At 34.5% G+C, this 72,089-nt stretch overlaps 2 protein-coding genes across 4 annotated transcripts; one reads left to right on the top strand and one right to left on the bottom strand.

The window, feature by feature from the left end:
* Positions 1-20,786: 20,786 nt before the first annotated feature.
* On the top strand, positions 20,787-59,320 carry LOC133857442 (uncharacterized). Of its 3 annotated transcripts, none has more exons than XM_062292712.1 (3): positions 20,787-21,008; positions 55,925-56,013; positions 58,888-59,320. In XM_062292712.1, exons 1-3 carry the CDS (start codon positions 20,834-20,836, stop codon positions 59,014-59,016), a joined length of 393 nt encoding a protein of 130 aa, XP_062148696.1. In that variant the 5' UTR covers positions 20,787-20,833; the 3' UTR covers positions 59,017-59,320. The 3 variants fall into 3 exon arrangements, with proteins under 3 accessions (XP_062148696.1, XP_062148694.1, XP_062148695.1); XM_062292710.1 differs by lacking the exon at positions 55,925-56,013 and adding an exon at positions 21,103-21,191 and having other exon boundaries at positions 20,791-21,008; XM_062292711.1 differs by lacking the exon at positions 20,787-21,008 and adding an exon at positions 55,607-55,828.
* Positions 59,321-61,662: 2,342 nt separating this feature from the next.
* Positions 61,663-64,263, bottom strand: LOC133856616 (G-type lectin S-receptor-like serine/threonine-protein kinase LECRK3). Its single transcript, XM_062291673.1, has one exon. It carries the CDS (start codon positions 64,217-64,219, stop codon positions 61,868-61,870), a length of 2,352 nt encoding a protein of 783 aa, XP_062147657.1. The 5' UTR covers positions 64,220-64,263; the 3' UTR covers positions 61,663-61,867.
* Between the last annotated feature and the right edge of the window lie 7,826 nt (positions 64,264-72,089).

A 72,089-nucleotide genomic window follows, 5' to 3' on the forward strand; every position in this document is an offset into this window, starting at 1 on the left:
CCACTTTCTGCTTTACATTACGATTGTGTTTGATAAAGATTGTTGGTAAGAAAATTTTTTTTTAGTAGTAATAAAAAGTGATGGAAATAATGTAAAGTAGAAATAATTTATACAGAAAAATGAAAAAAAATTGTATTGTAATAGTTTCGTTTTTATTTGAATGATAATAAAAAGTGATTGATATGAAATAAAAAGTAAAAAGAGTAAGAAAATTTTGAAATTGGCTTTTTTTAAGAAAAATAAAAATAAATAAAAAGAAGGGGAAAGTGGTTACAAACATCCCTTTCTACTTTCACACTATCCACTTCCAGACTTCCCGCTTTACATCTCTTCCTACTTTTCCACTATCCACTTTTTTTTTTGCACATGCCTTCCTACTTTCACACACCATACAGTTCCGGGATGGATGCTACAAATGCACCCTTCATCCCCCTTCATTCTCCCTTTATAATAAAAAAATTGGTTTTAAGGAAAAAGTTGTCTCTGATGTGACATCAGAGACCACTTTTTCCTTAAAATCAATTTTTTTAAAGAAAAGGGGGAGACAAATGGGGGATAGGGGTGCATTTCTAGTATTTCTCCAGTTCCGGGGCTAGTGTTACAAGACACATTGTCATCTCACTACAGTCAGACTTTTGTGCTCACGTGGCACATATTGTAGTGAGATAAAAGTGATTGAGAATTTTTTGTAATTCATGTCACCACAACATGTGTCAGGTTAGCACAAAAGTCTGACTATAGTGAGATGATAGTGTGCTTTATAGCACTATTCCAGTTCCAAACTTCCTGCTTTACGGTGATGTTTGGCAAATACTTGTACATAATAGAATAGTGGTTCGTTTATTTTTAAATTAGTAAAAAGAGATGATATAATATAAAATAACAGGAATTTGTATTGAAAAGTGAAAAAAGTTTTATATTGTACGTAGTAAATTTTTTTATTTAAATAGTAATAAAAAATTATTTATATGGTATATAAAAAATAAATAAATAAATAAATAAAAAAAAAAAAGTTGGTAATGCTCAATTTAGTATTAGGTGGCTACCTAAGATCCCAATTTAATAAGGCTCGCAATTAAGAAATATTAATAGATATTTAATTATAAAAAAAATATTAAGGACCTAATTACCATCAATATTCTTTAATTAATACCTCAAACTATGGTAAAACTATAATTAAGAAATGCATTAATATCATGTAGCAACCCCAATTTAATAAGGCCCTCAATTATGAAATATTAATGAAAATTTATTTCCAAAAAAAAAAATTAAGGCATTAACTACCATCAAAATTCTTTAATTAAGGCCCTGAATTATGGTAAAAATATATTAAGAAATGCATTAGTATTATTGCATGAGATATAAGGTTTTTTTTTCTTTTTTTTTTTTTTTCTCTCTTACATGTGTTGCTTCAATACACACACAATGTTCAAAAATAGTATATTTATGATTTAGTCTAAGATTCAAAATAGAAAGGAAAAAAAATATATGCTAAGAAGATGAAAAGTCTCTAAATATCTTATTTAATTACCGTCAATATTATTTAATTAAGGCTCTAAATTATGGTAAAAAAAACTAATTAAGAAATACATTAATATCATTGTATGAGATATGAGTTTTTTTTCTTCTCTCTCTTACATATGTTGCTTTAGAACACACACAACGTTTAAAATAGTGCATTTATGATTGAGTCTAATGTTTAAAATAGAATGGAAAAAAAAAATGTTAAGAAAATGGAAAGACTCTAAATATTTTATTTTATTACCATCAGTATTTTTTTAATTAAGGCCTCAAATTATGGTAAAAATATATTTAATAAATGCATTAGATATATTTTTTTTAATAGAAATTGATTCGATAGTTTATTGGCAGTTATATATGAACCCAATTCTATGAAAGTGGAATGTGAGTTGATTTTGGAACATTAGTAGTCTCGAGATCCAAATTTATAAGGAATGCTTGTTGGTAGGATAGATCCAGTGGGCTACTTTAAGCGTGAATGGAAGAAACGATGTTTAGAGAAAAATGCAGAAGAAGAACGGGTAAGTAATTATGGGCTGGGTTATGTTTCAAGGGCCCAGTTAAAATAGGTCCAGTTGAAAACTCCAATATACCGATTATTAGTTTGGATTGTGTATATATATTGTTAAATGGGATAAATTATAGGGTAATTAGTTGAGTCAGATGGTATTAATAAACATTATAAAGAACAAAAGTGGCAGGAAATTTGTGACTAATCAATCGAAGAATCGTTGAAGGCCGGGCTTTCTCAAAAAGCCCAAAGAAATTTCAAGTTTCTCATTTCTATTTACAAATCATTCAACCATTACAAACAGCAATTGGATCAAGAAAACCACCTTCCAATTACTCTCATAATCTCACAATTCTGTCCTCAAATAGCCAACAATCCATGAATACCCATCTGAAAGTATTTTTTGGCAATATGGGTAAAGATAATAAGAACCGGATAAGATGGATTTATAGATCAACCCATCTATGTCAATGTCCAATAGAAGACGTGTTAAACTCTTGCATGGTTGGTCTTCGCACCCCCTAACCTACCCTACAGTCTCTTGTCAAAATCTCATCAGATAGTACATAACATCGGTTCTCACTCCTATCATTCTAATCACCCCAAGCTTAGCTGCATTATCGCTTACTGGAAATCCCATAAACCTATTCCCATTGGACCATCTGTTAGAATAATTTCATTAGTAGATCTGTTCTTTCTTCATAGCATGCATCGATCAAGTATTAGAATGACATGCCTAAATTATTTTCAAGACAAGCTTTCAATATCTGCAGGATGAATCTCATGTAAATGCCTTATAGTAAAGAAGAAAACAATGTTCTTTGTGTGTAGAGAGACTATTACTCTCAACCCTAATTTTTGCATATTGACCGAATGAAGTCTAATGGGCCAACTTCACCTATATATGGAGTGAGAGTAAAGGTTCCCTCATGTATCGACAAAAATTGGCCAATCTCATTATGGGCCTAAAACTAAGCAAATGACTATGTTAATCCACCTAAAAGGAATAAATACAATAATCTCCCACTTAGACTACATAAGTCATTTAACTACAAAACAAATGCAAATAGGCATACCAAAACACAACCTATAATCATTCATTCATTTACAAACACATGTACAAAGAAATAATCATGTAGCATTTGTAATTAAAACTTTGGTAGAGCAAATTCACTTTACCTGGTCAAATATGACAAACCATATTGGTTTTCATAAGAACTAGTTGGAAATAATTCAAAATGGACAAAAGATAAGTGATATGCAAATCTAGCTTCTACCGCGAGTTTACAATAATAGCTATGATAGGTTTTATGTTTTATCAAAGCAAACTATAGCTAATAAGGTAACCATTATAGAGAAATAAATCTTTTTCACATATTACTTGTGTAACTCCCCCAAAATTAAAAAATTATATTCAATTAACTTGGAGTGTTACTCGCAGTGTCATCAACCAATTAACTTGTAATTTGTTGATTTCACTATGCTATACTAATAATTAGAGTTTAATAAAGCGAAAAGCATAATAAATTGATTAGAGGTGTCTAATAATAAACCTTCAAAACAGAATCAAGTATCATTAATTACAGACTCAGAGCCTCCAAACAGACTTTACAACTACAACTAACCCATCCTGTCAAAACGAGCCGTTCACTTGGCATCTCCATCCTAGTGAACTTCTCGCTCTATCTCCCGGAAACCTTCTCACATATTACCTGTGTAACGCCCCCAAAATTAAAAAAAAAAATTATTATATTTAATTAACTTTAAGTGTTACTTGCAATGTCATCAACGAATTAACTGGTACTTGGCTAATTTCACTATGCTATACTAATAATCATAGTTTAATAAAGAGGGAAGCAGAATAAATTGATATGAGATTTCTAACAATAAACCTTCAAAACATAATCAAGTATCATTAATTACAGAATTAGAGCCTCCAAACAAACTTTACAACTACAACTAACCCAACCTGTCAAAACGAGCCATTCACTTGGCATCTTCATTCTAGTGAACTTCTCCCTCTATCTCCCGAAAACCTGCTAATCTGTAAAACACCGAGGTGTTTCACAGTGGAAGAGAAATAACAACATAAGTCCATGACTTGGTAAGCAAATTATTACAAAACCAATTATGCACCGAGCCCTAGTTTACAATATATAACCTTGGAATATTAAACGTGACTTTTCACAAATGCAACGTGTATTGCCTCCATTATTATGCCATAAAAATGTAGTTAATTTTAAAGAAGTCATGAGATAAAATTTCGGTAACAATCACTGATAAAATCATGCTATATATGTATATATTCATTTAATCATACTAAACCTCCATATGGTCTATTTAAGCCCTTAACCCATTCTTGGTAGGGTTGGCGCTGTCCCGAGGAGCCTGTAGACAACACCGGTGCCCCGGTTATTGCTGCATACCGTGATATACTAGCAGCCCGATCAAGTCCAGCCTCGGGTAGCCCATGCTACTAGCAAAGTCAAAATCGTGACCCCATTCGTACATGGTGCTGTTGGGATTGGTGTCCAAAATTCCAATGCATTAATGTTGTTTTTTTATAATTGTATAATATTGAACATTATATATATATTGCTTTACATATACGTATATGTTTAAATATTTTCATATGATATACGTGTAAGGTCCCTAAGTTACATTGTATTTAACTAAAGTGTGAGTAATGAGATTATCACAGAAAAGATCATAGTCATTGGTCCTTGTAATTTATAAAAGATTGTTTGTAGACATAAATGGAACTGGAAAATCCATCTAAACTATAACATGTCAACCTTAACAATCTATCTTGATTAGGAGAAGCATGAAGGGCTTTGGATTGATATGTTGATGTAAGTGCAAGGTAGTGTCATTCAACATGCAAGGAGCAAATCAACTAAAGTCAACTAGCCTTAATAGCCTAGAAAAGGCCGATTTCAATTGTAAGTACCCTAAACATGTTAGTTTAATTAATCTAGCCTTGTTTATCTTGAAGAAATTTTTTTCCTGGGATCGGTATTCCGTTGCACATACTTTGATTAGCGCATGATTCCCAACAAGTGCGACCATTACAAAAGAACCATTGGATTCAAGGCCAAAGATGAAAGTAAATCTCTGTGACCATAAGGTCAAGCCCTCTAATAGTAAACCTATGACTGTAATTCCGCACATACTGGTGTACCATGTCGTACGATACATATATTGTTCATTTACTTTAAGAAAATCATATATAGGCATTTAACCATTTAAAGCAGTTTAAAAATATTATAAATTCAGTAGGCTCGAGACATTATTTTGAAAAGTAATGCAACCTTAGTACGTTGACATATCACTTGTTCAAGTGAAATCAGTTTTGTAAGCATTTATTTACTTCATGTCACACCCACCTAAAGGCAGAATGTAAAAAGCAGCTAAAAAAGTGTTGCCTTGCATTGGAACTGCCAAATTATTGCATGTTCCTTTAGCGTGAATAATCTACCCATTAGCCATCTTCACTACAATATTATCCACTTGCTGTATTTACAGTGCAATTTTTGAGATGATTGGTTTATCCAAAAAATTGTGAGAACTACCAGAATCTATCAGAATTATAACTCCTTAATATTTAATCCTACCCACCAACCTCATAGTTCTAGGATTAGGAGAACCTGTAATGGCATGTAGTGATATTTCAGGAACTTCAATGAAGGCTTTTTCCTCCTGTTCAAACTCATAATTCTGATTTGCATCTATGTCTCCTTCATCAAAATTTTATTTGATCAATTAACAACCCTCCATTAGAATTTTTTTTACCTTTAGTACATATATGGCTTGGATGCTACTTCTCATCATATGTATAACAGAGGCCTTTCTTCCTTTTTTTTTTTTTTTTTTTTTTTTTTGTTAATGTGTAGTTACTGAATTTAGAGGATCTTCTTGAACTCAGCACACACTCTTCTTGGATCTTAGCCAATCCAACAGCAACATTGAGCTTTTGTGGATTTAGTAAGTGAAGAGGAAACCTGATTTCATCTTTCAAGCCACTCATGATGGAGCTCAACTTATACTTCTCGGATAATCCTCTGAGTCTATTGGAAGGCACTTCAAACTGATTCATATACAAAGTTGTAGTCGAAGTTTGCCTCAGCCTAGTCAATGCCTCCATTGAATCATTATAGGCCGAACCAAAGTGTAAGAGCAAAGCTTGGGTAAAAGCCTCCCAATGAGTGAAATAACCACATTCTTCAGAATCTTTGAACCAAATCAAGGCTTCTCCCTCCATATGAAATGAAGTCATCTTGAGTCTTTGACGTGCTGGAGTCTGGTAATGATCAAAGAACTGCTCCACCTTATAAATCCAACCAGTTGGATTATCCCAATCAAAACTCGGAAAATTCAACCTTGCAGACTTGGTATGTACATTCTATCCACCGATTAATCATGCTCCTCATATCTTCTAGCATACCTTCTCTCTTCTAGATGAATAGGTTGTTCAACCCATGGTTGATCATCTTCTTCATATCTTCTTCCATGTCTTCTTCTTTCTTCTGGGTATCTGTTTCTTTCTTCCTCATGTGACGACCCCTTTTTTTTTTTTTTTAATATACAAACATAAAACGAGTCATCGCAGTGGCACGACTATGTGTCGCTCAGCCAACATATGGCACATGCCCCATAACATGTACCTGAAAATCAGAGTATAACATATATCTATCTATGCAGCGGAAAACATAAATCTGAATAGCGGAAATTACAACTTATACATCTATAACAACTTAATTACAAAATTGAGCCATTTAACGTCTATCTGTTTGAGTCTTTATTAACACAATCATTACATAACAATAATGGCTTAACAAAGAATTAGTGACACAAACGTCACAAGCCATACCAAACCTATAAAATAGTGGACAACCCGTGGTCCGACAATTACAACTGTCGCGGCGAGCTTCAGTCATATCCCAAGCACACTGCTACCGACCCATCGACTATACCGAAGTATCTGCAGCCAAAGAAACATCATCTACACGGTTGTGGTGGTATCCACATCCGCATAGGTGAAAGAATGAGTTCACCGCCTTAGTATACCTCATACTAAGACCTAAGTGATATAAGACTAACTGAGTTTTCACAAAGAACCAACCCTTATTTTATTTTTAGTCGTGCGAGCACTATATTAGCCACAATTTACCAATAGCTAATGTAGCAAATACCGGCTATTCAGAAATCATTTAAAACATACTATATAGCTGTGAAAACATGTAGAAGTTCCAGACATCCCTCCTTGGAAGTTTCTACATATAGACCCCTCTATAATAATACTTTTCACCGGTCGCTTGGACATATGTGCACACGATCACTCCATCACAGATATCACGTATACACATAGGTCTTAAGCAAAGAACATGGCATCTTACTTTTCCGTACTAGGATAACATCCTTCAACAAAACACTCGCAACACCATCTCTAATCGTATTCCAGCTTCGTGCCTTGACGTCAGTAGATCATGAGAGTACTAGAGTTAAACTCAATCATGCTAACACGTCTTTCCTGATGAACAAGAACAGTCAACATTCCTACTCATAGACATGCCATTACTCGCACCTGGGTAGTCATGTATCCATGTACTTTCAAGTTCAATGTATGACCTTAACACATGACTATCCGATTGAAATATACATAAGATCTTTTCATGAAGACTCTTATGCATACCAATACATCTAGCAAAACTATTTATAGTATAAAAACAACTCTCACAAAACAATGCTATATATGCTATGCATGAACTGGGGCTAATAATGCTGCTGATACTGATATGCTGCTGATACTGTTATGCTGCTGATACTGATATGCTGCTGATATACTGATACTGCTGGTATGTATGCTCTATACTACATGCTCAATGTTCCGTGCTTGACCAGTATATTTTTTACTACTGTGTCACGCTGAAATCATGCAGTTGTTAAATCACGTCCCTTTAAATCTAAACAAATCCAGCATTTTACCCAACACTTTGAAATCATTCAAAACTTAGTTTCTTTATCAAATCTACGCAGTTTCAACATGACATGTTCTCAAACAATTTGCATAATTTAAATCTCAACCGCAGAACTTAACACTTTAAATCTAGTCAATACTTTTCACTCTTGCACTATCTCTTAAACATCATTGATATAGTTTAAACATAATCGAAACTAATAAGTCATCTCAAAGCATATACATTTCATCATATGGTTGGTTCAGTTTCAATAACAATATATATATTTTTATCAATCCAATACATATAAAAATATATATTTTCTCAGTGAGTGGAATACCCATCTTGGCTGCATTGGACTCCAACTCGAACACTCCCTTGAACTCTAGTCACTTGGACTCTACATTGGAGAACCAATTAAAGTCTCTAATTCGAACACGATCCTGCAAACATTGGTATCGTTAGACTACACTATTGAATCACATACTTTATGACATCCTAACTACCCGCATGCTCACGCGTCACGTCACTCACTTCTAAGCTATCTAGATACCTTAAGCTATTATTAGATTAGTCGTTGGTTATAGGTTTGCGCCTTATCTTATTTATCCACTAGAAGATGCATCTATTATTTCATTAGCTTATTTGTTATTGTTGCGTCACATTATTATTCATAATCATTTTTATAGCTTGTTGCTTATTTATTTAACATAACCAAGTGTATTTGGCCCACATACATTTATATGTATAAACATCTATGTATAGAATGCTTATTAAGCTAAACCTAGTCTCATAACACACTTATATATTTCACAATACGCATATAGGCACATAAATTATAAAGTTCCAATACTATTAGATTTTAAAGTCTATTTAGGCATTCTCATAGTACCACTATTTAACTTTCTTTTGTTTTAAGGTTATTTGGACAATTTACTAATTTACGACATTCACATTTTAACCATTATATTTAATGCTTAATCTTTATCATTTACTAACCATCCAAGTTGTTTAGGTCTAGGACTTTAACCTTATTTAACAAACCATAACCAAGATGTCATGACTAAAATCTCCTTCCACATTAAGACATACATACTCGGCTCTATAACAACCAACTTAAAATCAATTACAACCTTCCTCAATAAATTATAACTCACCAATACTCAAAAATCCAACCATTAAAAATCCGTATTCATAGAGCCATTCACACTAACATATTACAAATTTAACAATCCAATTCAATTGCTTGGAAATAAATGACAAAATCTACACCCCATCCTTTCAAAACTACATAAATCCATAGTGAAAGCACAAGTCATAAACACAACACTATAAATTCACCATTCGGTCCAACCTTCCATAAAAACCTAATCACAACTCCAATATCACATTCAAGCTCCAATCGGTTAAAACAACCCTAAAACCACATCCAAATATCATTTAACAGAAAATCAACACCAAAGCCTCAATTGGGACCTTCCAATCCAACTCCCAATTTCAGATTTCACCACAATACACCCATCAATCCATTTTCGGTTAGCACTAACCCTAAAACACAAGTCCAAATAATAACCTAAACATTACATAAACAGAAAACCTACAACAATTCGGATTTCAACCAATACTACACTATGTGAACTTAATAAAAATCCAACAACTCATTTTACAACATTATATGCGAGTTATAACACCAAAAACCGAAACTCCTAAGTGAAAAAATATCATTAGGCCATTCACCGATTGAAACCCTAAATTTCTTTTATCATAACAAAACTCAAATCAAACCCGTAAGGTTATTCATCTAAATCAGTAGCTTTATAAACCCTAAAATTTCTACTAAGATCAAACCCAAAAAGACCCACTCTAAATCAGTGAAGAACAACAAATCATCAACACCCAAATTATTCATCAATAACAAAAACCATATAAAACCATTAAGAATTTACCTTGATGATTTTACGTTCAATAACAGAGAAATCCGCCGGAAAACGCCACTGGCAGTCGCCGGAGAATGCCCTTAGAGAACCGGGTTTTCTGGATTTTCGGGTTGCGGGTCACTGGGTCGCGGGTCACGGGTTGTACCGGTTCTGGGTCACGGATCTACAGGGTTAGGCCGGAAAACACCTTGGCAAGTCAGAAATCGGCTTCTGGCCGTCATACATGGAGGATCGGACCTCCGGAAGGTTCGGGTTTGGCTCACGGTCCACGAACCGCTCGGGTTCTCCCTTCACGGGTTAAGCGAGTTACAGGTCACGGCACTTGGGCTCCGCCGAAAATCGTCGGCTTTGGCTCTGCCGGCGACGACCCAACACCACCAACCAGCAACCAGAACCCTGAGGGGTCGGATTTCTCCCCAGCCCCATCGGGTCTCCCCACACGGATCCACCGGATCCGTTCATCACTCCTTCTCCCGAGTCTCATCTCTCTCTCAACATCTCTCGATCTCTCCCTCTAAATCTCCCTCTCACGTCACTCTCTCTGTCATTCGGTCTCTCAGTTTGGTTGAGAAGAAAGAAGAAAGCCGAAGGAAAGAAGAAAGAAGGGAAAAGAAGAAAAGAAAAGAGGAAGGGGGCTGTGCGTGAACTTAAGGAAGGGGAAGTGGGATGGGTTGCACGTGAGGTTGGGGGAGAAAGGGTTGAGCGGATTGGGCTTTTGTCCATTCTTTTCTTTTCTTTTTAAAACCCCCATATTCTCTAAATTATAACATTGCCCCAACCCATTTAGTTCTCTCTTTCTTAATTGTTATTTGAACCCATATATTTAATAAACATAACTTATAAATCACTAAATTTCATATTTAATTTCTTGGTCTTCACACCTCATGAATCTCATTTTCTTCAAAACCTCTAACTTCTCTCCTTCCTCATAATCTTCTACAACTTGCCTTTCATTCATGCATTTTTCAATTTTATCTAACAATAATGTTGTTTTGTTTTAAGCAGCTACCAACACCTTGATCGATTCTGCGAGCTGATCCATCTGATGTTGCAAGTGTTGCCCCTTGCTTTGTTGTTTCTTCACACTACCTTACAAAATCTAAGAGATGAGCCATTCGGGTTCCTTCGGCCATTGCAAGATCGATGCTTTGATACCAATTGTAATGAATTTTCTTGTATTTGAAATATAAAAGATGACTGATGAATGAATTGTAAAAATATGAATGGAATGAATGAACTTTATTAACTGTTTAAGGAAAGGGATACAAATATGGCTTATTCGAATTCAACCAAAAAGCTCCAAGAGTTTCAGTTACAAAAACAAGATACTGATATTCAGTACCCAACCCAATAGTTGGGTGGACTCTTATACCCAATGAATTTGTTAACAACCTAACAAATAGGCCCAACAGATAACCATCTTTTACAAGTCCTATTACAAAACGCGCGTTTACACCACATTAAGCAAATACTAGTCTATTATACAAAATAGTGCTTTTTACCTCTTCACCCTTTAATTTGCTAGGTTGTCCTCCATTAATTGCGCGCACTGTCCCATTCTAAACGCACTGTCCAAGATGAGTAATGATAGGCAGGGGACGTTTAGTCGTCCCCTGCGGCCCTGCCCGTCCCTTTCCTACGTGGAAAGGGACTTTTATTATAAAAAATAAAAAATAAAAAAATTCTAATTTTGAAAAGAGTCCAGCGTCCAATGTATATGCCAATTTTCTTCCCCAAACCATTTTCCCCCCAAATCTTTCCCTCGCTCTCCATCTTCTCTCCTTAATCCCACCGTGAAATCAACCACGAGCCCGCCATCGTCGACCACTCACAAGCCCGCCACTGGTACGTCACCGTTTGTCCTCCATCTTCGGCTAAAAGTCACCGTGCGTTCTCCATCTCTGGTTCAACTCCAAAGAATACGACGACCCAACCACCGTACCGCCACGAGCAGCCCCAGCCGAACCACCACTACCATCGCCGACGAGCCCATCCACCGTAAGGTTTTCTTAGTTTTTTTTTCTTTATTTTTTTTTAAAATTTTTTATCTTTCCTTTTGATTTTCTCTATAGATTCGGTTTTTTTAGTTGTTTTTAGGTGAAATTTGTGATGTTTAAGTGCAGATAATGGGTCCTTTAACATTTTATTTGTATTTGAAAATGCAGATAATAGGTTGTTTAAGTGCAGATAATGAGTTATTTGTATTCCTTTTGATTTTCTCTCCAGGTTCTGTTTGGTGGCTGTAAATATTGGAATGAGTTTTGTAGTTGCTGGATTTTCTTTGATGTTGTAGTGTTATCCTTTTAAGTGGCATGGAAATATATATGTGTCAACATTTGAATAGCTTAGTTGGAAAGAAAGAATGTCCAGAATCTTCTAGTGTAATAATAATTTATGATTTGTGATGATGTTAGGTGTGCATAGTGAGTTGTAAGGGTAATTTGAATGACATAGTTTCTATATGTATAAAGTTGGTTGATTTTGGAAAACTATGAATTGTAGTAACCGTGTATTGGGAGGAATTAGACATTTATGACAACATCTATGTACTTCCTCTTATGTTAATGTTGAATTTTACCACCCTCCAGACAAGGTATTGGTTGGGAGTGTTTAAACTGTAGTCGTTCTTGTTTAAGTGCTTAACCTCAGGGTAATTACACTATAATAAAGAGGAAAGCAAAATGTTGTCCAGAAATAAAATTCTGGACATCATAGCTTAGTTGGAAAGAAAGAATGCCCAAAATTCCGTAGAAATGAAGTCTTGGGCAGTATGGCCTTCTTATGGAGTTCTTAAAGAATTCAACTAGTTCAAATCTCCCTTTCCCCCTCCCCTTGGGACAAAAAATTACTTATTAAAAAAAAAAGATTTTTACTATAAGATCCCATTGTCATATAGAGTTTCTTCGAGCTCCAATAGACTGATTAAAGACCGTCGATGGTACTGATTTTACCTTAGGGTACTGGAGTGTAGATGTTGGATGGATGGAGTTCCTCAAGTTTAATTTGCTCATTGTTAGAATTTCCCTTGATTATTTTTTGTGGAAAGGAGTACTGAGTTGAGGCTTTTCCAAGTCACTGTATGAGTGTGTCTTCTGCAATTTGAAATGGGAGGGCTTGATGTATCTACCAAACCTGTCCAGCAATCATTATGATTCTGATTTTTATTTTGCATGATGTTTCCTGGCTTATCTTGTTAAGATATGTGGCTTTCTGTTGTGAGGAAGTATGAATTATAGCTAGGAAGTATTCAGTACAAGCAGAATTTATATTTTTTTTTTGGATGAATAGCAACATAATTTATAATGTTATATGATCTGTGATATAGGATATTAATTGTTGAACTGATATGAATCTGTACTTGTTACAGGAAATTTTAGATGGACTTTTGGAATTGATTTTCAAGAAATGTTTTAACAGAACTTTGATACTGACAAATGAGAGTGTTTCATTTTGTTTTCATGGTTTCCCCATCTACCCTTCCATTGTACATCTTTTCTCTTCTTCTCATCAATGAAGTTCTGTTTCTTATAACAAAAAAAAAAAAAAATAGATACCGAAAGAGAGGAAACTGATTCTATTTTCAGTCTTGGTTTACCTTTAAAGAGGAAGAGACTGTATAGGAAGTTTCACAAAACAAGTGGAAGACCATTCATGTTTAGAAATATTGGAAGTTGAGCACCTAAGAATTAATGTGCTCATTACGTGAGTGGCTGAAATGCATTTTAGGATGGAATTAGAAGTGTGTATGTTGGCAAGAAGTTATCTGTAGTGCTAGTTTTTGTGCACATGAGATACTGGGAAGATGAGCTTGTTATATGCAATGAAACAACCCTAAAGGATTGTGTGGCAAAATGGAATGCATGCAATTGAGCTTGCTTTGTTGAGTTGAGTTTAGGTGGTCACAGTAGTATAGTTGGATAGTAAGGCTATGTTGAAATTACTTTATATGTAAACCAGTTCCATAAAAAGTGTCAAAAAACAAAAAATCTTAATGGTATTAGTTACTAGTTTGATGTTTCAATTTGAATAGGCTCTTTCGCATCATGCTAATAACTCTTTTTTTTTTTTTTTTTTTTTGAAGATGCTAATAACTCTTTCTAGTATGACCTTGTTCAGGAACCTAAGAATTTGAATGTCAGTATCCTTCCATTTTGTGGGCCTTCATAGACTTGATTATTCTAGATTGTTTATCTATATTAAACTATGTTATTTTATTTTATTATTTTATAAATCTTTTTTTCTTTGTGGGGGCCTTCATGGACGGGATAAAAAGAATTCACTTGCGCTTCCTTAGTGCAGGGAACTCAATTCGGTCCGTAGGTGAATGCTGAAAGAAGACGGTCGAAAGTGGAAGCCTGCCTGCCTGGCAATTTGGTTGTATTTTGGTTCTTTTGCTTTATTTGGACTTTAATTGGACTTGTAATCATCCACAAATACTTTCTTTTGTTATGTGCTAAAGAAAGTATGCCCATTTTGGTTCTTTTTATTTGGACTTGTAATCATCCACAAATAGTGCATCCAAAAAATGGCAGTGATCTGGACCAGGCAGGCCATGAATGAAAGTACATCAGATTAAATAAAATTTCTTGTCACTCCTTGGTTGTACTGTATACCTTGTTAATAATGGTTTGTGAGTTATACTTGGGTTGGTTGATGTTATGGAAGAAAATGAGTCAAATGACTACTTGGAAATTGCACTACCAATATGGGTTGGAAGGACGGTCAAATCTCTATTATTTCAATTGTACGTTGCTCATTTTCATTTGTTATGCAGCAGCTGTATTTTACTAAATGGATGAGAAATATAAGCTGTATTGTATATATCTCTGTATCAAAAAGAGCACTTCACATCATTTTGTATGAAAATCTTAAACCCTGGATCACACTAGTACTGCTGCTCGTCCATTCCCGACCAAAAAGAAATAAAAATAAGGAAGAAAATATCTCACACTTGAGAGATTTGTTTCCCCCTAGCTTGGAAGTGAGTTCCAATTCTTGAGATTGTTTCCCGGCCTGCAACCGCATTTGGTTTATGATATATTTCACCGTGGCCTGTTGAAAACAAACAAAACTGAATGCAAGTATATATATGATGACAGTAGAGTAGAGTAGCCACAATAATAAAAACTTAAGATGATCTTTTGAGCTGGCTATATTTAATTTATGAATTCTAAGATAATATCTTCTAGTCCAATAATTTGATTACCAAATTTTTGTTATCTCCTTTTCGGAGAATCTGATATTTCAAGAATAACAAATAAAAAAAGTTCCATAGATAAAAAAAAAAGTTTCATAGACAAAAAAGTTCCATAGAACTGAACTGTTTCCATAATTTTATCTTAACATCAAGTTAGTACGTCTAGGTCCACTATAACCACTAAAATAAAAGGCTAAAAGCAAAATGACAACTAACAATATAGCACGAAACATCTTCCCATTATTTTGACCCAACTCTAACTCCCGCTGTAGTTTATCATAGTGTTCCTTACATTTTTTTTTTCAATCAATTCCTCAACTCTATAATTATCAGCATGTCTTCTCTCTTCCATTTCTTTCAAATGTTGCGCCAATTGTTCCTTGCATTTTTTTTTTAAATCAATTCCTCAACTCTGTCATTATCAGCATATCTTCTCTACTCCATTTCTTTCAAATGTTGCGCTAATCACTAGTTGTAGACATTTACTCATGCCTACATTCAGGAGCACATGATATAAGAATCTTCTATACACTTAATTGGGGGGATAAATATATAATTGAATCAAACAAAAGATTGTTGGATCTTTTTTCTCCACCAAGTTTTGAGAACCAAAAAAAAATAACTTTATGCAACTAATCCCCCCTTTGTTTCCTTCACTAACATGAAACAAATCTAATGAATTTAATAACCAAAGCATCTGGTACCAGGCATAATCCCAAAAATAATAAACAATCAAGGCAGATAAACCACAGTGAGAGCACATTAAAACACACACACAAGAGACACGCAGTGGCTTAATGTCAGTTGTCAGACACTATGAAAGCTTCAAGTTTTACATCTCAATATGTTGGCATAACAGGGGTTACTCTGTTTCGCAACCAAAATAATCAATAAATATTCTAATTTCACCAATGAAGCCACGTAACAGAGATAAAAGGCAGAATAAAAAAAATTAAAAAAGAAAAAAAAAACCACCAATGAAAAATAGGAAACAATCAAGATCAACAAACATGAACTACCAGCATTAAAATTGAAGAAGCAGCTCATTTCCAATATCAAGCAAGAAACAACAGCATACCAAATGAGACATGAAAAATCTGTGCCGCTCAAGATAATCAAAATCATAAATTGTATTTATCATATTTAATTTGTGGCCTCTGTACATTTGAGCAGTTTGTAATAGGGGAAGAAGAAAAAAAGCCTGAATAACCATTTCTTCTTAAGAAAGAAAAATAGGCTAAGCTAACAAATTCAAAAGTCCATTGAAACAGAACCATTCAGCAAAAGTTGGGTTTTGTTAGAAATAGAATTGTCATGCACAGCGGAATAGAGCATACCTTATATGCACTGCAATCAAATATTGTCCCACATGATTTTTCAATAAGTCTCTTCTTCTTGGCGGTGGAATACACTACCAAATATTCCTATGCATTTAAGTCCCTCAATGACTTTAAGCTTGCATTCTATGTCTTCCAACATGACCATCGGAACTCATAAGAGCAAGGGGGTGAGGACCTATCCAAAAGACTTTGCTGCGAAGAATAGAATCTATGCCCAACAGGTAGAAAATTCGTGAAAATAAGAGAATTACAGAACATTTCAACAAGAAACCAAATGAAACACAGGCAGTTAATTACAACATAAAGAATTCAAACAAAAAGTTGAACAACAAATTAATGGTAATGACAAGTTTATTAATCACCAAAAGTCTAGCAGACAATTGCTTGCTCTCATGATACCCTTTCGATTGGTAATAAGCATAAATTGACTTTTCAAACATATAACAACAAAATCCAACTAAATTTCATCACCAACCAAATACACGGTTACTACAATGTCTAGTTCCTCCTAATACACGGTTACTACAATTCGTAGTTTTCCAAAATCAACCAACTTTATACGTATAGAAACTATGTCATACAAATTACCCTTACAACTCCCTATTCACACTTAACATCATCACAAATCATAAATTATTATTACACTAGAAGATTCTGGTCATTCTTTCTTTCCAACTAAGCTATTCAAATGTCGACACACATATATTTCCATGCCACTTAAAAAGATAACACTACAACATCAAAGAAAATCCAGCAACTACAAAACTCATTCCAATATTTACAGCCACCAAACGAAACCTAGAGAGAAAATCAAAAGGAATTCAAATAACCCATTATCTACACTTAAATAGCCCAAACTTCGTGCAAATCTCATCCAAAAACAACTAAAAAAACCGGATCTTGAGAGAAAATAAAAAGGAAAGATCAAAGAAAAAAACTAAGAAAACCTTACGGTGGATGGGCTCGTCGGCGGTGGCGGTGGTGGTGGTTTAGCTGGGGCTGCTCGTGGCGGTACGGTGGTTGGGTCGTCGGATTCTTCGGATTCAAACCGAAGATGGAGAACACACGGTGACTTTTGGCCGGAGATGGAGGACGAACGGTGACGTACCGGTGGCGGGCTCGTGAGTGGTCGATGTTGGCGGGCTCCTAGTTGATTTCACGGTGGAGTTGAGGAGAGGAGATGGAGAGAGGGAGGGAAAGATTTGAGGGGAAAATGGTTTGGGGAAGAAAATGGGCCATATACATTGGATGCTGGACTCTTTTCAAAATTAGAATATTTTTTATTTTTTATTTTTAATAAAAGTCATTTTGCAACGTAGGAAAGGGACGGGCAGATGACTATTAGTCGTCCCCTGCCTATCATTACTCGTCCAAGACTTGACTTCACCGCTACTGATGAATAATTTGCTGTTCTTCAAACTTCAAACCTCACCCCCAACGTCTCTCTCTATACTCTTCCTGCTTTCTTCTTCTTCCTTCTTTTATTTCTTCCTTGCCTTTACACTAGTCAACTATTATGTTTGGTGTTAAACATGTATTTATCTTTCAACAATAAAATTAGGAAGAAAACTTTGTCGCGGTGATAGCCATGCCCTCTACTTGAAAGCTTCTTATTGCTTAACAATTCCTGAGGTGCTAAAATATTCTGCTCTCAGAAAAAATTTAGCAAAGAAAACTTATATTATTTCTCTATAGTGAGCAGGTAGAGCATGTAAATGTTTAAAGCAGTAGGATTACTTTGGATGTATGAAAAAGATTGAAAGCCTATTATGAATTCCTGCTAGCCTACTCAACTTCCAAAGCCGTGGCAGATCCAAAATATCATCAATTGAATAGTCATCACTCATTTATTTCAATACGTGTATGATGTACATTCTTTCAATCTTTATTAGAATTGTCATTCCCACATGTATAATAGTGTAAAAAAAAAAAAAAAAAAGTGGCCAATCCAAAAAAAATACGTTATCTACATTTGCTCTATAACCTCAAAATGACTAGTCAATTTGACTTAACTTCACCTAATAACTAAGTAATGTAGAACTTAACACTCATAACTATTTTTAGAAACCATCGACACATTGTAAACTACTACTCATTTTTTTTTCAATATGAGATAAGGATGTTACAGTGAAATTGTCCCCCATATACATGATCTACAAGAACGCATCAACAAGAAAGCAGAGAATATCAAATAAAACAGATTGATTAATGACAATGTCAAATGTTAAAAACAAGACAACATTATTTGGAATATATATATATATAATTGAAAACTAAATAACTTGAAAGCAATAAGCATCCCTATTCTAGAAGCCATGTATATATCAGTATTGCCTAGAAGCAGAACCTACCAAATACCTCAACTTCATCAATGTTCACCCCATTTTCATTGAGAAAGGATAAAAAGCTGTCAAGGAAAAATATTTCCAATATATTGTCGGCTTTTAATGTCCCCTATATCACTTATTTCATTTATTCACCTACTGTAACTTACGTCATTATCACCCAAGGGTGTCTCTCACGTGGCAGTGCATGGATCTTTCGTGCCGGTATATGGACCTCATGTGCTGGTGTTCTCTTTCGCACAGCCAGTTCCGGTTGTTGTTTTTTTTTTATTGTTTTTTGTAATTTTTATATTACTCAGATTATTGTCTCATTTTAAGACTCTTATATTTAAATTTGTGTTGGTGCCTCCATTTTTTGCAATTATAAATTAGGACTCTAACAATACTTTTACTGCTTTAGCCACCTTCTGGTGGTTGTTGTTCTCAAGAAGGAATACAAATAGGCTTATTTTAATTTGTACTTTTTTAACTTCTATAACTCCATTGTGCAGCCCCTTGAGAGAATCGGATCATTTGTTTGACCAATTTCCTACCATTTATAATTATTTCAACATTATTTTAATTTGTTTTTGGTATATTTTTGGGAAACCCACTTTTTTCTTTTTCTTTTTTTGGTTTTTTTCGTTTCATTTATAGAATTGTTCATCTCTTTTTACTTTTGGATCAAGAGCGAAAAATATCTTTCCTTTAACCCTTATCTTTATTTAATTAGAGAAAAAAAAAAAAAAATTGAATATCAATAAGAATACAATACTCTGTTTTGGGTATCAAAACCAAAACAACTTTTCCAACAGTTTTACAGGTACGTTTGGCAATTAGGAATAACAATAAAAAATAAATAAAAAAATAAATAAATAAAAAATTAAAAAAAAAAAAAAAAAAAAAAAAAAAAAAAAAAAAAAAAAAAAGAAGACGCAGAAGAAATTAGAATGAGACGATCTTCCGGTTAGTTCTCAAGAGCTAGAATGAGACGATCTTCCCATGCTTGCGTACGAAGTAGGTTCCATGTAATGTTAGAAAAATGGTCTACCATTTGAATATCATTTAAATAGGAACCTTCCGTCAAATCTTCTTATAAAAAGATAATTAAAACAAATACACATGGAAAAAATAGTAAGGACCAAGACATTGTTTAAGAATGTATTAAGTACGTAAAATTTGTTTTTTCTTTTTTTTTAATTTGTAAAAAGCTGTGTTAAATAAAAATGAGATCATATCATAAAAAACTTAAAAATTAATTTTTTGAATTTTTTAATCTTAAAAAAAAAACTTTAAAATGGGGTTTATTTTCTAGAAAAAAATCATATTTAGCCTTTAAGTTTTTCTCTGATTTGAATTTAGTCATTTGATTTCTAATTTTCTAATTTCAAGAATATAGTCTTTAGGTTCTGTCTAGATTTTAATTAAATAGGTCCCTTTATCACTTTTTCCGTCAAAATGAATGGTTTGTCATATGTCATGTGTGTCTCAATTGACAAGCGAACGTTCATATTAATACCTAATGTAAATGTCATATCATTAAGTGTCAAATCATCCATAAAAATTAAAAAAAAAATAAAAAAATAAAAAAACAAACGACCCCAACTCTGAAAACAAAAACCGTCTTCTTAAGTCCTTTTAATCTTCTTGATTTGTAGCGTTGGAAGAAAAACTATTAACTTTGATATTGAGATGAATCTTGACGTGTGTCAAATGAGACATGTGACAAATATAAATTTGTTAAATTTGACGGTAAAGTGATAGAGAGAATAATTTAAAACTTGAGTAAAATTTAAGGACTTTATTTTTAAAATTGAAAACCCGAAGACTAAAAAGTGAAAACTTATAGGTTAAATATTATTTTTTCGTTATTTTATTCTTACAAAAACTTTTAAAGAATAAGATGGACCTGCCAAAACCACCAAAATTGGAACCAATTAACCTTGGACTGGGCCTGGGCCTAGGAGATCATTGGCACAAAGCATAGGGGACTGCAATCAACAAAATTCGAATTATTCAGAGAAGAGAGGAAGAAGAGAAAGAAATATGGCACCATCGAAGGGCAAGAAGGAGAAAGCAAAGGCCAAACCCGTAGAGTCAGCAAAGTCCTCACCCTCCGCACAACCTAACGATTTCCCTTCCTGTATTCGCTCCATCCCTCCCTCCTCTGTCGCCATCACCATCCACGCCAAGCCGGGCTCCAAATCCTCCTCCATCACAGGTCTCTACGCGCGCGTGTATCTGCTTGTGTGTGTGTGTCTGTGTGAGACTGTATTCCTATTTTGATTTTGATTTTGGTCAAATGTGAAATATAGATTTGAGGGACGAGGCGGTGGGGGTGCAAATAGACGCCCCGGCGAAGGACGGAGAAGCTAACGCCGCACTTCTTGATTTCATTAGCTCGGTCAGTCTGATTACTTCTTCTTCTTCTTCTTTCTTTCTTTTTATTTTTTAATTATTTATTTGTTTTTAATGTACACCAATACGCTTTTTCAGTAATAGTGGCTCACAATTTCATCTCTTGCATATAAAATGCTTAATGTGACGTTTGAAAGGCCATAATAATTAGCATAGAACGAGTTCGGGTTAGAATTTCTAGAATTTTTGCGGTCGTTCAAGTGTGTGCGCTTGTGGGCGTTTGATAAATACAGAGCGGTGAGAATATGATAAGAAATTAGATTAGTGTCAAATTTTCTTTATTTTTAACCCGGAAGATTACAGGAAAATTTTTTCAGATGGCTTTCTTGGTTCAAAGTATCTGATTTAGTGAGCCGCTAAATTAAGGAATACTCACACATTTCCTTTAAGGAATTTGCTCCTTTGTTCAAATATATCAGTTCCCAAAGCTTTGTTTGTTGAAATATTATACCTTGAGGATCAGATTCTTTAATCGGATGTTATAATTTTTGTGAAGAGTCTGAGCACCTTTGATTTTGATTTACGTAAAATTTGGTCTATAGGTCACACCAAACCTCAAGCCTCAACAGAAATCAAGATGTGGTTCGTTTTACTCGTTTATTTGCTGGTTCATTTTGAGCAATATTATAGCACTTATTGGGCCATAGGTGCTATGTTTGATGGAGAAAGGAATATGGATTTGGCTTAGGTGCTTAAAAAAAATTACAGAATAGGTGTTATAGTGTTTTTTTTTTAACTAATTTTATTTCTCATTTTTTTTTTTTTTTTTTCAAATTTATAAAGGATATATTTGACCTGGTAAAACTTTTTTATGGTTATTTTTATCTTTTTGTCGGCTTTAAGGGGACATTGACATTTTTTGGTAGTTTAAAGAAGATATTGACACAATTAGTAGTTTGTTGGGCATATTGATAATGGAGTGGTGATTTGAGGGGGGGTATGTGTATTTTTCCCGTTATATTGTGTTTTGCAATGTTATTTGCTTTGTGTGTGATAAAGATCAACCTCATACTGAAATCAGATGGCTAAATATGAACCTCAATTTAGTTAGAGGAGAGTTGTTAATAGTCTAGGGCTTGCAAAACAGGTACCCGACACGACTCGTTTAAGCTAGATCCAAACACAACCCGTTTATGTTTATGGGTCAAGGCTCCAGACACGACACGACAATTTCACAGGTCACCCGACACGACCCGTAAATACTCTGGAATGCACGAAGTCAACCTTTAAAGCCAATGCTCTTACGTCATTCTATAGCATTGTGATATCCTTCATATTTTATTCTTTTGCTTTCAATTTATTTTATTATTAATTTTTTAATTACTATTATGGGATAAATATAAAAAGGCCCCCTCAACTAATAGTCATTTTTAATAAAGCCCCACAAAGTGACCGGCATGACAGTTTGATACATCAAACTATCATTTTATGTCAAATAAACCACTTTTATGTCATTCTCCCAAAACTAAACCTACTTTCTTAAAAAAATATATATATATATATATAATAAAATTAGAAAAATATAATAAAAAAATGCCACTTTTTCTATAACCACTTGCATGTGCAAGTGCTAGTACACAGAAGGGCGAAGACATACAGTGGAGTGGTTTCTTTGAGGGATTTACTTATTTATTTTGTTAAATACTCTATTGGTACATGAGCTTTAAACTTTTTTAAGTTTAATACCTGAATTTTCATTTGTTTTAAAAGTGGTACTTAAATTAGGAGTAAAAACCTATTTGGTATCTTTGTTACATTTTTCGTCCAAATATAAACGGCATGCCATGTTACTACAAAAATTTTCGATTTTAGTAACCTAGGTCTACTAACGTACAAAAGCCTTTTACACGTTAGTAAACTATAGTAACATGAAATCAGTGGCGTGATTTTCACGTTCCTAATCCCATAGTTACTAAAATAATTTTAGTAATGTCCAAATATAGATCACATTACTGAATAGTAATGCATAAAAAAATGCACGTTAGTAAATACATAGTAACGTGATAATTTACAGTGAACGTTGCTGACTCTGGTAACGTGCAAAACTGTTTATATATATATATATATATATATATATATATATATATATATATATATATATATATATATATATATATATATATATATATATATATATATATATACACATATCTTTAGTAACGTTACTATAGTAACGTTACTAATATATATATATATTAGTAACGTGCAACACTTTTGCACGTTACTAAAGCCATGTAAAATAATTAAAAAAAAAAGACGGCGCAGATGGCTGGGTCCTTCCAAAAAAAAAATAGACCGAACAGAGATGGTCGGCTCCTTCCGGTGTACCTGAAAACCAAAAAAATAAATAAAAACAGAAGAAGAAGAAGAAAGTGACGCACAACTATAGAAGAAGAACATTTTATCACCGGTTCATGCCCAAATACAAAGTGAATATTTGAAATCAAATCAAAAAACGCATTTGCTTCAAAAAAAATAAAAAAATAAAAGAAATGAACTTACTCAATGGCGGAAGAAGGTTTCTCATTCTGCTCAAAAAATGCAACCTTCATAATTGAAAAAAAAAAAAAAAAAAAAAAAAAGCAAAGAAAAGAAAAAAACAGATAAATATTAAATATTTATTAATTAGCAAACAAAACAAAGCCAGACAAAAATTAAATACGCAACTCGACTAAAAAATCATAAGAAAGTATTCTGGAAGAGACCTTTGGTGAGAGCATGAAGAACCCCATTTGAGGCTTCTTGGAAGGCAAAAGAGATTTTAGATCTGAGAAGAAGAAATCAGAGAGAGTGATAGAGCTAGAGAGAGAGATAGAGAGAGGACTTACCGGTGATGGAGAGCGGTGGCCGATGGTGTCTGTGATGGAGCAAGAGAGAGAGATGAGAGATTTGAGAATGGAGATGAGAGGGAGAGAGTAACGAAAGAGAGATAGGTTCTGTACAAAAAAAAAAAGGAGAGACAGGGAGACGTGTTTTCTAGAAAGAAACAAAAATTAAATAAATAAAAATAAATAAAACAAAAAGTTTGTAACTCTTAGGATGTGGCGCGCACGGGACACGAAACTTTCGTGTCCCGCCCAATCCCTCCGGCTCATTCATGAGCCTTTTTATTTTGAATATATATTTGTTTTCTTTCTTAATTTTCAATTTTTTTTTTCGTTTGCTTTTTTTAAAAGAAAAAAAAAATTGTTATTTTTCGTTTCTTTAATTTAATAGAAAACAGGTTTTTCTTTTATCTTTTTTGTTAAATTGTTTTCATAATTTTCAGTTTTTTTTTTTAAATGTCTTTTTCATTTTTTAATTTTTATTCTTTATTCTTTAATTTTTTTAATTTATTTTTTAAAAAATAAATATTTTTGTTTTAGTTTTTTTTTTTCGAAAATTTATTTTTTTTTTTCATTTTCAGTTAATTTTTTTATTTTTATTTTTAAAAAAAAATCTTTTTTTTTTCATTTTTTTAATTTAATAGAAAACAGGTTTTTCTTTTTTCTTTTTCGTTTGTTTGTTTGTTTTTTTTTAATTGTTTTCATAATTTCCAGCTACTTTTTTGTTTTTTTTTTTTAAAAAAAAATCTTTTTTTTTTTTTTTCGTTTTTCTTTAATGTTTTTAATTTGTTCTTAAAAAATAACTTTTTTAGTTTTTTTAGTTTTTTTTTTTTTTCTTTCGAAAAATTGGTTTTTTCGACTGGACTAATACATCAAGATCGATTGGATGATTCTATCGATAATGTCATGATCGATCGCACGTTAAATCGAACTGATAACTGTGTCAAGTTTGATTGATTGGACATTCATGTCATAATGGATCGGACCGATGCCTCAGTCCAGAAAGTACCACAATTGTTAGTGGACTAGTACTTAATAGGATTGATCGGACATTCGATCAAACTAATTAATGCACTATGATTGATCAGATAGTCTATTGATCCTATTGTTTTATCACGATCGATCAGACTACTCCACTAGGATCGATAGATCATCCGATCGATCGTGATTGATCAATAGGATCAATAGATCATTCGATCGATCGTGATCGATCAATAGGATCGATAGATCATCCGATCAATCGTGATCGATCCATAGGATCAATAGATCATTTGATCGATCGTGATAGATCAATAGGATCATTAGATAATCCGATCGATTGTGATCGATCAATAGGATCGTTAGATCATCCGATCGATCGTTATCGATCAATAGGATCGTTAGATAATCCGATCGATCGTGATAGATCAATAGGATCAATAGTATCGATAAATCATCCCATCGATCGTGATAGATCAATAGGATCGATAGATAATCCGATCGATCGTGATTGATCAATAGGATCGTTAGATCATCCGATCGATCATGATCGATAGATCATCCGATCTATCGTGATAGATCAATATGATTGATAGATCATCCGATCGATCGTAATCGATCAATAGGATAGATAGATCATCCCATCGATCAATATGATCGATAGATCATCCGATCAATATGATCGATAAATCATCTTATCGATCGTGATAGATCAATAGGATCGATAAATCATCTGATTGATTGTGATTGATCAATAGGATCGTTGGATCATCTGATCGATCAATAAGATCGTTAGATCATCCAATCGATCGTGATAGTATCGATCCTATCCGATCGATCGTGATAGATCAATAGGATCGATAGATAATCTGATTGATCAATAGGATCGTTAGATCATTTGATCGATTGTTATAGTATCGATCCTATTCGATCGATCATGATAGATCAATAGGATCGATAGATCATCCGATCGATCGTGATAGATCAATAGAATCGATAGATCATCCCATCGATCGTGATTGATCCATAGAATCGATAGATCATCCAATCGATCGTGATAGTATCAATCATATCTGATCAATCGTGATAGATTAATAGGATCGATAGATCATCCGATTGATCGTGATAAATCAATATGATCGATAAATCATCTGATCGGATCGATAGATCATCCAATCGATCGTGATCGATCAATAGGATCGATAGATCATTCGATCGATCGTGATGGATCAACATAATCGATAGACCATCCGATCGATCATAGTGCATTAATTAGTCCGATCGATCGTGATAGAGTCGATCAATCGTACTAATGGACATAATGAATGTTTAATCTAACGTGCGATTCATCCTAATAAGTACTAGTCCAATCGATCATGAGAGGATCATAGGATCGATATAATATCTGTCACTAATTAGTGATGTGTCAAATGTAAAACGTCACTAATTCTTTCATTTATTATTATTTTTTTTCTTCCTCCTCCCGTTACAAAAACGCCTACAATTGGATGCCTAATCTATCGTGATAGGATCAAATGATCGATCAACTTGACACAAGTGAAGGTTTGATCAAATATCTAATTCATCCTAGTGCATCGGTCCGATCTATTGTGACAGAAACATCCGATCAATCAAACTTGATATAGTAATAGGTTCGATCTAACGTGCGATCGATCATGACATGATTATAGGATCAATAGAATCATCCAATCGATTCTAGTGTATTACTCCGGTCGAAAAAAAAAAAACCAATTTTTCGAAAAAAGAAACTAAAAATTTATTTTTTAAAAACAAATTAAAAAATTAAAGAAAAACGAAAAAAAAATTAAAAAAAAATGAAAATTAAACAATGAAAAAGTTTTTTTTAAAATAAAAGAAAAACTAGTTTTCCATTAAATTAAAAAAAAAAACGAACAAAGAAAGATTTTTTTTTAAAAAAATAAAAACCAAAAATTAATTGAAAATTAACAAAAAAAAAATCCAATTTTTCGAAAAAAAATATAAAACAAAAAAAACTAAAAAAGTTATTTTTTTTAAAAACAAAATAAAAGAACTAAAGAAAAACAAAAAGAAATTAAAAATATTAAAATTAAAAAACGAAAAAGTTTTTTTTTTCAAAAAAATAACTAAAAATTATGAAAATAATTTGAAAAAAAAAAAACAAACGAAAAAGAAAAAAGTAAAACTAGTTTTGTATTGAATTAAAAAAATGAAAAAAAACAATTTTTTTTTTTTAGAAAAAAAAAACTATAAATTAAGAAGCAAAAAAACCAATATACATATTTTTTTTTTAAAAAAAACTAATTAAAAAATAAAAAATCTCATCTTTCAAAAAATAAAAAAATATATAGACATAATGTTTAGTAACGTTACTAATTTTGCATGTTACTAATTTAGTAACGCGGACAATTTTGAATGTTACTAAATTAGTAATGTGCAAAATTAGTAACATTACTAAATGTTTGAAATCGTATTAATTTTTTTTTAAATATATTGACATAATATTTAGTAACATGCAGAATTTTACACGTTACTAATTTAGTAACGTTCAAAATTGTCCACGTTACAAAATTAGTAACATACAAAATTCTGCACATTAGTAATTCTTAAAAATTATATTATGTTTTAAAAAAATATATTGACATAATATTTAGTGACATGCAGAATTTTGCACGTTACTAAATTAGTAACGTTCAAAATGTTCCACGTTACTAAATTAGTAACGTGCAAAATTTTGCATGTTACTAATTCTTAAAAATTATATTGACATAATATTTAGTAACGTGTAAAATTTTCCACGTAACTAAATTAGTAACGTTCAAAATTTGCATGTTACTAAATACTGAGCCACCTTTTTGGCCAGTCTTTGAGTGGTTCGGCTACCCCCAAGGGCCAAACCCATCAAAAAAAATTAGAGGGTTTGCCCATGGAGGTGGTTCGGCCACCCCCAAGAGCCAAAACTCAACATTTTTTTTTTCCTACTATGGGGTGGCCAAACAACCCCTCTTTTTTTCAATTATTTTTTTTTATTTTTAATTAATTGTTAAAGTTTTTTATTTTTTATTTTTTTATATAGTGCCACGTGTCAACCCCAGCTGTTGACACATGGCGGGCCGTTAATATTTGGACGGAAAATGTAACAGAGGTACCAAATGGGTTTTTACCCTCAATGAAATAGCTTAAAAATGCTTATTTTTCCTATTAAAATAAGTATTATCATACTTTATTATAATTTAATTCTTGCATTTGATATTTAATTGTGGAATATTGTTCAAATATTAATATTAAAATTAAATGATATATTAATGCAAGAAATTGTGTTATGTAGGAATAACAAAAGAAATTAAAGAGTAAAAGCCAAGATGTGGGTCAAAAGAAGAAGTCTATCCTATGTCCAAGATATAGTCCAATGTGTAAAATAAGAAGAGGTGAAACCAAACTGCTGGACCCACGAATTGGATAAACATTCTAATACTACTACATGACAAAACCAAGAAGAAAAATGTGTCTTTGGCTCTTATAAAAATAAGCGGAGTTTTATTTCAAGTGTAAGAGAGAGACATGGAACAAAGAGAAGACTGAGATTCTTATAGTAGTACGAATCCCAAAAGAAGAATGACTCTTATCTCTATAAGAGGAGCAACACGGCAACAAACAAGGGGGCCGGAAAATTGCAGAAAAAAAGAAGAAGACGTTTAGTTCAAGATCAAAGAAGACAGCGACGACGATTCAAGATTTATTTTTATTCTCTTCTCAGTTATTTTATTTTGCTAGTACGATGTTTATGATTTTAACGATGAAATTTATTTACATAATCATGTCTAGCTAAATTTCTAGCCGAGGCTAAGGGTGAAACTTTTAATAAGATTGTAGTATTTATTTTTCAACTCTTTTATGGTTTTTAATGTAAGATTTTTTTAATTGATTGCATGATTTATTCTTAGAAAAAGGTTTTTATTCTGCAAAATTCCTTGATTCATTGTTAACTACGGGTACAGTAAATGCTTTGAATTCCCTGTGAATCAAATAACCAATTTTGCGTAATAAAATCAATCAATTTTAAGATTAATCTTTCGATGATATTTTCTCTTGGTATTCACTGATCTCTTCTTCGATTATCACATGAGTTGCGAAATAAATATTATAATTTTGTTAAAAGTAAAACCGCAATGCCTTAGCGATCCCTTTTAATTGTTATTTTCATTATATATTTTATTTGCATCATTCCACTAAATCATCTATCATAAATTTTTCTTAATTTTATTTTTTTAGTGTTCTTTGTTTCCCAAATCCCTGTGGTTCGACACTCGACTTCCGAGAATTACTACTTTGCGACAACCTGCACTTGGGTTCGCACACTTAAGTTGTCAACACCCAACTCAGGTACCACCTATGAAACAAATGAAAACTCATATATTAAATTTTAAAAAGCCTAAAATTCAGATACCAATAGGGCATTTAACTATTTTTTTTTTTCTTTTTCTATGTACTTTCTCTGAGATTTTTCATCAAAGTAACATAAGAAAACAAGAAGTCGATCTAAAAAGAAAAAGAAAAAGAAAAAGAAAAAAAGAAAACCAAGAAGTTGTATTCAATATACATATAAACAATTAATTATTGCTATTTAATATATGCTAACATATTTATTTATTTATTTATTTTTTTACATGTCCATACAAGAGAGGGATGGGAGGTTCGAACTATTGACCTCCACTTTATGAGACGTGGTCTCCAGCCGATTGTCTTAGGGTGCTAACATATTTATAATATATATACAAGTCAAACCTTAATAAGCGAGTTGATCCTTATACGAGTGGGTTTATGAATATTAACAAAGTTGTGCTGAGTTTATCTGAATATGTATTGTTTAATAAACGTGTCTTTGTTTCATTTTCACGAACTGTCTATTTAATAATCAATTCAAGCATAAATCGAGCTTAGTGGAACTGATATTGAATAACCTCGCGAGTAACACTCAACTAATTTACATTCCTATTTGCGATGAGTAATTATTCAGTACTTCCTAACCAATATTTTCTTCTTTGCCTACGTCCACAAAAATATATATAGCAAGAAACATTCGTCACTTTGGTCACTTACATCCTGTATTATTCTCAACTGATATTATCGAGACATCTTCTTTTATTGATTAAATATGGTTTTGATTCTTTTTACAAAACGAAAAACTTATTGATGGGTAGAGGATGTGAAAGTAACAGATTTAAAGGAAAATTTGAAAAAAGAAAAAGAATTGAGAAAAAGTCTCAACATTCTGTCTAATTATATGTGATACAAAAACCTTGCGATGACGATGAAATGAAATATTGCATGTACTGGTTGTTTCACTTTAAACGAGGGCTTGACCCCTCAGTGACTCGGTCAATGGCTGCCCCCTCGGGACATGATTGGTTCATAACTCCTTTACACAACTTCCTCACAATCCCACTCACAATGATGTGGGGCCACACATATAGGTTCCACACCATTGTGAGTGGGGATTGTGATGGAGTTGTGCTTCTATCATTTTCCTGCCCTCTCACTTTAAAGGAAGACTTGTCGTCCATCTGTCCAAACCGATCAAGAAAACTTTCTCAGTCTAAAGTTGTTTTCCTCTTCACATCTCTTCCTCCTTTCACACTATCCACTTTTTTAAATTTTTTTTATATGCATTTTTACTTTACATCTTTTGTACTTTCACAGAAATATTAAAAAAAACACGCAAAATTACAAACTTACTACACACCTCTTTACATGGGGTGGGATCCATTATCATATGGGATCCACACCATTTGAGGGGGTGTGTAGTGAGTGTAATTTTTGGTGCTTTTCTAACACTCTCCTTCACCCTATTCACTTTTTTTTTTTTTCTTGTTTTCTTTTTTTTTTTCCCTTTAATTCACTTTCTGCTTTACATTATGAGTGTATTTGGTAAAAATTGTTCATAAATTTTTTTTTTAGTGATTAATATAATATAAAGTATAATAATTTATATAGAAAAATAAAAAAATAAAAAATTGTATTATGGTGATTTTTTTTTATTTAAACAGTAATCGATATGAAATAAAAAATAAAAAATGTAAGAAAATTTTGAAATTGACCTTTTTTTTTTCAATGAAAGTGATTGCAAACATCGATTCCTTCCTACTTTTCCACTGTTCCTGCTTTACATATCTTCCTACTTTTCCTATCCACTTTTTCTGCTTTTAATCTCTTCCATCTTTACATCTCATTACTTTCACCCTTTCCACTTTTTGCTTTACATGCCTTGCTACTCTCACATTATCCACTTTCGAGAAATTACGTCTCATATATATATATATATATATATATATATATATATTTGTAAAATTATTTTTTAAATCAATTATTGAATTTGTACAACTTATATGTAAGTTTTATAAATCAAACGATTAATTTTTTTTTTTAAAAAAGATATACAAAAATTATATAAGAGATGTATTTGTATCATGTCTCATTCACTTATAGACTTCATGCTTTACATCTCATCCTCCTATATAGTTAATCAAAGGGATAATTGCATTATTAGTATATGAGGTTGACTTAAATTACAAATCACTCATTCTGGTACAAAAGGTTCATGGGAGGTCCTTGTGGTAAACTATAATTATGAATCACTCTCTGAACCCGTTTTCTATCCACCAAGTTAACAAATTCTATTAGTGGATTACAATACAAATAATATTTAGAGGTTGTCTCACTAATTATTCAGTACTCCCTAACCAATAGTCTTTCTTTAGAGTCCGTTAGGATTTGTGATTTTAAAATGTACAATTTGAAAAAGTAATTTTTAAAAATCTAATTAAGCGTTTAGCAAAATTGAAGTTTGACATTTAAAATCGTAAGTTAACTTTTAAAAATTCTGCGTTTTCAAAAAAACACTCCAATGTTTGCAATTTGAAAAAATAATTTTATGCGTTTTTAAATCACAATTTTTTTAAAAACACAATTTTCAAACAGGTTATTTTCTACAATTTAGTTTAAAATCGTACTTTTCTTTACGAAACCCCAATCTCAAATGTACCCTTAAACCGAAACGACAACCATTGGGCGTTCAATTCTGAGGGGTTAAAAGTCTTCTTTTAAATTAAGTGAATAGCATTTACATAGAAAAGAATAGCATTTACATATGGGACAGAAATGTGGGCTCGTTTGATAAACATCTTTTTCTCACTTTCACATTTTTTAAAAATAAAAATAAATAAATAAAACAAAAGGAAATCAAACTTTAAAACAATTTTTACTTTTTAACTTTTTTTATATTACATTAATAACCTTTTTTTTTATCATTTTTTAAACAAGATTACTTACTATTAAACAAATTTTTTTAATTTTTTTATTAAAAAATTCAAATCTTCTTTCTACTTTATATTCCATCAATTACTTTTTATTACTATTAAAATAAAACTCACATAAAAAAACTATTATCAAGCACAACCACTTGAACAACAAATTGCACTTACTAGTGATCTCACTTTAAAGAAAGATTTAGACCCCTCAGTCAACAAAGAGTGAATGTGTGAATCTGTCCAAAGCGACAAAGAAAACTTTCTCACCACATCAAGACCCAATGCATATAGTCCAGGATAATATGACTCACCAGCGGACCCTCCAAATTGGCATTTTACCGACCATCCAAACCAAGCTAAATTATAGCCCAAGCCCATTATCTGATCCCCACCAAACCCAATCTTACACCCAATATGTCACAACCTTTGGGGTGTATATGAGGTTACGAATGTCATTATTTGCAATATCAAATAGTTGCATTCGTAAAATATGAATATCACTTTTAGATATTTGCACTATATTTTTACTAATTGCATTCGCGCGATTATTTCAGTTATCAAGTGTGGTTATTATTCGCTAACCCTGTATTAGGTAATGGGCCTTTATTAAGTCTCAATTAAGGCTTATTTTAAACGATTTTGAAATTTATTTAAGCAAATTTTTAGTATTTTGGGCTTGTTTTAATTCTTTTTTGAAGCCATAATCTATTGAAAATATATCAATTTCACATTACTTTTTTCTTTTTGCTCAAGTGTTACACGAGAAGACTTAAAAAAAGAAAGAAAGTAAGTGTTACACGAGAAACCAACACAGTCAAGCAAACCAATGTAAACATAATTTATACATAATCCAAAACAACGTCATTTTGGTATTAACCACTAAAACAATACTGTTTTAGTCAATTTATTAAATATAATAAAGAAAATATATATTATATATAAAGGGTACACGAGCGCGGTTATTAACCACATCTGTATACTTTAAAACCGCTATCTGCGTCCGCATATGCAAATAATTATTTTTTATAACTGCATCCGCTTGTGCTGATAGCGAATAATAAATAATAAATACGGACAGTTAATATTCACCCGCATATACACTCTTAACCCACCACCGACAGCAGCAAAAACAAGTGAACCACACTCCTCATCCTTAAACAACCCATCTGTAGACGGGTTAAGTTGATAAATCACCATCCATGATGATTTGGCTTTTCAATGCATGTGCACAATTTCATACGTCTCACATGGAGAGGATTCTAGCTAGGTGGCACTTCTAACATTAAAAACTGGGCAAAAAATACTAACAAAAGGACCAAAACTCAATCATTAATATTTTCAAAATTAGGTGGTCATATTTTTATTTGTTCCGGGACTAAAACTCAATGGGTGTATTTGTGCATATACAAGTAATTAATTAATTAAGAAAGTTTTCCTATATAAAGGTTGATCCTTAATTTTGAAAAGGAAAGTGGGGTGTTCATCCAATTGGTTGGACGTGATTAAAATTAGTTAAAAGGAATATTTTAATGTCGGGTGTGAAACAATTTTTGAGAATGTGGTGATAATTAGGGCAGTAGATATCTCTAATAAGTACTGGTCTAAACTCGGTAGTTATTTTAAACCATATATGAGGTCAGTCATTAAAAAAAAAAAAAAAAAAAGAAGAAAAAAAAAGACTTCACCTTATTGAATGTCAAATGTTTACTATCAACGAGATATAGTTCTAAATAATCAATTCACATTCCGCTTTTATACAACTGTATCAATGTCTATTAGTTTTTGGATATATTTTTTTTTAATAGAAATTGATTTAACAGTTTACGGGCACTTATATATATGAACCCAATTATATGAAAGTGGTATTAGAGTTGATTTTGGAACATTAGTAGAGTCTCGAGATCCAAATTTATAAGGAATGCTTGTTGGTAGGATAGATCCAGTGGGCTGCTTTAACCGTGAATGAAAGAGATAAGGTTTAGAGAAAAATGCAGAAGAGGAACGGGTAAGTAATTACGGGCTGGGTTATGTTTCAAGGGCCCAGTTAAAATAGGTCCAGTTGAAAACTCCAATATACCGATTATTAGTTTGGATAGTGTATAGATATTGTTAAATGGGCTAAATTATAGGGTAATCAGTTGAGTCAGATGGTATTAATAAACAATTATAAAGAATAAAGAGGCAGGAAATTTGTGACTAATCAATCGAAGAATCGTAGAAGGCCGGGCTTTCTCAAAAAGCCCAAAGAAATTTAAAGTTTCTCATTTCTATTTACAAATCCTTCAACCATCACAAACACCATTTGGATCAAGAAAACCACCTTCCAATTACTCTCATAATCTCACAATTCTGTCCTCAAATAGCCAACAATCCATGAAAACCCATCTGAAAGTATTTTTTTTGGCAATATGGGTTAAGATAATAAGAACCGGAGAAGATGGATTTATAGATCAACCCATCTATGTCAATGCCCAATAGAAGACGTGTTAAACTCTTGCATGGTTGGTCTTCTCACCCCCTAACCAACCCTTCAGTCTCTTGTCAAAATCTCATTAGATAGAACATAACACCAGTTCTCACTCCTATCATTCTAATTAATCACCCCAAGCTTAGCTGCATTATCACTTACTGGAAATCCCATAAACCTATTCCCACTGAACCATCTGTTAGAATAATTTCATTAGTAGATCTGTTCTTTCTTCATTGCATGCATCGATCAAGTAATATTAGAATGACATACCCCAATTATTTTCAAGACAAGCTTTCAATATCTGCATGATGAATCTCCTGTAAATGCCTTAAAGTACAGAAGAAAACGATGTTCTTTGTGTGTAGAGAGACTATTACTCTCAACCCTAATTTTTGCATATTAACCGAATGAAGTCTAATGGGCCAACTTCACTTATATATAGAGTGAGAGTAAAGGTTCCCTCATTTATTGACAAAAATTGGCCAATCCCATTATGGGCCTAAAACTAAACAAATGGCTATATTAGTCCACCCAAAAGGAATAAATACAACAATCTCCCACTTGAACTATATAAGTCATTTAACCACAAAACGACTGCAAATAGGCATACCAAAACACAACCTATAATCATTCATTCCTTTACAAACACATGTACAAAGAAATAATCATGTAGCATTTGTAATTAAAACTTTGTTTGAACAAATTCACTTTACCTGGTCAAATACGACAAACCATATTGGTTTTCATAAGAACTAGTAGGAAATAATTCAAAATGGACAAAAGATAAGTGATATGCAAGTTTAGCTTCTACCGCGAGTTTACAATAATAGCTATGATATATAGGTTTTATGTTTTATCAAAGCAAACTATAGCTAATAAGGTAAACATTATAGAGAAATAAATTTTTTTCAGATATTACTTGTGTAACGCCCTCAAAATTAAAAAATTATATTTAATTAACTTAGAGTGTTACTCGCAGTGTTATCAACCAATTAACTGGTAATTTGTTGATTTCACTATGCTATACTAATAATTAGAGTTTAATAAAGCAAAAGGCAAAATAAATTGATTAGAGATTTCTAATAATAAACCTTCAAAACAAAATCAAGTATCATTAATTACATAATAGTCTAGTATCATTAAGCTAATACTAGACTATTAGCGGTGACACATATATGGCCGCTAATTGTTAAAATAGTCTAGTATTAGCAGCCACACATATGTGGCCGCTGATAGTTAAAATAGTCTAGTATTAGGTTAAAACAGTCTAGTATTAGTGGCCACAAGTTTAGCTTCCTGGCTCTTTGCATTTGCTGTGTATATAAAAATTCCCAGCATTAATTAGTGACTATCAATTTTTTGTGGACATGCATCTAGGTGGTGGGCAGAAAAGGCATATGAACAAAGAGTCATGTAAAACAAACCATGTGCCCTCTTCTCTGCATGTCTGTCCACAAGTTTAATAGCTCATTTGTGCATAAAGGCGGTAAGAAAGGTGGGAATTGGCTTTCCGGCCATTTCAATAATAACCAGAATTAGCATTTAAGAATTTCAAAGAGTAGGAGTATAACACTACAACTTCCAAACTCTTCTTCATTAATCAAGAAAAATTAGGATGCAATCACCCATTCCTTCTTCAAGACATTAACAGAATATGGAACTAAAAGAAAATAAAATAACATCCTGCAAATCTTCCATGGAAAAGCTAGAAGAGAACAAAAAGGGAGGAGCACACTTGGCCTTTTCTTGAAGTACAAAACCAAATCCAGAAACATACTAACTCATCCTATTCTGGGATCAACTAAGTAACCAAAACCCACTACAATGAGAAAGAATAGAGAAAATACCAAAATAAACCTCTCCCACAAAATACCCAACAAAGATCATTACATATACAAAAATCTATCCATCACCATCAGTTCTAGAAAAGGACGTATAACATGAAAAAACAAAATCAAAAACAAGAAAAAACCAAAAATAAGACCTACCCACAAGAATATTCTCTACTCAGAGCCAAAATCAATCAGAGATAATTAGAAAAGAACAAAATAGAAAACAGATGAAGAATGTGAAAAATAAATCAAACCCAGAAACAAATAAGCAATATCCAGATGAACACCCTAAACAAAAGGCAAAAACAATCTAGAAAAACCCACAAAAAAGATTAATAGCACATGAAACAAAACAAAATGGATCCACAAAGTGAAACAAAACACCAAATCAAAGAGAAGCCGAAATGTAAAATCCTAAAATAAAAAAGAGTAACAGAGAGAGAGAGTTACAGTGAGGCCGTGAACAGTGTCCGAAGCAATGAACTCATCGACATCAGAACACCCAATCGGCTCTAGTAGAGAAATTTATCCAAAATCTCCCAAATTTCTTCTTTTCTCAGCTACCAATCAACCTAATAGGAAAAAAATAAAAATAAATAATAAACAATAGAGGGAAAACGACCCATTACCTTCCAGGGCGACCACGGACCTTAGCTGCAACCTAGGCGCCATCGTCCAACCTCTCCATCTCTCTCGGCCTCTCTTTCTCTTGGTGTCTCTCTAATCTCTCTCTCGGTTGGAACGAAATGAAAAGAAGAACAAGAAATTGAAAGAAAGGGCAAGGGAAAAAAGGAAGTGAAAAGAAGAAGTAAAAAAGTTTGAAAAATTTTGACAAAAAACTGGGCCGTGCACGCGGGACACGAAAAATTTCGTGTCTCGCGCGCCCGCCCCCGCTGATGCCAAATTATCAGCGGCGACATTTTAAGTTGCCGCTGACAAATAGTTTATAGCGGCGACAATTTAAGTCGTCACTGATAAGTAGTTAATAGTGGCAACTTTTATATGTCGCTGCTATTTATCAAGAATTATATATATATATATATATTATAAAAATAGGATTTTAAAAAAATATTACAAAAAATTGATTTTTTTAAATGAGTAAATCTAATTTTTATAAAAAAATAAAAATAAAAAAAAATAAAAATGAGTTCATATTTTTATTCCAAGAAAGATTAAAATAAAATAAAATAAAATTTAATCAACCGAGATTCTTCTCAATTTAAAAATAGAATTTAATTATTTTTTTTTTTTGTTAATAGTGGCGACATTTTAAGTTGCCGCTGATAAATAGTTTATAGCGGCAACAATTTAAGTCGTCGCTGATAAGTAGTTAATCGCGGTGACTTTTATATGTCGCCGCTATTTATTAAGAATTATATATATATTATAAAAATAGGATTTAAAAAAACTTAAAAACCAATTTTTTTTTTTGTTATATGACAAAAATTCTGTTAATAATTTAAAAAAAATTACAAAAAATTGATTTTTTTTTAAATGAGTAAATCTAATTTTTATTAAAAAAAAAAAAAAAAAAAAAAAAAAAAGAGTTCATATTTTTATTCCAAGAAAGATTAAAAAAAAAAAGAAAATTAAAATTTTAATCAACCGAAATTCTTCTCAATTTAAAAATAGAATTTAAGTTTTTTTGTTTTTTTGTTTTTATTTTTAGTTTATCACATCATACCCAATAAAAACGCGACATGGGTTGATTACAAAAAATAATTAAGTTTATTTATTTATATTTTTAATATATATATATATATTGTTGTAATCGACATTGCATTTTCATTTACACCACCAAATTTTAAAAAGTGGCATCCGGGGCCCTTGAACTACCTTTGTACGTCAAATTAGATACGGTTCCATTTGTCTACCCAAAATACCCTTGGAGTTATTAAAAAAAATGAAAAAAAAAATAACAAAAATCAATGGAGCTAATATGAAAAAGGCCACCCCTTTTTGGTATTTTTACTTTTCCCCATTTTGTTTATTTTTTAATAATTTTCATTTTTATCAAATGGTAGTTTTTTTAATAACTTCAAGGTCATTTTGAGCATAAAAATGACAAAGTGTCTAATTTGACACGCGGTATTAGTTTAGGGGGCCCCGATGTCAAATTTTAAATTTTGAAGGCCTAAATGAAAATGTGGTCATAGTTTAGGGGGCTAAAGTATATCACGATGGATCGGACTAGTGCTTGGGATCAATCAGATGTTAGATCAATTTAATGTTCAATCCATCCAACAATCTTATCACAATCGATCGGATGTTTGTACTATGATTGACAGTTCTAATGTACAAGAATAGTAAAAAATCTATAGAGTCATGATTGATTGAAATAGCTGCAAAAGGATCGATCAAATGTTCTTATCGTGACTGATCATTCTAAAGCAAAATTAATGGAGTCAAGTTAGATCGAACTAATGCACTAGAATTGATCGAATGTTCGATTGATCATGCGATTATATCATGATCGATCGAACTAATATGCATTAGGATCAATTCACAAGTATCGGTCTTATGCACAAGGATCGTTCGGATGGTCTTATCACAATCAATCGGACTAATGCAAAATGATTGATCGGATGTTTGTATTACGATTGATAGTTCTAGTGTACAATGATGACAACAACAATAACAACAACAATAATAATAATAATAAAGGCTTCATAGAGTCATGATCGATCGAAATAGCTACAAAATTATCGATCGGATGTTCTTATTGGGATTGATCATACTAATACAGAATCCATAGAGCCAAGTTTGTATGATTATTCGATCTTACCATGATCGATGAGACTAGAGCACCAAGATGAATAAAAAATCCAAAGCATGTTATATCACGGTTGATAACAAGCAAGGAATTGAATCTTGTCATTTCCTTCAAATTGTATTTTGAGCTGCCATCAATTAATTAGTGACTTCAGTAATTTTAGTATTGAGTACCCATGCAAGATAAAGTTTGAGTCAACGGAAATGGAAAAATCCTCAACATTCCGCAACTTATGGTTGTACCTAGACTTTTGTGAGAAATAACGAGAATAACCTTCCATGAATAGGGAAGAGATGACAAGACCCTTTGATTTTGTATAACAAACTATAGTTTAAAATTAATTGTTCAACGACCAAATAATTTAAATGTAAAAATTGAATCTTTACTAAAAATTGAATAGAATGGTCCATTTATAATAAAAAAAACTTTACTAAAAATACACTAAAAGAAATTTTATTTTTATTTTTTTTCTAAGCTGTATAAAAAAAAAACACGTGAGGGCATTTTAGTCTTTATTTAAAATGTCACATCAGTTTGTAAATTTGTTTTTGTAAAAGTGGAACTAAATTTTAAAAAAAAATTTAGCAGCCACTTATAAAATAGAGGCCATTTATATAAGTGGCGCGACAATATCTCGCTGCTAATAGTTTTGTTATTAGAGCGAATAATGTTGCCGCTAATAGCTTCCCAGAATTTCCTGCGAATTCCCGCCAAGTTATTAGCAACCACTTATTAGCGGCGACCCGAATTTCAACGTTAATATTAATATTTTTGTGTATTCACGTCCATTTTTAGCGGCCACAATTAGGTGGCCGCTAATAATTTGATCATTAGCGGCCATTATGCACTGGCCGCTAATAATGTGGCCGTTAATGATCAAATTTCTTGTTGTGATGTAATTAAATCAGGAGTATTGAGGAAAATAGGTAGTGAACTAAATAAAAGTGTATTGACTTAGGTTCAACTACAGAATGATTTCATATAGGGATAAAATGTAATAAATAAGTACGTCGTGGGGGTTAATTTATTAATTTGAAAATACATGTTTGAGTGCAGTCACATTTGTTTAGTGGAATTAATTGTGATTTAATAAGAACGTGTGATATTGTCACAAACCTATTTAAAGATAATTATATATATATATATTTCCTTTAGGTCCCTATTTAAGCTGATCTAAATTGACTATATGCTATGTGTCTCGGTTATGTATTTATTTATTTGGATTGTTTTATTTTATTAAACATGGACCAAATGAATTTTGTTCCTATGTTGCTTATTACTTATAGATGATTGTGCTTAAGAATTAATTTTTTATGGGCTAAAGCGTTATAGGCTAAGGAATTAATTTCCTATGAGCATAAGCATTTGAAAACTATGGGCTCTTGGAATTAATTTCAAAAGACTTAAGTAAAGATAAAACCCTAGCTTTGGACGCATGGGGAGACAATAATAACCCCGTGGCCATGTGGTGCATGGCCAATGAGAGTGTTTCATTCCCACTTGGCCATGCACCCTATAAGATAGGAGGTGAAATTCTACTCTTCATATGACTCTTATCCTATCTATGCTATAACTCTATCTTATTGGCCCCTAACCCTATCATAAGTGTAAATCCAAGTCTATAAATAGAGGAGCATTGTGAAGTATTATTTACACTAATTTACTACTTCAAGTTGTGAGTCTACACTTATAGTCATATTTAGTCATCAGAGAAAAGATTTGGAAGTTGAGTCAAGAATACGAAGAATACGTTCACCATTCAACATGCAATGAACAAATCATCTAAAGTCAACTGGCCCTAGTAGCCTCGGAGAGGCCGATTTCAATTTTAAATACCCTAAATATGTTAGTTTAATTAATCTAGCCTTATTTATCTTGAAGAAATTTTTTTCATGGGATCGGTATTCCGTTGCGCATACTTTGATTAGCGCATAATCCCCAACAGGTGCGACCATTACAAAAAAACCATTGGATTCAAGGTCAAACATAAAAGTAAATCTCTGTGATTATAGGGTCAAGCCCTTTAATAGTAAGCCTATGACTGTAATACCGCACGTACGGGTGTACCATGTTATACAATATATATATTGTTCATTTACTTTAAGAAAATCATATATAGGCATTTAACCATTTGAAGCAGTTTAAACATGTTATAAAGTTAGTAGGCTCAAGACGTATTATTTTGAAAAGTAAAGCACCTTAGTACGTTGACATATCGCTTGTTCAAGTGAAATCAGTTTTGTAAGTATTTACTTACTTCATGTCACACTCACCTAAAGGCAAAATGTAAAAATCAGCTAAAAAAGTGTTGCCTTGCATTTGAACTACCAAATTATTGCATTTTCCTTTAGCATGAATAATCTGCCCATTAGCCACCTTCACTAAAATATTATTCGCTTGCTGTATTTACAATGCAATTTTTGAGATGATTAATTTATCCAAAAATTGGTGAGAACTGCCAAGAATCTATCAGAATTATAACTCCCTAATATTTAATCCAACCCACCAACCTCATAGTTCTAGGATTAGGAGAACATGTAAAGGCATGTAGTGATATTTCAGGAACTTCATTGAAGCCTTTTTCCTCCTCTTCAAACTCATAATTCTGATTTGCATCTATGTCTCCTTCATCAAAATTTTCTTTGATCAATTAACAACCCTCCATTAGAAATTTTTTACCTTTAGTACATATATGGCTTGGATTCTACTTCTCATCACATGTATAACAGTGGCCTTTCTTCCTTTTTCTTTTTTTTTTTTCTTTTTTTTTTCTGCCATCCGAACAGAGAATATCCTTTGAATAGGAAGATTAGATTTTTGACCAGTATTAGAGAAGTTTTCGTTTCGATTACCTCCTTTTAACTTGGAACTGCCTGTTTGATTACTTCTACTCTGTTGCCAGCCCTCCTGATTGTTGATTATTTGTTGATGTGTAGTTACTGAATTAGAGGATTTTCTTGAATTCAGCACATACTCTTCTTGGATCTTAGCCAATCCAAAAGCAACATTGAGCTTTTGTGGATTCAGCAAGTGAAGAGGAAACCTGATTTCATCTTTCAAGCCACTCATGATGGAGCTCAACTTATACTTCTCGGATAATCCTCAAAGTCTATTGGAAAGCACTTCAAACTGATTCATATACAGAGTTGTAGTCGAAGTTTACCTCAGCCTAGTCAATGCCTCCATTGGATCATCATAGGCCGAACCAAAATGTAAAAGCGAAAAAAGCTTTGGTAAAAGCCTCCCAATGAGTGAAATAACCACATTCTTCAAAATCTTTGAACCAAATCAAGGCTTCTCCCTCCATGTGAAATGAAGTCATCTTGAGTCTTTGACGTGCTAGAGTCTGGTAATGATCAAAGAACTACTCCACCTTACAGATCCAACCAGTTGGATTATCCCAATCAAAACTTGGAAAATTCAACCTTGCAGACCTGGTATGTACATTCTATCCACCAATTAATCATGCTCCTCATATCTTCAAGCATACCTTCTCTCTTCTAGATGAATAGGTTGTTCAACCCATGGTTGATCATCTTCTTCATATCTTCTTCCGTGTCTTCTTCTTTCTTCCTCATGAATCTCATTTTCTTCAAAACCTCTAACTTCTCTCCTTCCTCATAATCTTCCGCAACTTGCCTCCCATTCATGAGTTTTCCAATTTTATCTAACAATAATGCTGTTTTGTTTTGAGCAGCTACCAACACCTTGATCGATTCTGCGAGCTGATCCATCTGATGTTGCAAGTGTTGCCCCTTGCTTTATTGTTTCTTCACACTGCCTTACAAAATCTGAGAGATGAGCCATTCGGGTTCCTTCGGCCATTGCAAGATTGAGGCTCTTGTACTAATTGTAATGAATTTTCTTGTATTTGAAATATAAAAGATGACTGATGGATGAATTGTAAAAATATGGATGGAATGAATGAACTTTATTAATTGTTTAAGAAAAGGGATACAAATATGGCCGATTCAAGTTCAACCAAAAAGCTCCAAGAGTTTCAGTTACAAAAACAAGATACTGATATTCAGTACCCAACTCAGTAGTTGGGTGGACTCCTATACCTAATGGATTTGTTAACAACCTAACTAATAGGCCCAACAGGCAACAGATAACAGATAACCATCTTTTACAAGTCCTATTACAAAACGTGCGTTTACACCACATTAAGCAAATATTAGTCTGCCAGGCTTTACACCACATTTAGTCTATTATACAAAACGATGCTTTTCACCTCTTCACCCTTTAATCTGCCAGACTGTCCTCCATTAACTGCGCACACTTTCCCATTCTAAACGCACTGTCCAAGAGTGGACTTCACAGCTACCGATGAATAATTTGCTGTTCTTCATACTTCAAACCTCACCCCCAACATCTCTCTCTATACGCGTCCTGCTTTCTTCTTCTTCCTTCTTTACACTAGTCAAATATTATGTTTCATGTTAAACATGTATTTATCTTTCATCAAGAAAATTACGAAGAAAACTTTGTCGCGGTGATAGCCATGCCATCTACTTAATTGAAAGCTTCTTATTGCTTAACAATTCCTGACGTGCTAAAATATTCTACTCTCAGAAAAAATTTAGCAAAGAAAACTTGTATTATTTCTCTATAGTGAGCAGGTAGAGCATGTAAATGTTTAAAGCCTTAGGATTACTTTGGATTAATAATTGGATTTATGAAAAATATTGAGAGCCTTTTACTAATTCCTACTGGCCTTCTCAACGTCCAAAGCCGTGGCAGATCCGAAATATCATCAATTGAATAGTCATCACTCATTTATTTCAATACGTGTATGGTGTACATTCTTCCAATCTTTCTTAGAATTGTCATTCCCACATGTATAATGGTAAAAAAATAAAATTATGTCCATTGAATGCCGAACGACAATAATTTATGTCGTTTAAGACCAAATGACGTAAAAATTGAGGCATGTTTTAATGTCCTTTACCATGTAAATGACATTAACCTTTTTTGGAATAAAATTTTTCGTGGCGTTTGGTTCATTGGGTATTTGAGTTCAGCTACAAGTCTACAACCCCCCCCCCCCCCCCCCCAAAAAAAAATAAAAAATAAAAAATTCCATACTAGGAATGAAAATGTGGTTCCGGATTGAGATAGTTATTAGCACTATCTGCATTTGTATTTGCATATGCGGTCTTGACGGTGCAATATTTGCTTCTAGTAACTACAAAAAAACATTATCTATAGTTGAAAACTATTATTCAAATCACACTGGCTAATCATTTTGCCATAAAATTTTCATCTCATAAATTATTTAACTTTCTCAGGTAATTACTTAAAAAGATACCTCTCAATTGGATCTTCAAGAATGATGACTATAACGACTTAGAAAAAAGTATTAGTTATATCTACGCTGACTGTAACAATCCAAAAAAAAAACGTTAGCTACATTTGTGCTATAACCTCAAAATGACTAGTCAATTTGACATAGTTTTACCTAATAACTAAGTAATGTAGAACTTAATACTCATATCTATCTTTATAAACCACCAACACTATGTAGTCTATTACTCATTTTTTTCAATACGAGATAAGTGTGTTACAATAAAATTGTCCCCCGCATACATGATCTACAAGAACACATCTAATATCAAATAAAGCAGATCGATTAATGACAATGTCAAATGTTAAAAGCAAGACATCATTATTTGGAATATATATTCATGTACATATATAATTGAAAACTAAATAACTTGAAAGCAATAAGCATCCCCATTCTAGAAGCCATGTATATATCAGTATCGCCTAGAAGCAGAACCTACCAAATACCTCAACTTCATCAATGTTCACCCCATTTTCATTGAGAAAGGATAAAAAGCTTTCAAGGAAAAATATTTCCAATATATTGTTGGCTTTTAATGTCCCCTATATCACTTATTTCATTTATTCACCTACTATAACTTCCGTCCTTATCGTCGGAGGGTGTCTCTCATGCGGGCAGTGCATGGATCTTTCATGCCTTTGTGTGGACTTTCGCTTCCGCTCCACCAGTCCCGGTTGTTGTTGTGTTTTGAACCTTTTTTCTTTTTTTTTTTTTATTTTTTCTTTTTTTTTTTATTTTTTATTTACTTGGGTTATTGTCGCATTTTAGGGAAGATTCATGTATTTGAATTTGTGTTAATACCTCCTTTTTTTTTTTTTTTTTTTTTTTTTTTTTTTTTTTTCCAGTCACAGATTTGAACTCTAACAATGCTTTTACCGCTTTAGCCACCTTCTGGTGGTTGTTGTTCTCAAGTAGGAATACAAATAGGCTTGTCTTAATCTGTATATCTTTAATTTCTATTAGGGTTAGCAATTTTTGACACAACCCGCGAACTCGACACGAATACAACACGAAAATATAGGGTTTGGGTTTGAGATAACCGGATTCAGGTCATAATCAAGTCACGGGTGACCCGCCAGACATGATAATAACACGGTTACATTATATATATATATAAAATAAATAAATAAAAAATATAGAAACTTCAGGAATGAGGAAACCTAGTCGGGCCTTTTCACTTTCACTTGTTTCCTTTTCATTTTACTCATTCACTGTTCACGCAGCCACGATCGTCGAAGTTCAGCTCTTGAAGTCGAAGTTAAGCTCCACCACGCAACCCTTCAAAACGACATCGTCCCCAATGGCTCGTTCACTGTTCACGCTATCTGAGGTTCAGCGCTGTCTTTTCGAGTTTTTGATTCGCGAACTTGGGAGCCCTAGATTTGGTGCTTGTTGGCTGTAAACACGGTTTCCTGTGAGATCTGGGTTTGGAAACCATAGGGATTGCCGGATTGGATTGCTTCTCTCATTAGATTGTGTTGTTTGGGGTTCAGACAAATTGGGGTTTTGCCGTCTGGCCTTCTGGGGTGGGAACGCGGATTGGGGTTTAGACAAAAAGTCGAAGACGATCCTTCATCCTTCTTCTTCTTCTTCGGACGATTGTCACGATTCGGAGTCTCGGACGAAGCTTCTTGCCTTCTTCACAACGGGTTACCCGAGTTGTGTTCTGGTAACTCGGTTACAATAGGGTCGTGTTCGTGTTTAATAATTCAACCCAATTAATAATCGGGTCGAGTTCGTGTTGGACCCGATTGTGTAATCGGGTCGGTCAGGTTGACACAAACCCGACCCGTGAACTCGAATTGCCAAGCCCAGTTTCTGTAACTGCTTTGTGCGGCCCCTTGAGAGAATCGGGTCATTTGTTTGACCAATTTCCTACCATTTGTAATTATTTCAACATTATTTTAGTTTGTTTTGCGTTTATTGTTGGGGAACTCACCTCTTTTTTTTCTTTTTTCTTTTTTCGTTTTCGTTTATAAGATTGTCTACCTCTTCTTACTTTTGGATCATGGGTGAAAAATATCTTCTCTGTAACCCTTATCTTTATTTAATCAAAATAATAATAATAATAATAAAAATTGAATATAAATATGAATACAATACTTTGTTTTGGGTATGAAAACCAAAACAGCTTTTCCAACAGTTTTACAGGTACGTTTGGTAATTAGGAATCATGCTTATTTAGGATTAATAGCGATGGATATTAATAAGAACATAAGAAGCTGGAATGAAATTATATTCAAATTCCAATGCCGCCCTTCCGGTTAGTTCTCAAGAGCTAGAATAAAATGATCTCCACATGTTTGCGTACGAAGTAGGTTCCATGTGATGTTAGAAATGATCTACCATTTGAATATCATTTTAATAGAAACCTTCCGTCAAATCTTCTTAGAAAAAGATAATTAAAACAAGGGGAAAGTACACTTTACCCCCCTGATGTATCCACCCATTGGCAATTTGACGCCCAATGTTCAAGTTTTGGTAGATGACCCCCCTGAAGTTGTATCTGTGTGCCACCGTGGACCTTCCGTCCACATGCCCGTCATTTTAGATGGAAACCGTGTCACGTGCAGCGTACGGTCACGTTTAACACAGTTTCCATCCTCAAATTACCCCCGACATCATCTAACCCACTCAACCCAAATATCACTTATATTGTCGGAACATTGTGGGGACTTGTTGGTTTATTTCTTGTCTTCTCCCACACCGAAACAGACCGTAGGAGCTGGAGAAATTAGGTTTCGAAGTCCTGCTATTGCCGATAATGCAACCGTCTGGACCGTCAGGGACTGCTACCTCAGAGTCAGATTCTTCAATGAGTTGGGCAACATCTACAGTGAAGCCACTCTGTTATTGCGAGCGTCCGGCTTGTGTGTTAACCTCGTACACCGAAAAAAATTTCAGTAGAAGGTTTCGAAAATGCGAGAATTACAAGGTATAAGTCTAACTAAAACTCTCATTAACTGTAAATGTATATGATGGGGATGTTGCAGATTTTTAGTATTTTGAATATTAGGGTTTAGGTTGTGCCCATTGTTAAAGTGGGAAGTGTTCATAACTTTTGGATTTGGAAAATTAATTCGCATTTATGGGTTTCCTTGATTTTGGAACAATAAAAAACAATTATTTCATGAGTTTTTGTTTAAAGGAAACAAAAATTAAAACACGCACACAACCAATCTGCCGAATTATGGGAGGCTTGATGGAGATTCTTGGGAAATACTGAGTTGTTAATGAACTGTCCGAATCTACTGTTTTGTTAATGTAGGTATGAGTTTTTGCATGAAATTGTAATTGTTAATGCATAAGAATAGAGATGATTGAAAATGTAGTTTCTTAGTAGTTGTAGTTGTTTAAAATGTAGTTTATTAAAATGGTCCTAACATTTTAAGTGCAGTTTTGTTTAACATTTTAAGTGCAATTTTATTCTAATTTATAGGTACATTTGGTGTTGTGGTTTGTTTTTAGGGTTGAGGGAATGTTCTTATTTTATTTACTCTTTTTTTTTTTTTTTTTTTTTTTGGTGGGGAGTTTTATAGATAAATCGGGCATGTGGTTTTTGGGAATGGATTGATCCTAAAATGTGTCAATATGGAGAGAGGGTAGTAGGCCGTTTGCGGGAATGGCATGTAAGTTTGATTCAAGAAGCCGACCGCTGTCGTACAATGGTTGAAGCCGAAGTTGCAAAGTTTAAGGAGAAGATGGAGAGTGAAGCAGCTGAACAATGTCGTATAATGGTTGAAACTGAAGTTGCAAAGGCGGAGGCAAAGATGGAGATTGAAAATGCCGCCCTTCGTAAAGAAATCGAGATTGGGCAGATCAAGTATCAAGCAATGAAGAAAAATTATAGGAAAATAATTCTATGTACATGGATATTGATCGTGGCGTATCTTTTAATGCAGGATCAACTTCAAAGGGTGCATTTGAAGTTGGACGTGGTCGTATGTTGTTACCTTAAAGACAATGGCCTTTTGTTTTGTAATGTAGACCTTTTCGATGTAATGTATGCCATGTTATGTTGTAATGTAGGCCTCATTTTTATGTTGTAATGTAGGCCATTTTTTGTATGTGTATAGGGTTGATCTTTTGGACACAAATTTGTAACCTAAACACGAAGGGATGTATGTGATTTGGTAGTTGGTTATTTTTTGTATGTGCTCTAGAATTGTTGATCTTTTGGACACAAGTTTGTAACTTAAACATAAAGGGATGTATGTGATTTGGTAGTTGGTTATTTTTTGTATGTGCCCTAGAATTGTTGATCTTTTGGACACAAGTTTGTAACCTAAACATGAAGGGATGTATGTAATTTGGTAGTTGGTTATTTTTTGTTACTATTTTACGTAACATTTATTAGCTATGGTTTGTTATCAACTTATCATAAGTCTCATCCCCAATGGCCATTGCATAAATATGTGTGTTACAAGTAGGGCAGCGTTAAGGAGCCAGGCCATAGTCCCTTTTCATTTTCCTTGAACAAGAGAAATTGTGCATTATTGCAAGCAGTCATATGGAGGTAAATCATAGAATTAAGTAGAAGAATATCTGTCTCCTAGTCTCAACATAGAGTTTCTTAGCCTCATCTAATCTTCCATATTTGTCATACCAGTCTGAGAACAAAACTGTTGGTATCAAACACAATTGCATCACGCTTTTCACACAAATCAACAATGCACTACCCAAAAACAAATTGTACCTCTAAACACATAATTACATCGCACATAGAAATGGAAAAAAGATGCAACCCTACCTCCAACCTTATAATTACATTGCACATTTCATTGTCCAAAAAACCCTGCAGTTTTTACCATGCAACCCTACCTCCAAACACATATATTTCATTGTCCAAAATAAAACATTACACCAAAAAAAGAAAAATAAATAGAGCTAATCAATGCTTCCACTCTGGCCTTTTCTTCTTCATCTTTGAGCCATGATCTGTATCCCTTTCTCAATCGAATGCACCATTCTTTTTTTACTGTTCCCTTTCTCCTTGGCAACCGTTGACGATATCACAGCTGGGGTTGCTGGGGTTTTACCATACACTTTCCCTTCGCATCCATCAGTTGTTCTTTCAGTAAGGTCAATCCAAACTGGTGGTTTGGGATATATTGGAACTTTCAGTCTGCTTGACATCCTCCTGGGTGGTGGAGGTGGTCTAGGTGCAGGTGCAGGAGGTTGCCTATTCCAGCTTGGAAGTGTTAATTCCTTAGTATTTTCCTGCCATCAGTTTAGTGCCAGTTAGAATGTTAAATAAATAGTCAAAAGACTGATACATGTGAAGTTATAGAAAAACAAGAATAAAGTAAAGTAGCAGATAAATACCACATCTCTTTGCACAGATGAAGAAGGTGGTGCAGTTGGTTGTTGTGTATTCCTACTACAACCAGGTGTTGAAACACCTGTACTTACACCTTTCCTTGCACTTGTCTAATAAACACAAACAAATAGGATTAATCAATATCATGCAAGTGTGCAATATATTACTAAAAAATGGGACCCTATGCTTACTCTTTTGTTATGTGGCTGTGCACCTCCCCTTTTATTGTTCTTCGCTGGATTTGTGCCCTCCCTGATACTACTGTTGCATCCTTCACTCGGGGTCTGAACCCCACCATGATGAAGAAAAAAAAAATGCCAAAGGTAAGTAATCCAAACCATGTAAGCATCAATAACAACAAAATACAATTGGGTATTAAACTCACACTGGCCGGGGGTGGAGTAGGCAACTCAACCTCTGTAGCGGGCTGCTTCTTACTTGGACAAGTCCTGCTATTGTGGCCCAACATTTTGCAATAACCACATTTACCCCTCAATCCAAACTTCCTCATCCTGTGAGGATTCTTGGGATCTCTTGACTCATCAGGAGCTCTTGTCCTACCCTTTTGAGGTCTGCCTGGGGTCACTCGTAATCTAGGCGGTTCCAAAACACCGTGGTTGGTCCGAATCCACTGTTCCTCACTAAGAACTAGATATATAATGGGAGCATACGCCTTTTTGTACATCTCAATGCTATAGCAGTGATCCACATAATCTTCTAGTTTGTGTCCATGGAAGGTAATTGCAGAATGTGCATGTGCACATGGGATCCCAGTCATCTCCCACTTCCTGCACCCATATGTCCTCTTCCCCAAATCCACGACATACGTTCTACGTCCCTGCTCTACTTCAAAGAGGTCATCACCAGCATAACGGGAAAGACAGTTTGCTGCCTCTTCCCCAATCGCCTCAAACTTGTCAACAATTCTAGGGCACAACTTGCCCTTCAAAGTTTTAATGCCATCTCTTTTTAGTTGGTACCTTCTTTGAAGTTGCTTCCTAATCATCTCCAACATTGTCATAATCGGCTTCTCACGAGCCTTGAGGATATATGAGTTGAAACACTCAGAGATGTTGTTGACAAGAAGGTCGCACTTTGGATAGTCATTGAACCATGATCTTGACCATCCTCTGGGGTCAATCTTCTCTAGATATTCGAAGGCCGCAGGATTCAACTTCTTAATCTCTTCCATGTGATATCTGAACTCAATATCAGTGTAAGCCGATGCTGTAGCCGACAATAATTCCTTCAGTGCCACCCTTCTAAACCCTTTATCCCAAAAATTGGCATATAATGCCTTACACATATCCAGTGGTTTGCCGTAGGTATAACAGCATCAAAGCTTGGAATAAGACCCTGCATCATTCCAAGGTAAAATTATGTAAGTAATAAAATGTAAGATTATTTAAAATTCTAAAAAAAAAAAAGTTATATAAGTAATAAAGCTAACCTTCTGCCGATTAGAAATGAAAGTAGGCCTAACGTGCCTCGCATGGGACCCAAGGTCTGAAACAATGCACTCCAAGAACCAAGTCCAGCTCTCTTTTATCTCAGCTTCCACAACGGCAATTGCAATAGGGTACATGTTGTTGTTGGCATCTCTGCCAACTACAACTAGTAGTGTTCCCTTGTATGGACCCTTCAGAAAGCACCCATCTAGGCCGATAACAGGCCTACAACCCTCCAGGAACCCTTGCTTCATGGCTGCCAGGGACATATAAAGTCTTTGGAACATAGGTTCCGAGGCAGAGGTAGGTCTTTCAACCTTCATCATAACACAGTTGCCCTTGTTTGTTTGCCTTAAAGTTTCACAGTAATCCCATAACCTGCTGTACTGTTGACCCAGATTACCAAAAATCTGCTTTCTTGCCCTTCTTCGACCCCTATACATTTGGCTCTTGGTCACTTCTACGTTCCATCTTCTCTTCACTTCATCTTGTATCACCTCAAGTGGCATGTCTGGTTGAATCTTAAACTTGTCAAACAACTTATCTGATATCCACCTAGAATTTACAATTGAGCTCTTGTATACACGAGTACAAGAGTGTTTAGGTCTTAATGACCTTACTTCGAAAGACTGCTCATCACTCATCTGTCTACCATAGACTCTGTAGTCACAAGAGGGATCTCTACAAACAGCAACAAATCTAGCTCTTTCATTTTTTACAAACTGTATGTCTTTGTCCCTTTGTACGTTGTATTGCTTAACAGCTTCTCTGAACAGCTGTAAACTAGAAAATTTCATCCCCAGCTTTAAGGTTGGATTGACAAGGTCCATCGCATGGAACTCCGAACCAAGATTAGATGAAATCCCACCAGAATCTTCATCACTAACAGGTGGTGACAACAGGATGTCACTTCTACCCATTTCAGAAACATTGTCAACCACCTCAACATCTTCAAATGATTGCATGCTGTGGTCAGATGTAGATAGCCCACTTCTACCCTCAGATGTAGATGGCCCACTCCTACCCTCAACTCCAGCACCACCCTCAAACCCATCCCCATCCTCACTACCATTCCCATCCCCATCCCCACTCCCATCCCCATCCTCACTCTCATTCCCATCCCCATTCTCCCCATCATCCTCCACACACTCATAAGTTGAGGGGCCAGCCCTATTGACATCATAATTAATTTCAAAAACGTCTTCATCATCGCTAATTTTATCATCCCACCATGGATCATTAAGAGCAACCCTACCTCGAACATCTTCCTCTTCCCCACCTTCCCCACTTTCCCCATCCCCATCATCTTGGAAAGAAACAATATACAGTTCAACAACATTGTTCTCCACATGTACCGATGACATATAATGCACATCATAATCCGAGGACACTAGATGCAAACCCATAACTAGATCTTTATTGGGGTCTCTAAAGTAAATTAAGTCACCCGGATTGTACTCATATTGTTCCACAATCGACTCAAGCATAGAAAAAGTAAAACTATCCGGATCAACACTTTGAGGATGAACAACCATTTCACCCTCCGAATAGATGACTCCATATGCTCTGTCGAACCTACCCTCATAATTTATCTTAAACACCAATTTCATCCTACACATTCAAAAATATTACATTATCAATTGGACTAGGGGACCACTAGTATACAATTTTAATTTTACATTACATTTACAACATAATTCATCAAAGGAAAAATAAGCTATGAACCCACTGCCCTCAATATGCCCCCAGGGAATTAATATGTTATGCACCAAGAGAGAACATGGGACCACTATATGCTTTGGATGCTTGGACTACATCATTGGTTAGTTTTAGAATGTTTTGAGTTATTTCTTCCTTGGTTAGTTTATGATTGGACTGACTTTAACCTACTACTGAAAGTTAGCTAATTAGTTTGTTAATTAGTTGGATTTGGATGAGAGTTATACCTACTATTTATTGCTAGCTTTCCATGATCTTTTTTTTTTTTTTATATATAAATTGTGCCTTTTTTTTTTTATTTTTTGGCTTGTGTGTGCTGTGATTTATTTATTTGTGAAAAGGTAAAGGACTTATTTGATAAATTTTTTATTGAAGTGACTGAGTTGTCTATGTATCTCAATATGCTTGAAAGGTATGCTAGATTGTGTTGCTATTTTTGTAGATGAAAAAACTCTGAGTTACCTATTTTGGCTTAGTTCCTCACATTAGATTTCAGTTTCTACTCAGACTTCCATTGCCATTCTGCCAAATTGTTGTCGTCTTAATATGCTATTTTGAAATCTTAAAGACGTAATAATTATGGAAGTACTATGTGATTGGTGTTCCCCCTTAATCCGTTTTCTCAATTTGCTTAACAAAGATGTAATTAATTACTTTTCAAGCTCTATAGTGGCAATGTTTAATTGTTTTTCACCTTGTCTGAGAGAGATTTTAGATTGTATATTTACCCAGTTGGGGAGAACAGGTTTGATATTTTATATATCTAATTTCTTAAGTTTTTGTGCATTTTCTATTTGACCTATGTCATTAAAGCACAATTAAACTATGCAAACAAAATACAAACTCTCAACTCAAATCAGTGTCAACCGAAACCCCCAAATTCCCGAAACCCCCAAATTCTAGACAGTTGTAATGTTTTTATCCCAAATCCCCAACAACCCCAAAACCCTAGAAATTAGTAAACAAATCCCATACAACCGAAACCCCCCAAAAACTCGATAGTTACTATGCACCCCACCCACTCTTCAAAACCTAAATGCCGACAAACCCTAAGCTATATAGAAATCACAAAAAAAAAAATGAATGAAAAAGACATTCCCCTGCTTGTTCGGTTTGGTTGAGAGAATATCGGTGTCGAGTGGGGACCAAAATTGGGAAATCGATGTCACCTTCTTTGTCGCCTTCTTCCTTTTGAGTGGGAGAGTGAAGTCGAGTGGGGAACAAATTTTGAAAGTGATGTTTTGGAGGGGCACGAGACAATGATATGTGTGGGTTAAATAATGTCGGGGGTAATTTGGGGATGGAAACTGTGTTAAACGTGACCGTGCGCTGCACGTGACACGGGTTCCGTCTAAAATGACGGGCATGTGGACGGAAGGTCCACGGTGGCACACAGATACAACTTCAGGGGGGTCATCTATCAAAAATTGAACATTGGACGTCAAATTGCCAATGGGTGGATACATCAGGGGGGGTAAAGTGTTACTTTCCCCTTAAAACAAATATACATGGAAAAAATAGTAAAGACTAAGACATTGTTTAAGAATGTGTTAAAGAGTGTAAAAAGTTTTTTTTTTAGTACGTAAAAAGTTGTGTTAAATGAGTTCATATCATAAAAAACTTAAAAATTAATTATTTGAATTTTTAATCTTAAAAAAAGAAGAAGCCTAAAACTGTGTTTTAAAACAAAACTTAAAAATGAGGTTTATTTTCTGGAAAAAATCATATTTAACTCTTAGGTTTTTCTCTGATTTGAATTTAGGCATTGGGTTTCTAATTCTAAAAATATGGTCTTTAAGTTTTGTCCAGATTTTAATTAAATAGGTCTCTCTATCATTTTTTTCCGTCAAAATGAATGGTTTGTCATATGTCATGTGTGTCTCAATTGACAAACTAACGTTCATATCAACACCTAATATAAATGTCATATCATTAAGCGCTAAATCATCTATTAAAAAAGAAAAAGAAAAAAAAAATGACCCAAACTCTAAAAACAAAAACTATCTTCTTTAGTCATCTTAATCTTCTTGATTTGTAGCGTTAGAGAAAAAATCATTAACTTTGACGCTAAGATAGACCTTGACGTGTGTCAAATGAGACACGTGACAATTATAAATTCGTTAAATTTGACGATAAAATAATAGATAGGCCAATTTAAAACTTGAGTAAAATTTAAGAACCTTATTTTTAAAATTGAAAAGAGACTTAAAAGTGAAAAAGTATAGGTTAAATATTATTTTTTTCGTTATTTTATTCTTACAAAAACTTTTAAAGAATAAGATGGACCTGCCAAAACCACCAAAATTGGAACCAATTAACCTTGGCCTGGGCCTGGGCCTGGGCCTAAGAGATCTTTGGCACAAAGCATAGGGGACCGCAATCAACAAAATTCGAATTGTTCAGAAAAGAGAGGAAGAAGAGAAAGAAATATGGCACCATCGAAGGGCAAGAAGGAGAAAGCAAAGGCCAAACCCGCAGAGTCAGCAAAGTCCTCACCCTCCGCACAACCTAACGATTTCCCTTCCTGTATTCGTTCCATCCCTCCCTCCTCTGTCGCCATCACCATCCACGCCAAGCCGGGCTCCAAAACCTCCTCCATCACAGGTCTCTAAGCGCGCGTGTATCTGTTTATGTGTGTGTGTGTGTGTGTGAGACTGTATTCCTATTTTGATTTTGATTTTGGTTAAATGTGAAATATAGATTTGAGTGACGAGGCGGTGGGGGTGCAAATAGACGCGCCGGCGAAGGACGGAGAAGCTAACGCCGCACTACTTGATTTCATTAGCTCGGTCAGTCTGATTACTTCTTCTTCTTCTTCTTTCTGTCTTTTTATTTTTTAATTATTTATTTGGTTTTAATGTACACCAATACGCTTTTTCAGTAATAGTGGCTCACAATTTCTCCTTTGCATATAAAATGCTTAATGTGACGTTTGAAAGGCCATAATAATTAGCATAGGACGAGTTCGGGTCAGAATTTCTAGAATTTTTGCTGTCGTGCAAGTGTGTGCGCTTGTGGGCGTTTGATAAATACAAAGCGGTGAGTATATGATAAGAAATTAGATTAGTGTCAAATTTTCTTTATTTTTAACCCGAAAGATTACAGGAAAATTGTTTCAGATGGCTTTCTTGGTCCAAAGTATCTGATTTAGTGAACCGCTAAATTAAGGAATACTCACACATTTCCTTTAAGGAATTTTCTCCATTGTTCAAATATATCAGTTCCCAAAGCTTTGTTTGTTGAAAGATTATACCTTGAGGATGAGATTCTTTAGTCGGATGTAATAATTTTTGTGAAGAGTCTGAGCACATTGGATTTTGATTTACGTAAAATTTGGTCTATAGGTCACACCAAACCTCAAGCCTCAACAGAAATCAAGATTTGTTTCATTTTACTCGTTTATTTGCTGGTTCATTTTGAGCAATATTAAAACACTTATTGGACCACAGGTCTAGGTTTGATGGAGAAAGGAATATGGATTTGGCTTAGGTGCTATAAAAATAAACTACAGCATTAGTGTTGTAGGTTTTTTATTTTTACTAATTATTTTTTTCATTTTATTTTATTTTTCGAATTTATAAAGGATATATTTGTCTTTGTGAAACTTTTTTAGGGTTATTTTTATCTTTTGTCGGCTTTAAAGGGACATTGACATTTTTTGGTAGTATAGGGGGACATTGACACAATTGGTAGTTTGTTGGGCACATTGACAATGGAGTAGTGGTTTGAGGGGGGTATGTGTATTTTTTCCGTTATATTGTGTTTTGCAGTAGTAATAACTAGACATGTTATTTGCTTTGTATGTGATAAAGATCAACCTCATACTGAAATCAGATGGCTAAATATGAACATCATTTCAGTTAGAGGAGAGTTGTTAATACTATGAATTAGTTGCTACAAAATGTTTGTCCGTTCTTAATTTAAGGGCTTGAGTTACCCCACTACTCACATTTTTTTGGTAAGAAAACCATGAATTTCTTGGTTCCTCTCAAGCTAGTACTTGCTAACTCAACATGGCAGTAAGTTTTAAAATGTGTTATATTTTACCCACTAAACCTTTATCCCATGATAGCTTAGCGATTATAAATATGTGAGAGTTGCACTAAAGGGTTATAAGTGAAGAGGAATAGTTTTCAAGGTTATGCTTTAAGGAAGAGTGTTTGAACTTTAGATCATTTGTCAAACCATATACTTCTCGTCATAGCTGATAAGATAAAGTAGTTTGAGTAAAGAAAAGTTAGGACTAGATGTTTGAAGAGTAGGTTAAAATGCCAAAGCGATTTGAATTGAATGAATGAGATAAGGATGAAAAGGCGCCTACTAAGATAGAGGAGACCATACTAGAGTGAAATTGCCTAATGAGAATTCATGACCCAAGTAGCTTCCATGTTGGTGATAAGATTGTTGTGAGTGATATCTTTCTTTAGTTGGTGAAAAAGCATTTAAATGATGCCTTTTGACTCATAAATGGAGATGTTCACTTTTTGCTGTAGAAATATGATATCTTCAAGAACATTTCATGAGGTGTCTATATGTGTACTGAAGGTAGGTTGGAAGATCAATTGTTACTCAAGTGAATGGTTAGTGACTGATATGTTAGAAAAAAAAGCTCATCACCACTCCATAGCCACTCTCTCTCTCTCTCTCTAGAAACTAACGAGACTACTCTTTTTAGATATTTTCACTGCCATCTTCACCTGCCAAATATTACACTGTTGGTCTAGACTTAAAAAGAACCTCAAAGGAAAAAAAATACAGTCCTCCCAATAATTAAAAATCTAGTTGCAGTACAAGGATATTCTAGAGACTACAAGTTTCTTTTTATTTTTTAAAATGTAAACCTTATATCATTAAAATCTCAAAAGCCACAACTCAAGTACATAGGGAGTGGAGTATACAGGAGAAACACCTGGCTAGAAATAGAGAACAACTAAAAAGAAATATGAAGCAAATTGAGATCCAAAGCAGCTGTCCAATAGTAAAGAGTTTTGAAAAAGAAAGACTTAAGTTCCACCATCATCCTCTGACGGTCTTCTAAACTTCTACACCATAAAAGGTAGGATAGAACCATCTTCCACACTGCTGCGCTCTAAGGATTGCCTCCCAACCCTCTCCCACAAGCAAAAAGGTCTACTACTCTTTTCTTAGGTTGTCCATAGTGAGAATCTTCCCTAGGATGACTGTCAAAGCCTCCATAAGAATGACAAAAGGCAAAGGAGACAAAGAATCACCTTATTTCAAACCACGAGAGCTACTGAAGAAACTAGGAATAAGTATAGTTTGTTGGGCAGTGTGATGCATTTAGTGCATGTGATATTAAGTGAGCCTTGTGATGTACATGTGATTGTGATATTGAGCCTGTGATTGTTATCATGTTTTACGCGCGTTTGTATCGTTGTGATGTGTTCGTAAGTGGGAGTTTTTGGTTGCTGTATTTGGGTTTTCCTCATGCGTGCTTTACTCAATAGGATACCAAAGTTTCAAGTGGCTGATTAAATTAATGTCACTAATGTGGTCAAAAGCTTAGCTTGGTATTTTTCTGTGGAATTCTTTTTGTTTTCTTTTTCCATCAATGACATTACTTCCCAGTTTAACCTTGCATAGTGGTTTAATTAGGTTATATTCATTGAAAGTTCTAAGTCTTCATTCTTCTCCAGTAACAGGTTTTAGGGGTGAAAAGAAGGCAAGTATCGATAGGTTGTGGTTCTAAATCAAGAGACAAGGTAGTGATTGTAGAGGAGGTAACTATACAAAGTGTTTTCCATGCTTTGGACAAAGTTTCGAAATGCTAGTGTTGGAAAAATGAGTGAAGGTGATTGGTGATTTCTGTCCATGAACTTGTCCCTGATGAGCTTTGCTAGTTACACCTGACCAAGCGAAGCTAGATTTGCAGATCACTTATCTGTTGTCCATTTTGAATTATTTCCAACTAGTTCTTATGAAAATCAGTATGATTTGTCATATGTTACCTGGTAAAGTGAATTTTCTCGACCCAAGTTTTAATTACAACAGCTAAATGAATTTTTCTTTGTACATGTGTTTGTAAATGAATGATTTTGACACTATAATTCATGTTATTGTTGCTCTTTTATGAGACATTATTACTTTGTCCCGTCAATATGTAGTAATGCAGCTTTGGTACACTTCTATTGAAAGCTTCTTGTTCGTGTCAAAGAGCAGCTATAGGATTTTTTTGTGATGCCAACTTCCATGTAAAGCAAAGAACAAATCTTCGTCTACGATCGAGGATGAACGACGAAGAGATCTAAGTATTGTTGTAAAAAATCCTCTATTTTTGGACCGTTTTAAACTGTCCAGAATAGGTGACAAACAGTCAGGAATCAATTCCTAACGGTTTATTCTGGACGGTTTGGGCAAAACCGTTTAGATGGTTTGGATAAAAGCGTCAGGAATTGATTCCTGACGCTTTTTCCCAAACCATCAAGAATAAATTTTGGACGGTTTAGGTAAAACCGTCTAGAATTAATAATATATTTTTTTTTAATATTAATATCATTAATATCCTGCGGTCATCAAAGCACTACCGATAGTGCGGTCATAGCTTTTAGGTTCTGTCGAAAATTCACCGAAAATCATCGAAAATCACTGCGTTCATCTCCCGGGTCTCTAAAAATCTTTCACAAATCATTTGGTTCATCTCCTTACCATTGTACATGATTCTTGTCCATTTCTCTTGATTTCTCAGGATTTTTCTTCATCTGTATATTGTCTCTTCGTCTTCAATTGATTTTCCTTCCTCATTCGATTTCCCTTCGTCTGTAGTAGTCGTTGTCTTCAGTGTACGTTTTTCTTCGTCTCGTCCGAAGGATCTTCCCAGTAATTAACCCAAAACGCAACAACGAAATCACAAAAGAAGACCCAAAAAACCAACAACGGAATCAAACCCAAAAAGCAAACCCATGCTAAAAAGAAGACCCAAAAATCAACAACGAGAATAAGGGAAAGATTTTGGGGGAATTGGAAACGGTACCTTTTTTGTTAGAGATGGTCGATTGTATTGGTGGCAGTGGTCAACTGTGCTCAGCTGGTAGATGGCGGTTGGTGGGGTGGAGGGAGGAGATGGAGAGAGGAAGGAGGGAAAGATTGGGGGGAAAAATTTTGGGGAAGAAAGAATGGCTGAAGCGTTCTTATCCTGGTTTTCAAAATATTTTATTTTTGTTTTTAAGAAGGAATTTGAGTGAATTTGGTCAAACCGTCAGTAAATTTCCATTTCTAGATGGTTTCCAAACCGTCAAAAAAAATTAACGGTTTTAAAAAAAATTCGTCATGAATTATTTTTTTGCAGATAGTTTTCAAAAAACCATTTGTAAACTTTTTCATTCCTAATGTTTTTCTAAAAAGTGTCAACAAAATTTAATCCTAGACTGTTTCTGAACCGTCTAGAAAAAAAACCGTCAATAATTGTAAAAACCGTCTAGAAAAAAAACCGTCAATAACTGCTATTTTTTTTTTTGTAGTGTATGGAGACTGAAGAAGACCTTTGAACATATCTAAGAGAAGAAGTTGAGAGAAGAGAGACTGTAAGCTGGGGCTGCGACATAGAGAGGTAGAGAGAAGAAAAATGAGAGGAAAGGTTAGGATATATTTAAAAGTCGGGTCAGGTCAGAATCAGAAATCCTGCCAAACATATCCCTTTTATTTATTTATTTTTTATCTTTTCCTTAGTATCCAAACATGTCCATTTGTCACAACCGAAATAGCTATTCAGAATCACATCAGGTTCTATATTATTTGCTTTATTTCACTTCGTCATTCCATCCATGATATTGGCAACAACCATTTAATCTACACTGCAGAGTAAGATATAGAATTGTTTGCGAAAAGGTTCTTAACCGAAATAATAGTCAAATTCATCTCTACTAAAGATAAGGTGGCAGATATATTTACCAAAGGTTTATCTAGCTGCTGCTAGATTTCTGTTTTAAAAGTCAAAGTTGATGGTAGTTCTTCCCCATCACCTTGAGGGGGGCTATTAAAGTATAGAATGTAGAGGATTCAGTTGCAGACGAAAGAGCTTCAGTTACTGGAGAAGATGCAGACAAGCCGAGTTCCACACTGTCAAGTAATCAAACATAAGTTCAAGAAGATAAAGTTTCTGTTAGCAATTCACAAGGGTCGAACTCTTCTCCAAGTCTACCACCAAGTCTGTCACAGAAGTTGAATTTGTCCTCAAGTTTACTTGCTAGCTCTCCATAGTTATCAGCACCGGCCCAAGATAACATTCATTCAAATTCTAAAACATTGGATAATGGACTACGATGACATCTTTATTATCTTTGTTCTGTTTTAGTTTAGACATTTTGAATTGTACAGCTAGCAATTACTTTCCTTATCACTGACTATATAGTTTTACGTTTATGTTGCAACTCAAACAATGTAATTGTAAATTTTTATAAATGATAAGCTGAGCATATATATACAGTACTTTTGGTATGCAGCCAAAACCACTTATCCAACTTTATTTTCAGAGAACATACAACCAAAAAAATAGAGCATCGAGGAGACTTGTACATGCAACATATGAATATAAAGCTCACAAATTAAAAAATAAAAATAAAAATGAAGCATACAACAACTTAACAACTTTGTTATACAAATTATGAGGCCCAATCACTTGAGAGCCTATATCGCACTTAGGAAAGAGTTAGGGCTTGGAGGAATTGGAATATTTACAGTCCCTTCCAACATAAGCATAACCTTATTCATTGAGGGTCGGAGTGCTGGTTCATACTGAACGCACCAAAGTCCCAGTTTAACCATTCTCTCCACTTGTTTTTTGTCAACCTCTTCTTTATCCCCAAGTAATTTAGCAAGGTCTCTAGCTTCAAAACAATGGTAGGCCCATTCTTCAAGAACGGCTTCTTCTTCAGTTAGATTCCAGTCCACACACTTTCGACAACATATGATCTCCAAGAGTAAAATACCGTAACTGTAAACATCTGCTTTCACTGTGATGGGCAATTTTCGATGCCACTCTGGTGCAACATAACCCTTTGTCCCTCTGATGCCGGTAAAAGTTTTGGTTTGGTCTTGCTTCAGTAGCTTTGCCAATCCAAAGTCAGAAATTTTTGCACATCCGTACTCATCCATGAGGATATTCTGAGGTTTTATATCACAATGAATAATCTGTTGCTCGCACTCTTCATGGAGATAAAGAATTCCTCTTGCTACATTGCGAGCAATTCCCATTCTTTCATTCCAACAAGGCTGTTTTTCTGGTGTGAAGAGTATATCTGCAAGTGACCCGTTGCTCATGTACTCGTATACCAAAAGCCTATGATTTCCGTCATGGTAATACCCGAGCAGACGAACTAGGTTTCTGTGATGCGTTCTCCCAATAACTTTCATCTCAGTCTGAAACTCTCTTTCCCCTTCAGCCAACACTTTCTCTAGTCTTTTGATAGCTACAATCTTCTGGCCATTCGATATTGCCCCTTTATAAACTGCCCCAAATGATCCTCTACCAACCTCTTCCCTGAAACCATCCGTCACTTGTTCGAGTTCAGAATAAGTGAATGATCGCAGAGCAAAATCGTCACTGAGTTCAACAGTTCCATTACAAGAGATTTTACTATACCGGAAATGGTTTTTGTAAAGCACAATTCCGGAAATTACCAACATCATGCATCCTAAAACACCAATTGAAGCACTGATAATTAGGATGTACACTCGAACCTTTTTCTTGTTTTCTTTCGGCATATTTCCATTTTGAGTAGTGGGTGCAGACGGTGTAGATGTACTTACCTTGATGAAAGCAATGTTTGAATCAGTCAGTTGCCTTCTCCCATATCTCAATGGAAGCCTTTGTTTTCGGCACAACCTGTCTTTGAATAGCGCAGCTTCACAGTTACAGTCCTCCAAACAGGCTTGTTTGCAAGAATCTTTGGATGGTACTGACAGAACAGAATATGAAACATCTTCCCAAATAGTGTTAGGCACTTCTTGCATGTTTTTATTTTCGCAACTTTCTGCAGTGAAATTCCTCTCGCAGCCTGCAGTCCAGTTGCCCTGTTGTACCATTTTGTATCCCGGAAGACATACACAGACAGCCTTTAGATCGTTTGAAATACAAAAGCCATTTAATCCGCAACGACCCTTAGGATTGCACTCATCGGGTGAAGATGGCCATACAATTGACCAGTTTCCGTTCTGTTTCAGATTATGCGAGTATAGCCGGAATATTCCATCAGCGTCAAGTCTCGCGAGGTAAATAGTTTCTTCTGTAGGATATCCTCCATCCGTTAGATTCTTAATGTTGATACCAGTATCGTTTAGCAAGTAGAGATGGCCATCAGCATCCAAGTTTAGCGTCACGTTATCTCCAGAGCCATCTGTCCAACTCGAATAGTAAGAATATGGAGCTGTGTCTGGAGTATCCACCGGGTACTGAACAAGGTTTCCATCATTTTGCATCTTCAGACGACAGATACCCCTTGAGTGATCCGTGTCTGAAATACTAGAAAACAGTTCATTACCTGCTAAGAGACGTTGGCTAGGTAAAATTGTATCGGTCGGGTACTCAAAACTCTGCCATATTATTCCTTGATTGGAACTATAGATGACAAAATTGCCGGAGTTAAGCATGGAAGCGGAAGCAGATCCAGAAGAATCAGCTACGACGGCTACCTGCTCCTGTGCCAATTCAAGGACAAGCCTGCCATCGCTTGCGAAACGCAAGGTAGCATTGCTGGAGACAGGTGGGTCATCACGGTTTGCAGTCCAGACAACAGTTTTCTCAGGAATTCCAGCAATAAAAATCCCGACAGCGTATCCATTGCCTCGCTTGTAAAATCCAAAGGCATAGAGACCAGAATGTGACAACCAGGTTGAGTTTGTGGTGGGTGTTAGAGAAGAGCCTCGGCTCACATTAGACTCCATTTGTTTAGCTGAAGCAGTGAAGAATACAGAGACAACGAGAAACAGAGTGATGAAATCCATATCTCTCTGTAACTTCTGTTTTTCTCCACTTTTCATTTCCTTTCCGAACAATTGGTTTTGGCATGAAATTCTCAAAGGACTCGGTCTTCGGTCTGTTTCTTACCGTCATTGACTTCCAAAGTCTACGAAGTCAGTCAAGAAACAGAGTTGTCAAACTTCCGAGAACCACTCAGGTTGACGCATCTTGGGAGCCGTGTCCAAGACTCTCACGCTTTGCTTTACTCTTTTACGAGCTTTGAATTCAACTGGTTAGAATTGAAAACTACTGCTTATTTAGAATATAACTACGCATTGGTCTTGCATATTTACATTGTAAATGAAATAAAATAAGCTAAAGTAAAGCATATCAAAGCTATTATTTTTGAGAAGCACAGCTGTCATGTCATTATATTGATCAATGATGATGTGAACCACCATTATTATGCTTATATGCATTTGATAAGGACTTATGTCATTTTAAGTATGTTCCTTACTCGCTACTCACTAGTTAATTGTATCTATTAAATAATTAAAGTGATTATTTTTCATTAGCTTAAAAGAGAGTTCTATTACATGGATTAAATTGTCTCCATCTGCATTATCTTGCTATTGGTTTTGATTGATCTGCGTCTGTCCCTTCTTTGGCTGATCTATGACACTGTAGACTTGGTCATCGGTTTTGTTTTATTCAATTAAATATTTTATTAACTTAAAAGTTTTTTAAATAATTTATAATTAATCCTAGTATTTGAACAACGCATTTTAAGCTCAAATCATAGTGTCAATTTTTTTGGGGGGATAAATGTATTTTTGTCCAGGTTTTGACAAATAGTCATTGAGTTTTAAGCATAAAAAACAAATTGGTTCCTATCCTTAGAAAAAACTGACAAAATCCGTTCATTCAAAATGTCACCAATAATTAAATAGGGACACGTGTCCATTTTGCTTAGTCACTAAAAAAAATAAAAAAATAAAAAGGTAAAAAGAAAGATGAACTTGACTAGTCACCAAAAAAAGGCACATTGGACTCCACGTTAGCTACCTAAAAAGTTTTTCCAATGTCTATAGATAGTTACAAATACGACATCGTTTTGTCAATACCCTAATAAACACACTTCAACCATCACAAACTATTTCCACAACCCTTGTCGTCTTTTGGTCTCTCCCTCCAAATTTCTTCTCTCTCCTACTGCTCTCTCTCTCTCTCTCTCTCTCTTTGAATCACGTTCAAGGTCCACGAGAAGATGAAGCGTCACAGACTTCGTTGACCAATCACACCGCACTTCGAACACAACTCTCCTCATCATCATTGTCCCCATTTGACATCTAGGGAGTACGTTCCTTCTATCTTTTCTGCTCATTTCGTTTCATGAAGCATATTAAGTTGTGGATTTAGTTTTCTTTAAGTTAATGATGTTATGTGTTACGAGAATGCTTTCGCAAACATGTAACGGGATAGTTTTAGGTTCGTAGAGGGAACTTAGACCTTTAAAGTCATTGAAGGGACCTTAAACCTTTTTCAAACGCTAGGTTTGAGATTAATTTTCTGATTTTCTTTTATTATCCATCAACAACTCTTTAAATAAAGATTACAACTTGACTCCTAATTGAAACCTAACACTAAGAGATAACTCCCCTCATCCTTTTACCAACCAAGATAACAATAAACTCTTAATGAAATAATAAAACATAAGCTTAATAGTCACGAAGATATACTTGACGTGGATAACATTCAAAATAAATCTAATAGTCTAGAAATAACTATAATAGGCTATTTCTAATTTAAGACTCCTATTCTTATAACATTCCTTTCCCCTTGAAAAGACCTTGTCCTCAAGGTCCTAAAATCTTGCTCTGGAAGTCGGTTGCCGGATTTTGCTCTTGAAAATTGCAGTCTCGTGAACTCTGAAATAATTCCCAAGATTCTGACCTTTTTTTTTTTTTTTTTTTTTTTTTTAAACCACAAAAAATGAAATCTTTTTCTTCTCTTATGTTGACCCGAGGACTTCTTCGCAACCCAATTTTTCTTTGTTTTCTCTGAATCACAAAACAAATTCCCTTGAACTGGGCTGTGGACAAAAAATTTTCTTGAACTCGGTTGAGGAGAAGGCACTTTCATTTTGTTATTTCTCTCTTGCTCACAAATCAAATCGTGAGGTGCCAACTGGGAGGCAAATATGCAGCGGCGCTGGCGAGATTTGCGGAGGCGCGACTGCTTGGGATGCTGGGTACGGCGCTTTTTTGCGGTAGCTAACAGAGATTGAGGTGACGCAAGTATGGTGTATCCGGGATGGCGGTGACGAGTAATCTTTTTGAGTAGCAACATTGGCTTGTGGATCGGTGGGGATGCAACGTGATGAAGTGGGTCATGTGATGTTTGCAATGGTAGGGAATACGGTAATAGTACCTTTGGTAGCTTCTCGTAGAGGATCTCATCCAATTTGGAATATGTCGCTTGCATCATCTTCATTAGGCTGGAAAATTCTTGCTCCAATCGATCAATTTGTGAATCAGTCATGGAAGCGTGTGGCTCTGATACCAATTGTTACGAGAATGATTTCTCAATCACGCAACGGGATAATTTGTTAGGTTCTAAGGGAATTTAGATTTTAGATTCTGAGAGAACCTAAACCTTTTAGATTCTAAGGAAACCTAGACCTTCAATTTGCATGCCTTTTATTATCACCGTCAACTCTTTAAATAAAGAAATTACATACTTGGAGATTATCACTTATAGACCTTGGTGATAACGTCTCCTGCTAGGACTACAAAGCTTGGAGATAAGTCTCTAGATGCTTGATAAGATATTGATTTAGGATATTGATCTACAACTCTTCTCCTACTCTAAGTAAATAACAACATCAAGATAAAGAAAACTAATAAGTACGATAGTGCCCTACTCAAACTAAACAACCAAAACAATTGAAAGACTACCACTTAGCATGTCAATCCTTATTCACGTAACATTATGTTTTACTTGATAGTTGTCTTTGTTTTCAAGTTGACTACCACTTAGCATGTCAATCCTTATTCACGTAACATTATGTTTTACTTGATAGTTGTCTTTGTTTTCAAGTTTTTGGTATAGTTATTGCATACATTTTAGCTTGTAAGTTTTTAGTTTCATTTTTCTTTGGTTAATGCGTCTGCCTCTAATTCTAACCCAACACACAAACCCATTAGCTATATACCCACACACACCACATAAATCTCGAAATAGTACATCCATGTACTATAAATAATTCGAAACTTCAAGAAACTTAAGGAGAAAAGTGTTGGGATTTTACCTTGAAGCTTGTTCTTGGCCCTCTTGTTGAAAGCCCACTGCCTTCTATTCTTATCTGATCCTCCCCAATCTATCAACTTCCATTCTGTTTCTCTGTTTCTCTCTCTATTTTTTTTTTTTTTTTTTTCTCTCCTAGGGATGTTGGGTTGTGAGTTTGGGGGCACACATAATGGAATCTTAGCCCCAAAACAACCTTTTATAGCTAAAGAAGTGATATTTTCTTCTCCCAAGTCCCATCAATCGATCGGTGTTTCCCAACGTTTAAGCGGTGCTCTATACTAATCGAACGATGCTCTGGACCGTTTGATTGCTGGTCCTAGACAGCACTGCACAATGTTTAGTAAAATATACACAACTTTTGCTACATGTCTCAAAATTGCTCATATGAACCCATTCAGGAAAGCTCTTTTGAAGATGGATGTTGTGGCAACCATTCCAAGCTTGGTGGGTATCGTCTTATATTAAAAAATCGATAAATGCTTCCATAATCATTATCCTAATCATTCCGCTTTAGTTACCCCTATCTTTATCGAATTTATCAACATTACACATTTCACATTTTAATCTATGATTTTGAAGTGGGGTGTTTGATCAGACTTCATATTGCCCTTTCTAAAGCTGAACCTTCATCCTACAGCAAGGCTGCCATTAAACCAAGATGAAGAGAAGCTGTGGGACTCGAATTTGATGCTTTCATGTCAAATTATACTTGGACTTTGTGTCATAGACCACTCCAACACAACATCATTTGAAATAAATGGGTTTATAAGGTGAAAAGGAAAGCAAATGGATATGTGGAGAGATTTTAAAGCTAGATTGGTTGCTAAAGGATTTGATCAACGATGTGGAGTGGATTACACTGAGACCTTTAGTTTCGTGTTCAAAACTTCAACGATTCAAATTATTCTAGCTATGGCAGTACATCTTGATTGGGAAATTCGACAACTAGATGTGTCAAATGCCTTCTTACACGGCACTTTGATTGAAAAGGGGTCTATATGTAGCAGCCTCGAGGATTCGTTGATAAGGAAAAACCAAATTTTGTTTGTAAATTGCACAAAGCCACTTATGGCTTAAAACAAGTTCCAAGAGCTTGGTTCACTAGGCTGTCCAATTTTCTACTTGATATTGGGTTTACGGCCTCCTTAATGGACACATCTCTATTTATCTACACTTGTGGCAAGATTCACATTTACAAGCTTGTTTATGTGCATGATATAATCATCACGGGTACTAATTCATCTGTTATTTAGTTCACTTGTCATACAGCTGTGACATGAATTCCTTGTGAAGGACTTGGGTCCGTTAAACTTTTTCCTTGGAATTCCAGTCACTCGCAGCAACAATGGTCTCCATCTATGTCAAATGAAATGTAAATCTAATTTGATTGGCAGAATAGACATGGATGGTGCAAAACCTACCAAGTCTTCATCTGGGTCCAAGTTGTCTAAACTTTATGGCGAGTTGTTGCTGGATCCTACTGTATATAGACACATCATGGGAGCCCTCCAATACTGTCCCCTTACTAGGCTAGAAATTTCGTTCTCAGTGTTGTGACAAAACTAATTTTAGACCTTTCCACGACACTCAGTCAATCAACTTTGTTAGTACATGCATTCTCCTTCATCTATACAATGGGCAGCCCCAAAGAGAGTGTTGGGGTGCCTTAAAGGTTCCATCGATGGGCTTTCAATCCAAAAAAAAAAAAGGGATAATTGCACCGTTGGTCCCTGTGGTATACCATAATTATTTTTCACTCTCTATGGTTTAAAAAGTTCACTGGAGGTCCTCGTGATATGCAATAATTACAAATCGATTCCTGGCGTCAAATTCTGTTAAAATTTTTAACAGATTCCGTCAAATGCCACGTCAGTGCCACGTGTCGCTATTAAGATGGCGACACGTGTCTATCGTAATAAAAAATATAAATTTATTAAAAAATAAATAAAAATACTTATTTTTTTATAAAAAAAAATTCAAAAAAAAAAAACAAAAAAAAAAAAAGCTGAAGGGGTGGCCCAGCCACCCCTTTGGGGGTGGCCTGGCCGCCCCCAGCCACTGGGGGTGGCCGCGCGCCACCCCCAGTGGCTGCAGGGGGTGGCGCGCGGCCACCCCCAGTGGCCGGGGGTGGCGCGCGGCCACCCCCAAGGCCCAGGGGGTGGCCGCGCGCCACCCCAGGTGGCCTCTGGGGGTGGTGCGCGGCCACCCCCAGTGGCCGGGGGTGGCCACCGGGCCACCCTTAGAAGATCTAGGGGTGGCCCGAAGGCCACCCCCAATGGCCTGGGGGTGGCTGCGCGCCACCCCCAATGGCCTGGGGGTGGCCGCGCGCCACCCCCGGCCATTGGGGGTGGCCTCGCGCCACCGCCGGCGGCCTCTGGGGGTGGCGCGCGGCCACCCCCTTGGGCTGTGGGTGGCCTGGCCACCCCTTTCCCATTTTTGTTTTTTTCTTTTTTTTTTTTTTTTTTTTTTTTTTTTTAAAATAAGTATTTTTTATTTATTTTTTAATAAATTTATATTATTTTATTAAAATTAGACATGTCAGTGCCACGTGTCACCAATAAGATGACGACACGTGGCGCTGACGTGGCATTTGACGGAATCTGTTAAAAATTTTAACAGAATTTGACGCCAGGGATCGATTTGTAATTATTGCATATCACGAGGACCTCCAGTGAACTTTTTAAACCATAGGGAGTGAAAAATAATTATGGTATACCACAGGGACCAACGGTGCAATTATCCCAAAAAAAAAAACAAGAAGTATTTAGAGCTGTTTTAAGCCCTTAAAATGGCTTTAAACAATTTGCGCCTTTTTTTTGAACTGTTTTGTGAACGGGTCAACACATCAAGTATTAAAGACCCGAATTGAGCTGTTTTTACTTAAAACGGCTCTAAATTGAGTCGCTTTTTTAGATATGCTCAAAACGGTCAGAGCCGCTTTAAAAAAGCGGCTAAAAAAGGTTAGAGCCACTTTAGAAAAACAATTCAAAAATTAGAGTCGTTTTAAGGACCCTAAAACGGCTATAAATAAATAAATTAATTAATTTTTTTTTTTTTTTTAAAAAAAGGGACTTGCATAACAGCGTTTGGTTACCTAAAAAACTAAAATCCACCATTTATTCTTTTCTTTTCTTTTTCTTTTCCCCATTTTCCGAACAACCAAACAGATTATAACCTCTAATTTCCTAAACACAATTCACAACCTAAAGAAAATAGGAAGAAATAAATTCTTCCTCTTTTTCTTTTTCTATGCGTTCTTTGCCGCATCTTGTTGAGAAATTCTTCCTCACAATTAGGAGAAAAAAAATTATATCACATTACTGCAACAACAAAGCAGTAGACAATATAAAACACCAAAACCTTTACAACAGAAACACCCAATACCGCAATAACAAAGCAACAAAAACAGAAAACTAAACAAAACAGCAAATACCTCCTTGATGCTTTCAATAGGCTTTCCTTCAAATTCAATCACAATATGACTTGGACAGATCTAGCATGATCAGCAGGAGACCCAAGAGTTACCTAGTTAAAAAATGGGAAAACCATCAGAAATGAGCAACATCCATTTTTTTCAAAATCAAAATATCAAAACTCAAGAGACACACGGCTGGGTCTCTTGAGACCCATGTCGACGGTGGTCGTCGAGAGAGAGAGGGAGAGAGAGGGAGAGAGAGAGAGAAGAAGAACAAGAAAGAAGAAAGAAAGGGAGAAAGGAAGATGATGGAGAGTTATGGAGAGATAAGAGTGACGGATCAGAGAGAGAGAGAGAGAGAGTAAAGAAAGAGAGATCTAGATATTTTATGGGTGTGAATTTTTTTTGAAAATAGAAAGAGAAAAAAAAATTTAAAATTCTAAATGTTGAATTTTTTTTTGCTGTGCACGTGCGGGACACGAAAATTTTATGTCTTGCACGCAGGGCTCCAAAATTTAGAGCTGTTTTGGAAGAATTGGAGCCATTTTTTTTGCAAAAACAACTCCAATAACTTATTTTTATTTTTAATTAATTTTTTGATAGCTAAGCATATAGTATACTAGCTAATTAAATATAGTATTACATATTAATTATAGGGAAAAGTACATATACAAAATATTTTTTTAAAAAAAATTTTAAAAAATTAAAGAAAAAAGAAAAAATAATTAAAAAAAAACAAATAAAAAACAAATTTTTGTTTAAAAAATAAATTAAATTAAATAAACAAACGAAAAAAAATTAAATGTGATCGATCGTGGTACAATCTATGTAATGGATCGTGGTACAATCATGTGTGATCGATCGTGATACGATCGATGTAATGAATCGTGGTACGATCATGTGTGATCGATTGTTGTACGATCAATGTGAGACCTTTTTTTGTTTAAACGGCTCTAATTTGAGACCTTTTTTTTATTATTATTATTATTATTTTTTTTTTTATGTTTAAACGGCTGCAATCAGAGCCGTTTTGATCAAAACGACTCTAATTAGAACCGCTTTTTGAAAACGGCTCTAATTAATTTTGAGCCGTTTTAGTAAAAACAGCTAAAACTAATTTCACCTGTTTTAATGAAAATGGCTCCAATCGGATTAAAACGTCTCTAATTGGAGCCGTTTTAGTTAAAAAGGGCTCAAAAAGCGTTTTTTTTTTTTTTTTTTTAGTG

This window comes from Alnus glutinosa, chromosome 14 (genome assembly GCF_958979055.1).
Source record: "Alnus glutinosa chromosome 14, dhAlnGlut1.1, whole genome shotgun sequence".
NCBI lineage: Eukaryota > Viridiplantae > Streptophyta > Magnoliopsida > Fagales > Betulaceae > Alnus > Alnus glutinosa.

Bases quoted from the DNA above. Each gene is read 5' to 3' on its own strand.
- LOC133857442 (XM_062292712.1), top strand. From the start codon at position 20,834: ATGGCACCATCGAAGGGCAAGAAGGAGAAAGCAAAGGCCAAACCCGTA. The intron at 21,009-55,924 runs GTCTCTACGCGC...TGTGAAATATAG, and splicing joins CAAATCCTCCTCCATCACAG to ATTTGAGTGACGAGGCGGTG. The intron at 56,014-58,887 runs GTCAGTCTGATT...CTCCAGTAACAG, and splicing joins TACTTGATTTCATTAGCTCG to GTTTTAGGGGTGAAAAGAAG.
- LOC133856616 (XM_062291673.1), bottom strand. From the start codon at position 64,219: ATGAAAAGTGGAGAAAAACAGAAGTTACAGAGAGATATGGATTTCATC.